Source organism: Schistocerca nitens, chromosome 1 (genome assembly GCF_023898315.1).
Source record: "Schistocerca nitens isolate TAMUIC-IGC-003100 chromosome 1, iqSchNite1.1, whole genome shotgun sequence".
Classification (NCBI taxonomy): domain Eukaryota; kingdom Metazoa; phylum Arthropoda; class Insecta; order Orthoptera; family Acrididae; genus Schistocerca; species Schistocerca nitens.
Window position 1 is genome coordinate 1311701375 of NC_064614.1, and position 60948 is coordinate 1311762322.

General features: G+C 46.2%; 2 protein-coding genes across 2 annotated transcripts; both read left to right on the top strand.

The window, feature by feature from the left end:
• Positions 1 to 25505: 25505 nt before the first annotated feature.
• On the top strand, positions 25506 to 37523 carry LOC126234345 (serine/arginine repetitive matrix protein 1-like). The gene is made up of 6 exons (XM_049943034.1): positions 25506 to 25590; positions 26114 to 26185; positions 26643 to 26656; positions 26739 to 27875; positions 36109 to 36756; positions 36882 to 37523. The coding sequence occupies exons 1-6, from the start codon at positions 25506 to 25508 to the stop codon at positions 37521 to 37523; spliced, it is 2598 nt and encodes an 865-aa protein (XP_049798991.1).
• Positions 37524 to 40716: 3193 nt separating this feature from the next.
• Positions 40717 to 55585, top strand: LOC126234355 (serine/arginine repetitive matrix protein 1-like). Its single transcript, XM_049943045.1, has 4 exons — positions 40717 to 40857; positions 41366 to 42264; positions 42328 to 43781; positions 55383 to 55585. Exons 1-4 carry the CDS (start codon positions 40717 to 40719, stop codon positions 55583 to 55585), a joined length of 2697 nt encoding a protein of 898 aa, XP_049799002.1.
• The last annotated feature ends 5363 nt before the right edge of the window (positions 55586 to 60948 follow it).

Consider the following 60948-nt stretch of genomic DNA (forward strand, 5'->3'; position numbering starts at 1 on the left):
AATGTTGTGACTATTCCTTATGTTGTGTTCCATGTTGCAGTGCGGTGTATGTCATGTAATTTAAGTATGTGTGGTTTGCATGGGAGAGTAGCAAGGTAGTTTCAGAGGTAGTGGGTTGTGCATGTTCCTTTTGTACCACTCGGTCTGGAGGAAAGTTTCGTGATGATGGTTGTGAGAGTCGAAGTGTGAGATATATATAAAAAAAAAAGATCCACCATCCTATCCAGAAAGTGCACTGTAGCATTAAATAATTACGAGACCATAAGATAGAGAATCACCAATGTAAAGCCATGCCCACTGGGCGGAATTTCTCATGTGTTATTGTTGTAGGTTATAGAATTTGTGTGTTTAGGTTATAGAATTTATCGGAATAAATAAGATAGTGAAAAGAAAAAGATTGGTGGCCTTTTCCTTCGAATTGTATGTTGTCATGATATCCAGAATTTATAATGTGTGCGCCATTCATATTCAGTGCGATGGCCACGTGTTGATAAAAGCCGTTAAATAAAAAAAAAAAAAGAAAATGTGGTATTGCCAGTGCATAGTGAACAGTCAGAGTAGTGTAAATTACTAATAGTCAGATGTGCGTTTCCGTTGCGTAATATTCATACAGGAGAATAATTTGTAACTTAATAGTGAGTACTAGAGTTCATGTTACTCGACAAATAAGAGTGAATCCACTCACTTGGCAGACCACCCATCTTGCAGGCCCGACTGCTTGATGCCACAGTATGAGCAAGGCATGTGGGTGCCTCTCATAATTTCGACCCTGCCTGGATTTTGCTGTTAGGGTTTGCTGTTAAGATTTTTTTTATGGTATTTATTGTGATAGCGCTAAGAAGTAAAAATTTTTTTGTTTGCAATTTCTTTCTGGATTGGTGAGGATCTTTTATTTTTTTAATGTAATTAATTGCTATATCGTCCAAGGCTGGAAGATCGTTGCATAATTTTTTTTTTGCGTAATGTCCGTAGTAACTAGATCACAGTCGAAAAGTGTAGTCACCAGGGAGAATAGTGATTCTGGGGTGAACGTAGCACTGCAGCAGGAAGTAGGTGTCGACCTTGGGTTAATGAGCGAGAACGGCAAACACTCGGAAGAGGCTGAATTGGTCAGCGGACCGCGGCTAGGTGATCCTTTAAGCGGCGGGCTTTGTCCACAAACGGGGGCTTTTCCCAACAACGCGGGCGAGACGGGACTAGGTCAGGTATGCAGTGAAAGTGTAGCTACCCTTAGCGAAGCTACGGTTTCTCAGGCGAACGAGGTGAGCGCACTGAAAGTAGCAAATGACAATGTGCTACTGCAGTTCATACAGAGGATGGATAGAGATAGTAAGGAAAGATTGGAAGCGATGGATAGAGATAATAAGGAATGATTGGAAGCGTTGGATAAAGATAATAAGGAGAGAGATAGGGAGACTAAGGAAAGATTGGAAGCGAATAAGGAAAGATTGGAGGCAATGGATAAGGGAAATAAAGAGGCAATGAGGAAGCTACACTCAGTTATCGATGAGCGTCTGTCCGCAGTTAATAATCGGTTAGATGAGGGGGAGAAGGATCTGGGTGCATTGAAGCAAGTATGTGACGCCGTGAAAGAAAAAGCCAATAATTTGGAGGTACGAATAATTGCCATAGAGAGTGATGTCACAGAGCATAGGGACGTGTTGCCGGATGAGCGAATCAAAGAGATAGTAGAGGACTTACTTGCAGATAAACAAGGGGCATTAGACAGCGTGGAAGCTCAAGTCACCCGGCAGGAAGTGGCGCTAAATAAACACAGGGATGAAGTTGCGGAGTTAGTGGTCAGAATGAATACGATTAGCGCAGATGTAGAAAAGATCAGTATAAGAGGTGAAACAGGCTCAGACAGTGCGCAGCGAGAGGTTTATGCCGACCAGGAGGAGATACAATCACTATTACAGCTTAAAGAGGCGCAATTAGAAACAAGTAGGAAACATAGGGAAGAACTAGCACAGTTGCAATTAGCGTGCAGTAGCGAAGGTGACACACCACCAGGTAGATTGCAGAGGGAGAGTGAGATAAATTCAAAAAAACGAAAATAGGCAGAAAGAGGAAGACGAACTCAGAGAGTTAGAAGAACGGTTGTGTCGGATAAAACAGGTGGCAAACCCAACTGGGTATAGTCCAAGGCTGTCTCAATTTCAAGATTCATTACCTTCATCGTGGGGACGGCTCCTCAAAATGAAGATTGAGTGTAACCATTTGAGGGACGAGGCTAAAGCGAAAATACAGGAAGTTTAAATGGCTGTAGTAGCTACAAGATATTTTGTGTCAAGTTTTAAATGAATTCTGGTCGAAAAATAAGCAGGACCAGGTTAAGCAAAGGATATTGGTGATGCCAAATTGTAACGAAGGTGGTATAAGAGATCCAGTGGCGTGCTATCAGGAAATGCTGAGACGAAATAGGTATTTGGAGGTGCCATACGAACCTGGGGAGCTCATTAAGATCTGTATAACGAAGTTGCCAGTGAGACTGCGCAGAGATATAGCGATAGCAGGCAGAGGCGTAGACGATTCTGCGTCATTTCAGCACTTGTTACAGGAACTGGGTAATGAGAGCAACATCGTGAACAGAGACAGGACTCATAGGTCAGACAGTGTCGGGGATAGGAACGGCAGAAACTATCAGAATGACAGGAGAGCATGGAATCCTGGCATTTCATTCTTGTTATAATGGATTGAAGGATAGGAAAAACTAATCCAACATATCAGCCCTTAGCATCTTGCCTTAAAACACATGCCGCTAGCACTGAGAATTGTCTAGGTAGGAGACATACTCTACTGATATGTAGGAATGCAAATACCTTACTTCTGATCAGAGAATAAAACACCAGTAATGGCATCTGTTAGGCTGGTCTCTCAGAGCAAAATTTGCCAATTTTTATTTCGAACAGTAAAGGAAAAGGAATGTTTCCTCAAAGAAACCAGTTGCTTAAATGTTATGTAATAATGCCAATGAGTCCAGTTTAATTAGTGCGATTTGACTATTGCAGGTACTTAACACGTAATGTAAAAAGTCAACATTGTGATCAGTATGGAATAGGCTACGTTTATACTGCTGCTACAGGTAACATCAGTAATGTGATCGAAGTTTTTAAATTAGATGCCATCTGATCTATAGTATGTCATTGTTGTGGTGACAGTTATAATGAAGTGCTGTGTATGGTTGTTCGGAATCTGGTGTTAGGGAAAGAGGCCACTAGCACATAAGTTTCTAACACTTGGGCTGCATATTTCTCCCAGCTTGTATATTCTCTGCTCACATTTAATTTTCATGTAAGCTCAGATTCCTAACTAGCAAATTCTTTACTGTGTATAGTGGACCATTCAGAGTGAGGCGGATTGTCCATGAAAATGCTGTACTGATTGAGACGGTCAAGGGAAAACAATCTCGTGGGCTTCATCACATTTCTAACATCAAATTATGGAAAAGTTTAGGATTGATCGAAAGTAGTCAATTTATGGTAGATAGTGTATTTATTTGTGGTGTGTAACGTTGTGCAGGGGCAAATCGAACATAACAATTTTCAGGCGGGATGTCAGGAAGTATGACGGAATAGACTGGTCGAATGAGTCATTAACAGGAGTCGACAGAGTGGTGTATGTACGTATTTTTTGTCATATGAATAAGGATCAAGCAGAAACGACGTGATGATTAATGAGTGGATAAAGATGGTAGATAGAGAAGCGACGTGATAAATAGTAGTGGATAAAGGTGATATTTAAGGAGAGAAGCGACGTGAAGCAGTGTGATTAATAAAGAGAGATTCGACGTGATGAAACAGTGGTAAATAAAGGTGAGTAGAATTAATAATGTGGAGAGGTCTTAGATGTATGTTACAGTGAGGCCTGTGTATGCTGCAATCGAGATTGATGCCAATGGCGAAGGAAGACCAGGAAATGATGGAGTAATGGATGGACGGAGAGCCGAAATACGAATGAAGAGAGGAGGGCAACTGCACAACGTGAAAGGACATAAAGGGAGTATGAGATCCAGATGGTCAACGTTGTGGAATACTGACGTAAGATGTAATATAAGTGTAAATCTAATTCTTACCATAAAATTTGCAACATGAAAAAAAAGTAATTTTTGTTGTTGTTGTTGAAGCCTGGTGCCAGTATAACTATTCAAAACGGTACCAAGAATGTATACAGCTATTTTGCAGGATGAATAATTTGTGTATTTTTTGTTCTTAGATGAAATGTCGCAATTCTAAGTTGATATTTAGCAGGATGAATAATCGGTAAAGTGAATGCAGAGGTAAGCCGATGGAAAGAGGTGCTAGAGTGAAAGGACGAATTCGGAGACTGGAATGCTATCTCCGAAACAGCTTCATGTGTTATGTGGTTGAGTATAAGGGAGCAAAGGTATGGTATGTTGTCGTGAGTGTGGTGGTGTTAAGGTTAGCTGACTTCTAGACCTATTCTGTTAGTGTATTAATGGATTGAATGAGAAGGAAAATGTGATGTCTGGTGAGTGAGAGTCGTAGAGTAGTGTGATCAATGCGCACACTCCTGTAAAGGGGATGCTACCAATCCGTAACTAAAACATTATTGTGTATTGTTTGATTTGGATGAACTTCGATGGCAGGTCAGGATCTGACATCATGTGGATGGTTCATACATGTCCTAGAAATGTTTTTATATATAATAAAAAGGTAAAATATATAAAGAGATACTAATTTCAGTCTGTCACAAGCACAAAGGTGAATTGTATGTTGTAGATTTAGAGTCATCACTTTCTAAAATGTTTATTGTGTCAGGATGTTAAAGTAGTTTACTATTTAATAACATGTGGTAGGTAATTGTGAGCTGTGTAGATTATTTCTTATTTTTTGTTAGAACACTTTCAAGGGGTATTAATTTCAGTCTGTCACAAGCACAAAGGTTCATCGTATATTGTAGTTTTAGAATAAACAGTTTCTAACATTTTCACTGTGATAGGATGTTAGAGTAGTCTACTATTTGATATTGTAATTATGAGCTGTACAGATTGTTTCTTATTCCTTGTTTTTTTTTTTGACACGTTCATGTTTTGTATGAGGGACGACAGGTACAATCAATAGCACAAGTGTGCGCTGTATATAGAAAAGAGATAAATGTTGATGTTGTAGGTGTAGAAAACCAGGATGTACGATTTTATGTTTTTTAGAACAAAGATTCTTTTATTACCAATGTATCTAATAGATCATACATGTAATCAATGAGTATTTAAATACTGTAAGAATATCCTTTTGTCTGTAATGTTGTGAGATGCACGGAAGGGTCTGACTGATTGGGTGTCGTAGCGCTGAGGTGCTCATGCAGAACGAGCCCGTACCTGTATAAGAAGGCGGGAGGCCAAGCTGATGTTGCCATGGGAGAGACGACAGAGCTGCGGCACTCCCCACTCCACTGCCGGTCGGGATAAACTCCACGCGCCCGCTACAGCAGGTCAACGGCCTGGGGCGACACGCACGTACCACTGGCCATTCATAAGTTCCGCCACCCTTTACGACTGGGGAAAGTATCCCGCGGAGGCAACAGCGGGTGGTTTCTACTGCTCAACAGCTCGCGCAGTGGCGCCACAGCAGAATGAACGACGCGTGGCAGAGTCCGGCGGACATTTTTTACCATCAACTATTAACTAGTACTGGACTGTGGAGCTGTGAAACAAGATGACTGCTCGTACGTCTCCATAAGGTGGAAAGTGAAGGACTGGTGTTCCCACGTTGTGAGTGGTGGAAAAGATTTTGTCTTTAGCAGACAGGACGATTGTTTTGTTTTGTCTTGACCACTGAACGGTGGGATCCATAAACTTTTGGCAGTGACTTGTTAAGTGTGCTTTGTGAATTGCATGTGGGACGCTTGGTATACTTAAAGAGGACAGTTGTCATTTGGCGACTAATTATTGAATGAACGCAAGAAACTAAAGTGGGACATTGACATTTGCATTTGTAGTAGGAGACATTTCTTTAATTGGTGCGGGAATAGGTGCAGTTTGTTGGAACTTACGACTTTTAATTACACCATGAACTGAAAGGACAGAACCGTGGGTAATCGTAGTTGTAGGGCCATTTCTGGACGACCAGATTCGTGTGGATGGTACTCTGAGAGTGACTATGACATTTGTGTTTAATGTGTTCAAAATGCCGATTTGAGTGACTTAAAGACTTTCGTCCGGGTAACCATGGGAGAGCTTTGACACTGAGACAGTGTTTCTAGGGAACCTGTCATCAACTTTTTTTGACCCCAAGAAAATCACAGAATGAAATGATTCCGTGTGACTCACAAGATAGGAAATAATGTATTTGTACTAGTAATTGTGTAATTTTTTTTATATGTTTCATTCCTGAAGGGAAACAAAGTGTAATTGTATTTCATTAACATTTGTGTTTAGAATAGTTAGTGGTTTTTTTTTGTTTGTTCTGGGTTATCAAGTTCACGTAGCATGTTTATTAGAATATTTGGTACAATGATGCTTTAATTATTAGCCAGTGGCGTAATACTAAAGTAGCGGCTCTTGTTGCATTGGTCAGTAAGGTTGTCACAGGGGACAAAAGTTTGCATTGCACAACAAATATCGGAATTAACTGATGCATTTTGATGTCATGGACAGTAATGATCTTGTTGGTGTGTTGACTGAAGCCACTTATTTGCATTATCACAGTGGTGATATTTCACATTAAAGTGTAATGAAGGCTAGTCGAAATGCAAGTTCTTGTCGTCTAAATTTGTAACAACAGAGAAATGAGCAGTAGAGTAAGATACGAGAGCTACTGGTGGATTCAAGCACTTATTGCTAACTAATTACTGCGTGTATTGATCAAAGTTGATGGACTGACAAGCTCAGCAGCAGGTATTTGTACTGGTGGACAAGGATAGGGTTAAACTCACAGTCGAGTAGTGGTGGCAATTGCTTAAGTGATGATAGTTAATGAGGTATGACATGATGTCTTAGGTTGACTATATTACGTAACCAGTATGTAACTTGTGGTGTATTTCATTGTTTTTCTTCTCAGTTTTATTTCTCTGTAGGTTTTATGTATATTTTAGAGTACTGATATGTAGCCTGACATTATACATGGAACTAGTGTACGCAATTTTTTCTTTTGTTGACTTTGTTTTGTATTTAGACATTGCCGTGTAAAAGATTATTACAACGCAATTTATGAATGTCAGATTACTTGTTCTGTGTTTGGACGGTGAGCTATTTAAAATTTCATGAGTACAATTAGTATTTTTTTTATTTGTCATAAAATTAGTGAAGTTTGGATTACTCATAAAAGTAACGAAGATCCCAGTAACTAAGCAAATTTATATCTCAACATTATTTTTTATTTGTATGATGTAATGTTTTATTTGTCATGTGGACTGTTGTAAATTTGTATGTGTACGTTACTCCAGATTGTGGAGAGTACAATAATACAACAACTGTGTCAACAATTTGGTAAAGTAAAAGCATTTGGTGGTCTATTTGAGGTCACCAGGGGCTAAGGTCTCCTCCTGGTTATTTTGATGACTTGCTACGTTTGTTTCTAATACAGCTTTCTTAAAAAAATGTTCGGAACTACCCTCGCATTGCAAGGATAGTACCGTGCCACTTTTTTCTGCATGGGTAGCTGGTGGTGAAAGGGTACAGTACCGCCCGACATTGAACATGAAAGAATAATACATATTTGGAACAAAGTTTTCGAAACCAGATTTTAAATTATAAGACATTTCCCGGTGCAGGCGCAAACCTACAATAATTTATTCGTTACGAACTGCAGTTTACAACTAAAGAGACAGTAAACGGTAACAAATTAAGGAAATGGAACTTGAATAAGTCAAGACCTACAGTTTTTCGATAATCTTAAAGTTACCATAATGCAACGACTGACTAAAACAGGGAAAGGAATCCGCTAGAATACGAATGGATATCTTTGAGAGAAGAAGTGGTGTATACAGCAGAGTATGTGAACAGGAAGAAGGTACAGTAGAAATCGTTAAATAAAACGTGCTATATTAAAAGGGAAAAATATAAAAATGCAGCAAATAAAGTAGGCCATGGGAAATGTCTAAACATGCAATGCAATGCAATGCATGCATGCATGCATGCATGCATGCAATGCAATTTTGCACTTGGAAAACATAGGGGAATGAAAATGAGAAAGAACAAAGAAAACTTTGCTCAAAGGAGAAGCAACTGTCAAGAACTCATTTGGCAAGCCAGAACTTAGCAAATAAGAGAAGGCTAGAAAGTGGAAGGAATATGTAGAGAGGAGAGGGGCAGGGGTTGTACAAACTAACATAAGCACAATGTTAGATACCTGTGAGATATCTGAACACGCAAGGCAACACTGATCCCACCACTTAGCCAAGTAGACACACTGAAGAACTGCGAAACTGTATTTGCTTGTTTAGAGAAAGGTTTTGACAATCCTAATTAAAACATTCTTTGAAGCTCTGGAGATGTCATAGATAAAACACAGGGCCACAAGATTATCTACAACTTGTACAGAAACCAAACTGCATTTCTAAGACTTCAATGACTTGAAAGGGAAGCAGTAATTGAGAAGGCAGAAGTAGAGAGGATATAAAATGAAGACTGAATAGCAAGAAAAGCGTTCTGAAAAAGAAAATTTGTTCACATCGAATATAAATTCTAATGATTGGGTACTATTTTACAAAGGTATTTGTGTGGAGTGCTGTATTTGTGAGGAGTGCAGCCTTGTATGTAAGTGAAACGTGGGCGATGAACAGTTCTGTCAAGAAGACAATGGACGCTTTCAAAACGTGGTGATCAATAAAAATGCTGAAGATTAGATATGAGGATCGTATAACTAAAGAAGAGGTACGGAATTAAATAGAGGAGGAAGAGGAAATTACGCCACAACTTTGGCTACAAGAGGGATAAATTGACAGGACATATTATGAGGCGTCAAAGAGTGAGGACAAAGGGGCTGGGTGATGTATTCTTATAATAATCATCTGTTGAAATGCTATTCTACTATTTTATCTATTAATGTAAGCAGTGAATTTACTCTTCCATGCACTCCTCCACAAAACATTTAAACCAAAACTGAAATCAGCTGAACACCAAATCTTTCAACCACTGTCTGACAACTACTGCATTCAGTTTCAACTTTCTATAACTATCACTGGCTAGCCACACACACATACAGATACAAGGAGAACAGATATAAACAAACATTAGTTTTCAGCATGTAATTCTTTAGGTTGGCAACATGTACATAAACAAACCAAACAGGAAGGGACATGAGGTGAACACACTGTAGTTACGACTTCAAATCAGTGTTTTCGATAAAATGTCTACAGCTAGTGACGGAAGAAAAAAGAGCGAACGTGAAAATGTGCTTACGTTCCATAAAATAAGTTTCAGTTCAACCTCCAGCATGTGACCAGGTGAGGGGAAACGTATATGTCCGCCTAAAACTCGATTCACTGTAAGTAATCAGTTATTCACGTAAAAAAAGATGTGAACTGTTTCATAATCTGCAAGTATCACATATCAAACAAAACTTAATCATTCTAGATTCCACCGAAGATGCCTTTAAGTAAAAGGCGAAACGCGTCTTGAACCAATAAAGTACACTGGATACATAAAAAAACATTTGTTACTTACGAAAGGAAATAACCAATAGCTGTAGATACTTAGCAAATGACATCTTATGATGTACCAGCAAATTAGTCTCGGTTTAACTTCTCATTCCACATGCTATAAAATGCCGTTTAAAACAATTAATCTATCCCTTCTGAAAAACTGTAGTTACTTTCATATCTCGGTAGATAAACAGATTTTGGATATTTATCATGCGACAAAATACATGACTGTTTACAGGTTATCGTTTGCAAAAAAACGCGTTTCGATTTCTTGAACCGTTTCCGAAATTTGCGGTTGATACAACCACATGGTTTACGACGAGCAGGACAAAGTATCGGTCACGTCACGAGCGAGCCGCGCGCGATCACACACAGTCCGTCCGCCGACATATCATTCAATATCTCGAGAACGGTGATAGCTATCGATCTGCTCTCAGCTTTAAAAACAATTTCGATATGTTGACTAAATTTCATACGCAATAATGTATTACCTAAAATGAACTGTACGCAAAGTCCACGCAATGCGTTTTTACCTCTGCACATTCAATAAAATTTCGTGTAAAGGTTTACGTAAATGGGATACAGCAAGTAACCACGACGAATAACGAAACGAAATTCGGTCCTTTATCGAGAGAAGACATCAGGCTGTAACATGCCCAAGAATCAAATTTTTCTACCGAATAGTTTCCTTGGAATCGAATGATAAGTATTTCATAGCTGCCGCCGCGTCCGCGCCAGTGAAACGTGGACGATCAACAGTTCTGTCAAGAAGACAATGGACGCTTTCAAAACGTGGTGATCAATAAGAATGCTGAAGATTAGATAGGAGGATCGTGTGACTAAAGAAGAGGTACGGAATTAAATACAGGAGGAAGAGGAAATTACGCCACAACTTTGACAACAATAGGGGTTACTTGACAGGACGTATTATGGGGCGTCAAAGAGTGAGGACAAAGGGGTTGTGTGATAGTATTCTGATAATAATCTGTTGAAATACTATTCTACTATTTTATCCATTAATGTAAGCAGTGAATTTACTCTTCCATGCACTCCTCCACAAAACATTTAAACCAAAACTGAAATCAGCTGAACACCAAATCTTTCAAACACTGTCTGACAACTACTGGATTCACTTTCAACTTTCTATAACTATCACTGGCTAGCCACACACACATACAGATATAAGGAGAACAAAAATAAACAAACATTAGTTTTCAGCAATAATTCTGCAGGTTGTCAACATGTACATAAATAAACCAGACAGGAAGGGACATGAGGTGAACACACTGTAGTTACGACTTCAAATCAGAGTTTTCGGTAAAACGTCTACTGCAGGTGACAGAAGAAAAAAAGAGCGAACATGAAAACCGCCAGACAAGACACCGCAGTATTTACGCCATTTTTCGTGGTGCATTGGCGTGAGGCGACGACGACGATGGACACTGTGTTTCCGTTACATCCTGATGACGTGGACGACGACTGCATCGGCCAGGTGTTAACCAGAGCTGAGGAAGCTCAGCACTTAGCTCGACTCCGCACGCTGCAGGCTCAAGAAAACGATCGCCGAAGGTACGGCGCGAGCCACCGCCCTGTTGTCTACCAGCCTGGTGACCTCGTCTGGATCTTCACTCCTGTTAGGAAGGTCGGTCTCTCTAAGACGCTCCTCAGGCGCTACTTTGGACCTTATAAGTTTGTAAGACAGTTGTCTGATGTTGCTTATGAAGTTGAAGATTTCGACCCCCGACACAGACGACGAAAGATCAGAGATACGGTCCACGCCCTTCGAATGAAGCCATATAAGGATCCTGCAACACAGGGCAAATTCGGAGCTCCAGTGACAGGAAACAAGCGGAAAGGTGACGTAGAACGTAGCGGCAATGGAAGATCTGAGAAGATCACCGCCAGGGCGAACATCAGTCATCGGGAGTCAGAGTATGCAGGACCGATGACTCGTCCCGGACTAGGAGGACGTAACACCGTGACGTTGTTCTCTCAAGGAGGCAGCAATGTCGCAGAACAAAGTGACAAGGGAACCTCCCCATCGCACCCCCCTCAGATTTAGTTATAAGTTGGCACAGTGGATAGGCCTTGAAAAACTGAACACAGATCAATCGAGGAAACAGGAAGAAGTTGTGTGGAACTATGAAAAAAATAAGCAAAATATACAAACTGAGTAGTCCATGCGCAACATAAGCAACATGAAGGACTATGTGAGGTTAGGAGCGCTGTGGTCCCGTGGTCAGCGTGAGCAGCTGCAGAACCCGAGGTACTTGGTTCAACTCTTCTCTCAACTGAAAAGTTTACTTTTTTTATTTTCGCAAAGTTATGATCTGTCCGTTCGTTCATTGACGTCTCTGTTCACTGTAATAAGCTTAGTGTCTATGTTTTGCGACCGCACCGCAAAACCGTGCTATTAGTAGACGAAATGACGTGCCTCTCCAATGGGAACCGAAAGCATTTGATCGAAAGGTCATAGGTCAACCGATTCCTCCACAGGACACCACGTCTGATGTATTCAATACGACACTGGTGACGGCATGTGAGTCACATGACAGGAATATATTGTTGACCCAGCTAACTTGTGCACTTGGCGAATGGGTAAAATGATTCTTCTACCTTGCCCGATTTCGGTTTTCTTGTGGATGTGATAATCACTCCCAAAAAAGTGAACAAACATATAAGTTTGTGACATAAACTGCAGCAAATGAATGCGACAATTTCACAGTCGCACAGTTTTCTCTGTGCTCTGTCAAAACATGTTTTTAACGTTTTCAAATTTTTCCCTGTGTAGACCGTCAAATACTGCGTATGTCTAAGTAAATCTGAACATGTCCTGGAATTTTGGAGAGCGAAGTTGATTACGTGTGAGTGCCTGAACTTTGATGATTGTCTGAAAAAAAATTAAAATTTTCACTTGAGGGAAGACTTAAACCAAGGACTTCTCATTCCGGAGCTGCTCACGCTAAGCACGGGATCACAGCGCTCCTAAGCTCATGTTGTCCTTGATGTTTCCTATGTTGCGCGTGGACTACTCAGTTTGTGTATTTTGCTTATTTTTATCATAGTTCCACATAACTTCTTCCTGTTTTCTCGATTGATCTGTGTTCAGTTTTTCAAGGCCTATCCACTGTGCCAACTTATAACTAAATCTGAGGGGGGTGTGATGGGGAGGTTCCCTTGTGAGTAGCACAGTCGCCGTAGTATATGCCGGCACGGTAGCTCAGCGTGTTCGGTCAGAGGGTTAGCTACGCTCTGCAATAAAAAAACTGAGTTAATCGATCAAGAACGAACTTAAACGGATGTCTTACGGCGTCCACCCCGAGCAGATGCAACGAACAAAAGCGAACAAAACGAAAAAAAAAGAAAGTAGTAGTTTAGCGGTTATAATCCTAGAATGTTGTGTGGAGGGTCTGTGTTCAAAACTCACGAGAACTGTAAAATTTTAATTTCTATATTTGGATCGAGTACATTCTAGAAGTATCCACTATGGCAAGAACCATTGTACTGGAATGATCTGTAACAGTATATATACCGTATGTGTTCTGGCCGGAGGCAGTTCGCTCCACTCTCTTGTATGTGCAAGTGCTGAATAAACCTTCGTTAAGTGAAGTTAGTGTTCCTCATTCATCTACTTACACCTTCCTCTACGTGATAATATATTCGGGGATGTGATAGGAACGATCATTTGATGCCAAAAACTAAATATGGACATATGCCTTATTCCAAATCGTTTCTGAGATAGAACACATTTAAAGTAACTTTTGTATGTTTTTCCTGAGTAACTCGAAATCCGCGGCCTCTAGCGAAAGCCTGTCGTAGTACAAAATCAAACAGTGTTAAATTTCCTATTCAAAGACCACCGAGCGAGGTGGCGCAGTGGTTAGCACACTGGACTCGCATTCGGGAGGACGACGGTTCAATCCCGTCTCCGGCCATCCTGATTTAGGTTTTCCGTGATTTCTCTAAATCGTTTCAGGTAAATGCCGGGATGGTTCCTTTGAAAGGGCACGGCCGATTTCCTTCCCAATCCTTCCCTAACCCGAGCTTGCGCTCCGTCTCCAATGACCTCGTTGTCGACGGGACGTTAAACACTAACCACCACCACCACCTATTCAAAGACCCTATTCATTTTTTCTCTAGGGCTTATAGCTTCCATGAAGTGAGCGAGAGAATAATGCGCTGTAATGAAGATAAGTTTTTTAAGCCAATTTTAGGTAGTTTCCGACTTGACAGAGTATATGTCCTATATCAAACTATTCCTCTCGACTTCGTCCACACTCTTAACAATGACAATGTACTGAATAATAAAGAAAATAAATAATAATATACTTTAAATATGTTCTATCTAAGAAACGATCCAGAATAGTGCATATGTCCACATGAAGCTTTTTTCTTCAAATAATCGCTCCTATCATTCCTGACTATTCACCATACATCCTGGGACAACCTGCATGTTATGGTTAATTTTTTAATTATTCATTTAACCTGGACAGATTGATGCCTTAAGCATCCGTCTTACATGAGACAAGAGTTTTATATGTAACCACAAAACTTACTAAAATCACAGATACTTAAAAAAAATCATAATATTTTAATATGATATCTCATCTTCTTCTCTATGTATGTATTAGGCATGTGACTGTTACGGCCTCTAGGTTGAAACTGCTGATTTTCCTCGGTCTTGCTAATTATCTCCTGCCCGCTGGATAATAATGTCATCAAGAATGTACCCAGCTACTCTTCTTAGCAATCGAATCGCTAGTGCTTGTATCCTGATGGGAACGAGTGTTTCTGCTGTATTGTTCAGACAAGAGCCTCAAGGTTTATGAAGGAGTAGTTATTGTGAGCAGTAGTGGGTCATATGATCATTTGGACTGTGAAGCCGTCCTTTACAGTAAATAGTGACCTGAAGGATTCTTCGACGGCATTTTCAGCTCAAGAAATAATTTTCGCAATTGCCATCTTTTATCTCCGCGAAATAATCAGTAAATCTATATTTTGTTTACGGATCAATGAAGGTTATCGTTAAAGTCAAGCACGTATTTAGTTCCTTGGTTGGGAAAATGGGATCAGCTTTTAAGGAACCATTTGCACTCGAGCACAAACGATATTACTTTACTGAACTTAGATTATATGTATCGGTTTTTTAAGACAAGAGAAAGCAAAACAAACGAATTAACACCGCTCTCTTGTCGCAGCTAGTAGGCATCAGCACTCTTATGTTATTCGTTGTCCTAGAGGGACGTAAGATTTTTTGTGGCTCCACAGTTAGCCATATTGATACTTATTTGCGGAAAAGAGGCGCAGAATTAATAAGTCGCTCTCATTTGTGAATTATCTGCAATTATTTAGCTAGATTTTACATGTGTCATTCATATCGTAATGTATATGTTGAAATAAATACATGTTTCATTTAATCGTATGCTTTTCTCTGTTTTAGTAGTTTTAGTCACCCCATTGTCATGATTGAAGTTGAGGTCATATATCAGACTTTGTCTACAAAAAATATATAATGAGCCCTGGCTACGTCCCGTACATCTTCGGACGTGCGAAGCTCGATAAATTCACGGCGTAAATTGCATTTACTTTATTGTGTGACCTCAATCAACAATCTACGTAAGATTTTAAGAAAGATTAAGAAATTGAATTCTAATCTTAAAGGCGAAACAAACTTTAATCTCTCAATTACTTATCCAAACAAACAATAATTATTATTATTATTACAAATTATTATTATTTTATTTTATTTTTATTTGTTAAACAGGCGACTGTGCCAGACTCATTATTGTATCTGTACTACAACTAATTGTTCTTTTTCATATACATCCTGACCAGCAACAACCTATGTGACGAGAATATTGAAGAAAACGAATAAAATCTGGAGACAATTTAGACTGGAAATGCAATCTTCGCATAAAGACGACATGTACGGCAAGACGCAGCACTCGCGCATCCACAATTGATTCCAAGCACATTTTTCATTCAAAATTGTTTTTCTCAGCATTAAATTCAATATTCAGTTTCCATTCAGTAATTTTTTCCAAATTCCGCGAAATCTCATTGTTCCGACGATTACATTCCGATCCAACAATACGCAAGTTACATTGCACAATATGGCCGACGTTGTACAGGATTCAAGCAACATGGCTAGTCACCATTAACACGTATGCTACTTTCGATCTTTAACGTCATCTCTCAGTCATTTAAACACACACACTACGCGTTTAAACATTTTTTTTCTTGCACACAATTTATTCACGATATGGTAAAAACTCGACACCAATACACAGGCCGGCCGGTGTGGCCTAGCGGTTCTAGGCGCTTCAGTCTGGAACCGCGCGACCGCTACGGTCGCAGGTTCGAATCCTGCCTCGGGCGTGGATGTGTGTGATGTCCTTAGTTTAGTTCGGTTTAAGTAGTTCTAAGTTCTAGGGGACTGATGACCTCAGATGTTAAGTCCCATAGTGCACAGAGCCATTTGAACCATTTTGAACCAGTACACACTGGAGCAACAATCAAGTAACGCAAACATGGATACACAGTAGACTTGGCCACTGTTTCTATGTTTCGATACAGTGTATCGATACGTGGAACTGTTTCAGTGTTTCGGAACGGCTGTGGTTCACTGTTTCGAAACAGTGGTGTTTCATTCCGCCCCTGTCTCGGATAACCGGACCAGATTCGATCTCGAGCCAGACACAGAAACTGTATCGTTGTTTCAAAATAAGGCTGTTTCAGTCCACCTGTGCTTGGAACGGACTAATTGTATCGAAACAGTGATGTTTCATTCCGCTCTGTGTCGGACGAGATTCGGGCTCGGCACAGGTACTGAAACAAAACATAACACTTTATGAAACACTTTCAAGAGTGTCGAAATCTTTTTGACAAGCAATAGCATGAAGCTTAAGATATCCGAAAATAAAGCTTCGTTTCTAGCTGACTGTCCTGTTACAACATCTGCTTTATAAACACTAACCAAACAATAAAACAACGCATACTATTCACATTCAAAATAATAAATATGTTAAAATCATTCAGTTAAATTACACTTTTTTATAACATATGCTTCTCTGTTCATGTACAGTAATCACATTAAGAAACGGAAGTAAGCCTACAACATTTTGAATAAAAAAAGGCGTAGAGTGACAGTTATTAGACATATACATAAATTTGATGTAGGTATAATTGCTAGCAATCTGTTTGACGTATCACTTATACTGTAATGGTGAACGGGAAGGGCTGGGAAGCATGGTGAATTTATAGTAACGGTTCGAAACACCTTGAAAGACGAAATTTCTGTTATATTTTGTTATTTATTCGAATTATTTGGCGTTATTTGTGAGTCTATAGTCACTGTGCCTATTATCCACAATGATTCCCTTTGTGTGAATGGAAATTAGCAGGATGGGTATATTACCCATACTAACAGAATATGGGAATCCCAGTAGCATATCCGTTGTTTCTGCAGTTTGCTCCCACCTCCAGTTCCGTTCGTGGTGGTTCTTCTGTCTTCAGCTATGGCTGTCCTCAGCCAATTGAAAAGTATGAAAGTCACACGACACGAAAGTAGCGCATTTGCTGCAGGAAATACGAAACTGCCAAGACGCTTAAGTGATAGCTTCATGCTTTCTGCGATATGAATAGCGCTCTAGCACCTCATTTGTGTTTATATGGACATACTTATAGAGTAGACATTCAAGATGATAAAATGTGTGGGTTTATTAGATTACTAAACACAAACTGTTTCACTGTTTCGAAACAGCGTATCGAAACATTACATTGTACTGTTTCATTTGATTCGAAACAGTTGGGTGTTTCAGTTTGCCCATCTCTAATACACAGACACATTCAGACACAGAAATTAATACAGACACGCAAACACATCAAAATAACGCACTACAGACACACACAAACGCCGAAAGGAGCAATTCAGAACCAAACCTGAAAGACCACGTCACGTCTAATGACGCGGCGGGGGCAAGCTCATTTTGCAATCAAAATTTTGCCGCTATACTGAATTCAATTTTGGAAGGTATATCCAATATTAAGCAAGATGTAGCAACCAATCAAAGACAAAATGACGAAAAATTCACACAATTAATGACAGACAATGCAGCTTTTAGAAATTAGATAAAATCAGACTTCGCCACACTGAAAGCATCAAAGGAACAACTGACTCAAAAGGTAGATGAAATAAATACACGTCTTTCCAAACAGGTCGACCATATTACGTAAAAATTTGAAAATTTAGAGTTACGACAAAGCGCCAATGCCAGTCACATCCATGAATTGACAAAAACCTGTGAAACTAATAATTGCAAATTAGAATCAAACACGCACGCATGTGATGAAATTAATTTAAAGGTGAATACAGTAGATACAAACGTAGCTGACATTCACAAACAGATTCACACAACAATACAGAGAGAGGCTGAATCCCATTTCTCTCGCATTAATTCACAATTTAAAGAATGGACAGCACACAAAGACCAAATTTATGAAGAATGCATACAAAACAAATTGCCACATATTGTGCACGATTCTGTAGTGGAATACATGAACAACAATAGACAAGTATTCGATGACGATATGCAAACAAAGACAACTCAATGCCAAGTAGAGATGGGCAAACTGAAACACGTAACTGTTTCGAAACAAATGAAACAGTACGATGTAATGTTTCGATACGCTGTTTCGAAACAGTGAAACAGTTTGTGTTTTGTAATCTAATAAATCTACACATTTTATCATCTTGAATGTCTACTGTATAAGTATGTCCACATAAACATAAATGAGGTGCGAGAGCGCTAATCGTATCGTAGAAAGTATGAAACTACCACTTAGGCGTCTTGGCAGTTTCGTATTTCCTCCAGCAAATGCGCTGCTTTCGGGGTCTAGTGCAGCAGGGGATACAACCCGTCGGCTTTGAACAATGACGTCATTCCTTAGTCATAGATCGTAATGTCTTCACTTCGAGGCATAGATAATAAAGCAGTTCTGTGTTCTAATAAGCACTATCATTAAAATAATTGAATGTTAAGCTAAAAGCGATCGCTTGATATTCGGTACATCATTAAACGTGTGATTTAATTAACTTAATTGTTTGTTTTTTATTCGGCCGGTACTTAATATTTTTCGTAATGATATTGAGGTAATGTGGATTATTAATTTTTTATTATAGAACAATTGTAGTGTCTTATTTTCGTTTATAGGAATGGATTTGTCTACCGCTATGAATCTGGACGATTTAAGGGAAGTTATGGGCCAAGATATGTTGACCACAATTTGCTTCCTGCAAATGTGTGGTCTCATAGCGGAATACGTTCAATGTCGTGAGTGCGGCGAACATATGCGCCTTACGAGTGTATCGAGTCGCCGTACTCACGACTTATTCGTATGGCGCTGCAGCAAAGATCGGTTGTGGCGGTCCATTAGACGAGGGACGTGGTTCGAGAAATCTAAGCTCGCCCTCAGAGACATAATGAAAATAACATATTGTTGGTGTTTAAGATATCCTGTATGGCTGTGTGTGCATGAGTGTCGTGTCAGTAAACATACCGTAGTAGACTGGTACTCGTTTTGTAGGGAGGTTTGTGGGGAATATATGAAATATAGGGGGGCAAGATAAAAATGTTGCGTATAGCCATATAGCTCAAGTAACGAATGGGATACTATTAGCGTCCAAGGCACAGTAGGTGATAAGTGTTTTTTGGCTTTAAAAAAAAAAATCTCACGAGATAGAATAAAGTGATCCTACTTTATTAAGCAATCAATAAAAAAACTAAACTGAAACATAACAGCAAAAGCGAAAATGGTAAACTGCAAATAGAATAGATTAGCCATGCATAACACCCACCCACCTCCCCAGGAGTCGGAACTCCCGCACCCATTAGAATATACACATGCTTCAGTAGGTGATAAGTGTTTTTTGGCTTTTTTTAAAAAAATCTCACTAGATAGAATAAACTGATCCTAAGATACAGATGCTTCAGTAGCTGATAAGTGTTTTTTGGCTTTAAACAAAAATCTCACGAGATAGAATAAACTGATCCTACTTTATTAAGCAATCAATAAAAAAACTAAACTAAAACATAACAGCTTTTGCTGTTATGTTTCAGTTTAGTTTTTTTTATTGATTGCTTAATAAAGTAGGATCAGTTTATTCTATCTCGTGAGATTTTTTTTTTAAAAGCCAAAAAACACTTATCAGCTACTGAAGGGAACTACAACACTAAGAAGAATCGCTTCTCGGCTTTTGACAAGATATTGCTTAATAAAGTAGGATCAGTTTATTCTATCTCGTGAGATTTTCCTTTTAAAAAGCCAAAAAACACTTATTAGCTACTGAAGGGAGCTACAACACTAAGAAGAATCGCTTCTCGGCTTTTGACAAGATCAATGTTTATCTCTCTCGCATTCCTTTGTTTCTCAACATTCTCCTCAGCTCTTTCATCTTTGTAATACATGGTCTCTGGCGACTTGTGACGTCATTGTTCAAAGCCGACGGCACAGTCTAACATAACAGTCGTGACACTTCGCCTCGATTTTGTTGCCTACAGCGCCAGCAGCGCCCCAAGCGGCCGGTAGGTTGAACTGTGACTTCGGCGCGATCGTGAAAGGGAATAGTGATTGTTTATTTTGATTTATACAATGGTTTTTACCATCTGGAGCGTCTGTAGCGCAACAGATTGCAGCAACAACAGGAAGAAGACACAACAGCTATCTTTTTTAGGTGTCCTAAGGATCCTGAGGGGTATATACCATCATGTTACTAAACCGTATCGTCAGGATTCACTTGCTAACTATATGTGTATAAATGATGAATGTCTCGTTTTAGGAGCAGAAAATGGCTAGTTAATAGCAGACGAGAAGACCTTATGAAGAAAGACACAGTTTACCTGTACAATAATATTAGGTTTTGTCCGCTACATTTCGAACAAAACCAGTTCATGGACGCAGACATTAACAAACTCGTGTGGAATGAAGTACCCACACTGTTTGACATTCCAAATAAGCCACCTCAACTGACGATGAAGAGGAAACTGCCACAAAGATTCGACAGTCAATCTAAAGCTGTAAAACAGTCCTATGATACAGAAGCAGCCAGTTCAACTCTCCATGTATCAGTGCCAGATTCGTGTGAACATCAACACAGACCTGCTATGGCGATGAAGTGGTTAGATTAAGTGCAGCTGTTCGTGTCTTACAAAAGCGTGTGAAGTGTCAGAATGTGCAGATCGAGCGAAACTAATACGGGACAAGGAAAGTGCCTACAGACAGATTGTTTGAAAATTATTCAAATATGTGGTTTTTCGTGAAATGTGATGTAATCAGCTCATTATAATGTTTCAGCATATTTCTCCCGCTATTTGGCAGTTGCTTTTCCCACTTAGAATAATATAGAGATGAAGGACGTACTTGTGGCAACAGGCGACAATGACACACACAGTAGGCCTACAGAACGATAAACGAGCTGTCGATCGCTTTTGCTTGGAGAGGTACATGTCTGTGCTTCTTACATGTGAATCTGTGTGTTTATATTCTTTTGATATCAACGTGGTAAGCTGCAATTCTGTCAAATGTCACAAGTGTTTCTTCACGGATGTGTTGTAGCTTGCCACTCTATTCATGGTTTTTTTCCATACTTGCGCTTATTTTAGAATCGTTTTTAGAAACACATATGCCTTCTGATGCTACACAAACTCTTGGAGGCAAGAAACTAACTCGAATAATTCGGAAATTACGTAGGAAATGGATGCAAACAAACATTATGCTTACGAAGCGTCTGACGTTCACCTTACCCGCCGCTTTGAGCGCTAGTGTCGCCCCATCTGTCAAAAGGCAACAACTTTCACAGCAGTGAGTGTCGCGACTGTTATGTTAGACTGTGGCCGACGGGTTGTATCCCCTGCTGCACTAGGTGCGAGAGCGCTAATCATATCGTAGAAAGTATGAAACTACCACTTAGGCGTCTTGGCAGTTTCGTATTTCCTTCAGCAAATGCGCTGCTTTCGTGTCGTGTGACTTTCATACTTTTCAATTGGCCGAGGACAGCCATAGCTGAACACAGAAGAACCACCACGAACGGAACTGGAGGTGGGAGCAAACTGCAGAAACAACGGATATGCTACTATGATTCCCACATTCCGTTAGTATGGGTAATATACCCATCTTGCTAATTTCCATGCACACAAAGGGAATCATTGTGGATAATAGGCAGTGACTATAGACTCACAAATAATGCCAAATAATTCGATTAAGTAACAAAATATAACAATAAAATTGTCTTTCAAGGTGTTTCGAACCATGCTTCCCAGCCCTTCCCGTTCACCATTACACTATCAGTGATATGTAAAACAGATTGCATGCAATTATACCTACATCAAAATTTATGTATATGTCTAATAACTGTCACTCTACGCCCTTTTTTATTCAAAATGTTGTAGGCTTACTTGCGTTTCTTAATATGATTACTGTGGATGACCAGAGAAACGTATGTTATGAAAAAAGTGTAATTTAACTGAATGATTTTCACATATTTATTATTTTGAATGTGAATAGTATACGTTGTTTTATTGTTTGGTTAGTGTTTATAAAGCAGATGTTACGCCATTTCGGAATAGGACAGTCAAATAGAAACGAAGCTTTATTTTCGGATATCTTAAGCTTTGTGCTATTGCATGTCAAAAAGATTTCGACACTCTTGAAAGTGTTTCACGAAGTGGTATGTTGTGTTTCAGTACCTGTGCCAAGCCCGAATCTCGTCCGACACAGAGCGGAATGAAACATCACTGTTTCGATACAATTAGTCCGTTCCAAGCACAGGTGGACTGAAACAGCCTTATTTTGAAACAACGATACAGTTTCTGTGTCTGGCTCGAGACCGAATCTGGTCCGAGACGGGGGCGGAATGAAACACCACTGTTTCGAAACAGTGAACCACAGCCGTTCCGAAACACTGAAACAGTTCCACGTATGGATACACTGTATCGAAACATAGAAACAGTGGCCAAGTCTAATGCCAAGCACAACACAATAGTACACCCACTACACATTTTAACACACATAGAAGAAAATCTCTATTCGGAAATGAACACATGTACACACATGAATTTCAACACTCAAGTACACAATACACTGACACGCATAGCAACAGATACCCATCACCTGAAATACAATACAATTATCATTTTGATGAAGAACCATGTACACATGAGGAAGAATTCAATGATTACACGGAAAGAAACAGATGAACACGTAACAAAGAAGAAGAAAGTGTATTCAAGCACCGTAAATTCCAACCTTTTACACCAGGCAAAAACACTGTACACCCTGTCATCTTCTTAAAAGCTTTTAGGAACGCATTCCCACGTTCGTGGAGCGACCACAAACGCATTGCACACGTTGTGGATTACATTCAAGGAGCCGCTGCTGTCTGGGCTTACCATGAAAGCGACAGATGTGTAACATACGAGGAGTTTCAACGCGCCTTCTTGAATAATTTTTGGTCACAAACTGTGCAGGAACGTATCCGCAAACAAGTCACTGAACCCGAACACTTCAATCCTAAAAACGGCAATCTGCGCCGATATTTCGAGAAGTACCTAAACATGATACACTTCCTTAATGAACCTGTGAAAGCAAAAGGTGTGATCCGATCACTGAAAGCAAGACTTCCTTTTAATATTAAAGAGAAATTACTGTACTTACCGGACGACGATCTTGAATATTTTTTGGAAAAGTTAGATGCTGTTGATTTACTGTACGAAGAACAAGAATCAACACACAACTCACGCAGTAGGAATCGACATGTCTACATTGCCACATTACCAAACACGCAAATAATCAGTAAATCTATATTTTGTTTACGGATCAATGAAGGTTATCGTTAAAGTCAAGCACTTATTTAGTTCCTTGGTTGGGAAAATGGGATCAGTTGCAGCTTCTACTTTGCCTACTCTTCCCTAGACCACACAAGCTTTTTCATAGAACATCTAGCGTTTTAGATTAATGTATTACATGCCTTAGTTATCGTTTCCCCTCAAACTGATTGACTCTGTTTGCTTTCTGCATGTCATGAGTTTTATTTTCAATGGTAAAAGGTAGAAGTCCGATGTGCAGTGTGTTCGAGGTTCGTGAACTGTTTTAACCCGTGATCTCTGGTTTTAACTCTTCCGTTACTCAAGGTGCAGACTTTCGCTTAAGGGTTCCGGTCTTTGGGGGAACATATTTGTTGTGTAATCAAGTTAGTTTGGTAGTAAATACATCGAGTTTGTCTTTTAAATCCAGGAATGGAATGGAAGTCGTCTCCCAAATTATCTCTTGCGCCCTCCCTGGACGTTCTGGTACACGAATACAATATTTTAGAGAGTAAGTAATGAATATGATGCTCTAAGCTGATTCCAAGTACGAATTTCTTTGCTTGTGGATTTCGTGGCAAATTTATGTATGAGAGTATGACTATAGGCTGCATTATGGATAGGTGGAAGCTGAAGTACTGTTACATTTGAAGACGAAGCTGCACACTTGCATTTCAAAATGAAGGGCCAAAATATTTATGTGTTACTAGCATTATTTGTATACTCGTAAGTCGAATCGATTTTTGAAAGATCAGATTCAGAATGATGTAGGTTGGAGTAGGTACTGGGAGATGAAGAAGCTTGCACAGGATAGAGTAGCATGGAGAGCTGCATCAAACCAGTCTCAGGACTGAAGACCACAACAACAACAACAACAACTATCCTGCCTACTTTCGGAGCTCTGTAGAGGACGCAGATTACGCAAATTTTGTTAAAGAATTCTATATTTACGAACGTATATTCCACTTCTTTGTCTTCATTAATATTGGATGTGGGTAGCACAGTCGGTAATAAGTCAAAGCGTTTGCATGCCGCTACTCCACTTCCTCGTCTGTTACTCCTATGCTGTCTTAGGATAATGGAATCTATGTTTACGGAACTGGACAGCACACATGGCTTGAGCCACGTGAGCACGTTAGTTAGAAGAAAGACATAGATGTTGACATTCTGAAACACATGGCAGAGTTCGTCGAAATGAATTGAACGTAATGACCAGAGTATTCGGACAACCTGTGTATCATTCCAAAGTACCGTTATCCAAGATGGCGGCAATGGCGTCATCCAATATGGCGGCGTGATGTCAATCAAAATGGTGGATTTTGGCTCCAAGTTTGAAGTTTGTCGGGAAGAAGGTAAATTGGGCTACCTCCACTGACCTAACCCTCCAGAAAAGGTGTGAAGTTCAAATTCCAGCAGGATAATGCACCACACCCCGGTTATCTCTATTAGGTTCTGGCTTAGTTCATATCGGTGCCACCAGTGGGCGCTCGCCTGAGATCAGATCGTGACGCAAGTACCGTTATTCAAGATGGCGGCACCCACTGTGTTCCCCGCGAGCTCCAGAGCCCAACTGACTTAGTTCATATCGTAGCCCCCAGAGGGCACATCCGTGATGTCGGTTGATGATGCAAGATCATCTCCTTTCTCTCTCGCGCCGCAAGCGCGCGACCACTTACGTCACAGCCTACAGCCTCTATCTTCGTACCCCCATCCAAGATAGTCTTCTGTAAATATTCTAACTAAAGTAACACCCACATTGTGAATATAAAGTATGAATTACCCAAAAATTTAATTCCATTTCAATTTTAATGTACCACTTTGATAAAAAATGAACAAATGACAACTTTCTCATTTTCCCACTAGGGGCGCAGTGTTCCTTCACGATGTACCAACCACCCCACCCCGCCCCCCAAGAATGTTCCTCTCGTATTGGCTACTGCATTAGTGACGTGAATATGTCATACAATCTATATAAACCAAACCCCAACCTAACTCACCCTCACTCTGCTCCTATACTTGCTCGTCAGTATACATTCGCTCAATATGAAGCGTACAGTTAGCATCTGCGACAGTACCGGTGGCAGGAGCAGCAGCAAACGATCCCGTGTAGACGAAGTTCCATTACCTGGTAAGTACATTTTCATTGCTCTGGTATCTGAATCCTTTAACTCAGTGTATGTGTGTTACATATGTTTCGGATCGCGCTCTATACAGAATGCTTTATCCTATAACAGATTGTGTGTGTGTGTGTGTGTGTGTGTGTGTGTGTGTGTGTGTGTTATATCTGTTTTGGACCGCTCTCCATACACATTTTCAGGTATTTTAACAGATTGTACGTCTTGGTGTGTCTATGTGTTCTGTGTCTCTATGTTATATATATTTTGACTGCTCTCTATACAGATTGCCAGGTCTTTTAACGGATTGTATGTGTTTGTCGTTCTGTGTGTTTTGTATCTCTATGTTATGTCTGTTTTGGAGCGCTCTCTATACAGAATGACAGATCATTTAACGGATTGGTGTGTTTGTGTGTCTATATGTTCTGTGTGTGTCTAGGTTTTATCTGTTTTGGCCCACTGATTGCTGTACCATGTAAGTCATTGCACTTGTTCTACAGAGATTTCTCCCATACTCAGTATTTTCCATCTTTCTAGATTACATCCCTCAAAGGCCGGAAGAGCCTGATCAGCAGCTAGAGATGGAGAGGACGCAGGCACAGCTCGAATGTAAGTATATCTGCAATTAAATCGTAGTTATTAGATTAAATAATTTCGTCTGATATATACTCGTTTTCCAAATGTCTAGATTGAGCTTTCTTATACATATTCTTTTCTTTTCTTTCTAGATGATCACGATTCCACGCATAGGGAAAGGAGCACAGAGGGTGGTTTGCAAGGCGGGGTCAAATGGCGGCCGCCACAGAGCAATGGCACCGAGAGGTAGAGGGCCGCCCAATTATCAGTCTTTCACAGGAGGAGGAGGATATCGATCTGTCTGAGTGGGAGGGAGACCTCGTTGAATGAGGCAATGAGTTGCTCAAACGATGGAGGCAGAGTGGAGAAGCTGAATAATTTTGAACATTATCATTACATCAAATAATTACCATTATTTAGTCTTATTATTATTTATTGCCCTTTTAAATCTAAATCATTAAACTTATATTTTTTCTTATTTATGTTACAGGTATATCACAAGGCGTGGGCTGTATATCTAGAGCAGTGGTTGTGGGGGCGGGAATCGTGGGCACACAACCGCAGAGACATGCGGCGCCCTCTGTAGACCCCATCAGAGCCGCGAGAGGCGGCAGCAGCAGAAGCCACACCAGCACCGCCCCAGGCCCTCTGGCGCCCATGGGCAACGCAACCGGCACGGGACGAAGAGCAACAGCAGGTGCAACAGCCTCCCACCCCACCGGGCCATCGCCACAGCAGCCCAGAACAACAGCAGGTGCAGCAGTCTCCCACCCCACCGGGCCATCGCCACAGCAGCCCAGAACAACAGCAGGTGCAGCAGCCTCCCACCCCACCGGGCCATCGCCACAGCAGCCCAGAACAACAGCAGGCGCAACAGCCTCCCACCCCACCGGGCCATCGCCACAGCAGCCCAGAACAACAGCAGGCGCAACAGCCTCCCACCCCACCGGGCCATCGCCACAGCAGCCCAGAACAACAGCAGGTGCAACAGTCTCCCACCCCACCGGGCCATCGCCACAGCAGCCCAGAACAACAGCAGGTGCAACAGTCTCCCACCCCACCGGGCCATCGCCACAGCAGCCCAGAACAACAGCAGGTGCAACAGTCTCCCACCCCACCGGGCCATCGCCACAGCAGCCCAGAACAACAGCAGGTGCAACAGCCTCCCACCCCACCGGGCCATCGCCACAGCAGCCCAGAACAACAGCAGGTGCAACAGTCTCCCACCCCACCGGGCCATCGCCACAGCAGCCCAGAACAACAGCAGGTGCAACAGTCTCCCACCCCACCGGGCCATCGCCACAGCAGCCCAGAACAACAGCAGGTGCAACAGCCTCCCACCCCACCGGGCCATCGCCACAGCAGCCCAGAACAACAGCAGGCGCAACAGCCTCCCACCCCACCGGGCCATCGCCACAGCAGCCCAGAACAACAGCAGGTGCAACAGTCTCCCACCCCACCGGGCCATCGCCACAGCAGCCCAGAACAACAGCAGGTGCAACAGTCTCCCACCCCACCGGGCCATCGCCACAGCAGCCCAGAACAACAGCAGGTGCAACAGCCTCCCACCCCACCGGGCCATCGCCACAGCAGCCCAGAACAACAGCAGGTGCAACAGTCTCCCACCCCACCGGGCCATCGCCACAGCAGCCCAGAACAACAGCAGGTGCAACAGTCTCCCACCCCACCGGGCCATCGCCACAGCAGCCCAGAACAACAGCAGGTGCAACAGCCTCCCACCCCACCAGGCCATCGCCACAGCAGCCCGGTTGCTCCGGTAGGCAGGCACCGCCTCCTCCTCAACCGGCTCACCCCCGCCGCCAGTGCAAGGTTCGTCTGCTTTCCCGCATACCCCTCCCTGTAGATGAAGCACCATCACTGGCCACATCTTCGACCGGCTGGACCCCTAGTTCTAGTATTACCGATAGTAATAGTAATTATCCTGTGGCTAGCGGTAGTGCTCTCCCCCATCCTATCCATAGTGATTTGGATCACTATGACCCCCTACAATACTCAGTGGTTGCTAGGGCTTCTGAGGGGCGCATCTCGTTCACTAGGATTAAGAATCTGGGAGGGAGGTACTGTGACCCTGTCAGGTGTTAGAGGTGTGCCTCCCTGTCTTGGAGATCGAGCTCCTAGAAGATCCGAGATTTAACGCCAATAAATGCAGTGCAGTATTATGCTGCAAACTAGGTCATCCCCCTAAACATCAAGGTGATGCACACACAACGACTCTGCACTATATATAGGGTGATAATGGCGTTATATCTCGGAGCACATCCATTGCTGAGTGGTATCGAGAATCCACCTCGAGCAATATTATGGCCCGATTTCCCGAGATGGAACTACGTGGGTCCACTAAAGCGTTCAGCTGTATACCACACCTCGACATCCATACACATGTCAATGATCCAATAAATGGAGGGTCCATTTACATTAAACTCAGTACAGATGTAGCTAATAAGCAGGCATGCATTAATGTCCAAAATACAAACGATCAAACTTTATTTGCACGGTCAGCCCTGGCTTGTCAGAGAAATTGTAACTACAAAGATCATCCCGAGCGTCCCAGCAGATACAGAGTCAAAGATATTAAGAGACTGTATAACTTCCATGGTATTGAGTGACCTGTTAAGACCCAGGACACAAACGTTTGAGCCTCAAAATTCCAGAATATCGGTTCACGTTTATGGCCCGGAGAAGAAGAAGAAGAAGGAGGAGGACAAGTCAGATCAGCAAGACAAGCACACAGTACTCGGCCCCCTCCATTTCTCAAAATCTGCAGGTGAGTGAGAGCTGCATGTAAGCATGCTGCTCTTCTCTGAAGGTGATAATTATCACTACCTCTGGATCAAAGACATGTCCCTACTCCTTTCCTCCCAAATATCAAAAGATTGCATAAAAAGCATATTTGTTTAAGGTGTTTGAATTATTTTTCATTTTCTTGTTGCTGTTGTTGTTGATGTGGTCTTCAGCCCTCAGATTCGTTTGATGCAGCTCTCCATGCTACTCTATACTGTGCAAGCTTCTTCATCTCCCAGTGCTTACTGCAAACTACATCCTTCTGAATCCACTTAGTGTATTCATCTCTTGGTCTCCCTCTACGATTTTTACGCTCCACACTGCCCTCCAGTGCTAAATTTGTGATCCCTTGATGCCTCAGAACATGTCCTACCAACCGGTCCCTTCTTCTTGTCAAGTTGTGCCACAAACTCCTCTTCTTCCCAATTCTATTCAATATCTCCTCAGTTATGTGATCTACCTTTCTAATTTTCAGCATTCTTCTGTAGCACCACATTTCGAAAGCTTCTATTGTCTTCTTGTCCAAACTATTTATGGTACATGTTTCACTTCCATACATGGCTACACTCCATACAAATACTTTCAGAAACGACTTCCTGACTCTTAAATCTATACTTGATGTTAACAAATTTCCCTTCTCCAGAAACGCTTTCTTTGCCATTGCCAGTCTACTTTATATATCCTCTCTACTTTGACCATCATCAGTTATTTTGCTCCCCAAATATCAAAACTCCTTTACTACTTTGAGTGCCTCATTTCCTAATCTAATTCCCTCAGCATCACCCAACTTAATTCGACTACATTCCATTATCCTCGTTTTGCTTTTCTTGATGTTCATCTTATATCCTCCTTTCAAGACACTGTCTATTCCTTTAAAATGCTCTTCGAAGTCCTTTGCTGTCTCTGACAGAATTACAATGTCATCGACGAACCTCAAAGTTTTTATTTCTTCTCCATGGATTTTAATACCTACTCCCAATTTTTCTTTTGTTTCCTTTACTGCTTGCTCAATATGCAGATTGAATAACATCGGGGAGAGGCTACAACCCTGTCTCACTCCTTTCCCAACCACTGCTTCCCTTTCATGCCCCTCGACTCTTATAACTGCCATCTGGTTTCTGTACAAATTGTAAATAGCCTTTCACTCCCTGTATTTTACCCCTGCCACCTTCAGAATTTGAAAGAGAGTATTCCAGTCAACATTGTCAAAAGCTTTCTCTAAGTCTACAAATGCTAGAAACGAAGGTTTGCCTTTCCTTAATCTTTCTTCTAAGATAATTCATAAGGTCAATATTACCTCACGTGTTCCAACATTTCTATGGAATCCACACTGATCTTCCCTGATGTCGGCTTCTACCAGTTTTTCCATTTGTCTGTAAGGAATTAGCGTTAGTATTTTGCAGCTGTGACTTATTAAACTGATAGTGCGGTAATTTTCACATCTGTCAACACCTGCTTTCTTTGGGATTGGAATTATTATATTCTTCTTGAAGTCTGAAGGTATTTCGCCTGTCTCATACATCTTGCTCACCAGATGGTAGAGTTTTGTCAGGACTGGCTCTCCCAAGGCTATAAGTAGTTCTAATGGTGTGTTGTCTACTTCTGGGGTCTTGTTTCGACTTAGGTCTTTCACGCAGTATCATATCTCCCATTTCATCTTCATCTACATCCTCTTCCATTTCCATAATATTGTGCTCAAGTACATCACCCTTGTTTAGACCCTCTATATACTCCTTCCACCTTTCTGCTTTCCCCTCTTTGCTCAGAACTGGGTTTCCATCTGAGCTCTTGATATTCATACAAGTGGTTCTCTTTTCTCCAAATATCTCTTTAATTTTCCTGTAGGCAGTATCTATCTTACCCATAGTGAGATAAGCCTCTACATTCTTACATCTGTCCTCCAGCCATCCCTGCTTAGCCATTTTGCACTTCCTGTCGATCTAATTTTTGAGACGTTTGTATTCCTTTTTGCCTGGTCCATTTACTACATTTTTATATTTTGTCCTTTCATCAATTAAATTCAATATTTCTTCTGTTACCCAAGGATTTCTACTAGCCCTCGTCTTTTTACCTACTTGAACGTCTGCTGCCTTTACTACTTCATCCCTCAGAGCTACCCATTCTTCTTCTAGTGTATTTCTTTCCCCCATTCCTGTCAATTGTTCCCTTATGCTCTACCTGAAACTCTGTACAACCTCTGGTTCTTTCAGTTTATCCAGGTCCCATCTCCTTAAATTCCCACCTTTTTGCAGTTTCTTCAGTTTCAATCTGCAGTTCATAACCAATAGATTGTGGTCAGAGTCCACATCTGCCTCTGGAAATGTCTTACAGTTTGAAACCTGGTTCCTAAATCTCTGTCTTACCATTATATAATCTATCTGATACCTTCAAGTATCTCCAGGATTCTTCCATGTATACAACCTTCTTTTATTATTCTACCAGACGGCTTCCTCTTCCATTTCTTACTTCTCTCCCTTTTCCTACTACCGAATTCCAGTCTCCCATGACTATTAAATTTTCGTCTCCCTTCACTACCTGAATAATTTCTTTTATCTCGTCATACACTTCATCAATTTCTTCGTCATCTGCAGAGCTAGTTAGCATATAAACTTGTGCTACTGTAGTAGATATGGGCTTCGTGTCTATCTTGGCCATAATAATGCGTTCACTATGCTGTTTGTAGTAGCTTACCCGCACTCCTGTTGTTTTATTCATTATTAAACCTACTCCTGCATTACCCCTATTTGATTTTGTATTTATAACCCTGTATTCACCTGACCAAAAGTCTTGTTCCTCCTGCCACCGAACTTCACTAATTCCCACTATATCTAACTTTAACCTATCCATTTCTCTTTTTAAATTTTCTAACCTACCTGCCCGATTAAGGGATGTGAGATTCCAGGCTCCGATCCTTAGAACGCCAGTTTTCTTTCTCCTGATAACGACATCCTCTTGAGTAGTCCCCGCCCGGAGATCCGAATGGGGGACTATTTTACCTCCGGAATATTTTACCCAAGAGGACGCCATCATCATTTAATCAAACAGTAAAGCTGCATGTCCTCGGGAAAAATTACGGCTGTAGTTTCCCCTTGCTTTCAGCCATTCACAGTACCAGCACAGCAAGGCCGTTTTGGTTAGTGTTGCAAGGCCAGATCAGTCAATCATCCAGACTGTTGCCCCTGCAGCTACTGAAAAGGCTGCTTCCCCTCTTCAGGAATCACACGTTTGTCTGGCCTCTCAACAGGTACCCCTCCGTTGTGGTTGCACCTACGGAATGGCCATCTGTATCGCTGAGGCAAGCAAGCCTCCCCACCAACGGCAAGGTCCATGATTCATGGGGGGGGGGGGTATTTTTCATCTGAACAGTTATTATCGATACATCTATTAGATTGTTCTTCTAACGATGCAGTACGTATGATTGTGACCACTGAGAAAAATAACTTCATTAAATTTCAAAATTGTCTCATCTAAAATTATAAAACAGAGAACTAATGGTTGCTGGTGATTTTAATATAGATGTCCTGAAAAACTCTGTCAGTGAACAGTTACTGAAATCAGTTACATTGTCATTCAATTTAATTTCTGCTGTAAATTTACCAACTAAGGTATACAAATGTTCTAAGACTGCCATTGATAATATATTTATAGACAATTCTAGCCAACTAAGCCACATTACAAAACCAGTGGTAAATGGGCTATCTGACCATGACAAGCAATACCTAACATTAAAGTTTGAAAATTGTCAGGGTAAGACATCTGTCACAACGGAGTGCAGAAGGCCAATAAAACAGTCAAAAACTGCAAAAACTGCTCAAAGAAATTAATTGGATTTATGTTTACAGAATTCAAGACACAAATAAAAAATACAAAACATTCATTAATAACGTTAGCACATTATTTGAAATTTTTTTTCGCCTGAAGGTAACGCAAATTAAGCAGAAATCTAATAAGAAACCATGGATCACACAAGGGATGAAGATACCATGTGAGACAAAAAGGAAACTCTATCTGATACCTAGGGACACCTTTGATACTAGTATTATAGCTCATTATAAAAATTACTGCAAAATATTCAAAGAGGTTATCCAGAAATCTAAATACCTGCATTGTGAGAAGAAGATAAATACACCCAGCAATACAATATAAACAATATGGGATATAGTTAAGTCAGAGACAGGTAGGACCAGAAATAAGGAGGAACAAATAGCTCTAAAAATACATGTAACCCTGGTAACAAACGCATGTTGTGTTGCAAACCATTTAAACAAGTATATTGTCTCTGTTACTGATAACATGAGGTTGTCAGGTTCAGTAAATAATGTAATGGAATATCTTAGACCAATGCGCACAAGCAATCTCAGTAAAACGGAATTGACACTTACGTCACCCAAAGAAATAGAATCCATCATAAAGTACTTGAAATCAAAGCATTCTAGTGGTTATGATAGCATAGCAACAAAGTTAATAAAAGAGTGCTCATGTTAGCTTAGTTATATCTTCAAGTTACACTCCTGGAAACTGAAATAAGAACACCGTGAATTCATTGTCCCTGGAAGGGGAAACTTTATTGACACATTCCTGGGGTCAGATACATCACATGATCACACTGACAGAACCACAGGCACATAGACACAGGCAACAGAGCATGCACAATGTCGGCACTAGTACAGTGTATATTTACCTTTCGCAGCAATGCAGGCTGCTATTCTCCCATGGAGACGATCGTAGAGATGCTGGATGTAGTCCTGTGGAACGGCTTGCCATGCCATTTCCACCTGGCGCCTCAGTTGGACCAGCGTTCGTGCTGGACGTGCAGACCGCGTGAGACGACGCTTCATCCAGTCCCAAACATGCTCAATGGGGGACAGATCCGGAGATCTTGCTGGCCAGGGTAGTTGACTTACACCTTCTAGAGCACGTTGGGTGGCACGGGATACATGCGGACGTGCATTGTCCTGTTATGACAGCAAGTTCCCTTGCCGGTCTAGGAATGGTAGAACGATGGGTTCGATGACGGTTTGGATGTACCGTGCACTATTCAGTGTCCCCTCGACGATCACCAGTGGTGTACGGCCAGTGTAGGAGATCACTCCCCACACCATGATGCCGGGTGTTCGCCCTGTGTGCCTCGGTCGTACGCAGTCCTGATTGTGGCGCTCACCTGCACGGCGCCAAACACGCATACGACCATCATTGGCACCAAGGCAGAAGCGACTCTCATCGCTGAAGACGACACGTCACCATTCGTCCCTCCATTCACGCCTGTCGCGACACCACTGGAGGCGGGCTGCACGATGTTGGGGCGTGAGCGGAAGACGGCCTAAGGTGTGCGGGACCGTAGCCCAGCTTCATGGAGACGGTTGCGAATGGTCCTCGCCGATACCCCAGGAGCAACAGTGTCCCTAATTTGCTGGGAAGTGGCGGTGCGGTCCCCTACGGCACTGCGTAGGATCCTACGGTCTTGGCGTGCATCCGTGCGTCGCTGCGGTCCGGTCTCAGGTCGACGGGCACGTGCACCTTCCGCCGACCACTGGCGACAACATCGATGTACTGTGGAGACCTCACGCCCCACGTGTTGAGCAATTCGGCGGTACGTCCACCCGGCCTCCCGCATGCCCACTATATGCCCTCGCTCAAAGTCCGTCAACTGCACATACGGTTCACGTCCACGCTGTCGAGGCATGCTACCAGTGTTAAAGACTGCGATGGAGCTCCGTATGCCACGGCAAACTGGCTGACACTGACGGCGGCGGTGCACAAATGCTGCGCAGCTAGCGCCATTCGACGGCCAACACCGCGGTTCCTGGTGTGTCCGCTGTGCCGTGCGTGTGATCATTGCTCGTACAGCCCTCTCGCAGTGTCCGGAGCAAGTATGGTGGGTCTGACACACCGGTGTCAATGTGTTCTTTTTTCCATTTCCAGGAGTGTATTTGCGTAATCAGTCACTTGTCACAGGAACATTCCTGGACTGGCTTAAATATGCTGAAGTTGTACCTCCACATGTGTTGTTGTTGTTGTGGTCTTCAGTCCTGAGACTGGTTTGATGCAGCTCTCCATGCTACTCTATCCTGTGCAGGACGTTTCATCTCCCAGTACGTACTGCAGCCTACATCCTTCTCAACCTGCTTAGTGTATTCAACTCTTGGTCTCCCTCTACGATTTTTACCCTCCACGTTGCCCTCCAGTACTAAATTGGTGATCTCTTGATGCCTCAGAAGATGTCCTACCAACCGATCCCTTCTTCTAGTCAAGTTGTGCCACAAACTCCTCTTCTCCCCAATTCTATTCAATACCTCATCATTATTTATGTGATCTACCCATCTAATCTTCAGCATTCTTCTGTAGCACCATATTTCGAAAGTTTCTATTCTCTTCTTGTCTATACTGTTTATCGTCCATGTTTCACTTCCATACATAGCTACACTCAATACAAATACTTTCAGAAACGACTTCCTGACACTTAAATCAATACTCGATGTTAAGAAATCTCTCTTCTTCATAAACGCTTTTCTTGCCATTGACAGTCTACATTTTATATCCTCTCTACTTTGACCATCATCAGTTATTTCAGTTGCACTGAAGCAACGTCGCACAAAGGGGCGTCGCAAGGCGCCAACGCCGCTCCGAGGGGCGTCGCACCATGCCAACGATTCACCAAGGTGCGTCGCACCGCACCTAACCCTCACCTAGGGGCTTCGCACCGTGCCAACGCCTCGCCGAGGGACGTCGCACGACGACAACGCACCACCGAGTGGCGTTGCACCTCGCCAACGCACCACCGAGGGGCGTCGCACCGAAGCAACGCCGCAAGAAGGGCCGTCGCAACGCGCCAACGCCGCACCGAGGGGCGTCGCACCGAAGCAACGCCTCACCGAGGGGAGTCACACCGAAGCAACGGCACAAAGAGCGGAGTCACACCGAAGCAACGGCACAAAGAGGGGAGTCGCACAGAAGCAACGACTCAACATGGGGAGTCGCACCAAAGGCGTCACACCACGCAAACGCCTCACCGAGGGACGTCGCACCGCGCAAAAGCCTCACTGAGGGGCTCCGCACCGCGCCAACGCCTCACCGAGGTTAGTCGCACCGAAGCAACGCCTCACCGAGGTGAGTCGCACTGAAGCAACGCCTCACCGAGGGGCGTCGCACCGAAGCAACGCCGCAAGAGGGGCCGTCGCAACGCGCCAACGCCGCACCGAGGGGCGTCGCACCGAAGCAACGCCTCACCGAGGGGAGTCACACCAAAGCAACGGCACAAAGAGGGGAGTCACACCGAAGCAACGGCACAAAGTGGGGAGTCGCACAGAAGCAACGACTCAACGTGGGGAGTCGCACCGAGGCAACGACTCAACGTGGGGAGTCGCACCAAAGGCGTCGCACCGCACAAACGCCTCACCGAGGGACGTCGCACCGCGCAAAAGCCTCACCGAGGGGCTCCGCACCGCGCCAACGCCTCACCGAGGAGCTTCACACCGCGCCAACGCCTCACCGAGGAGTGTCGCACCGCGCCTAACCCTCACAGAGGTGCGTCGCACCGCGACAAAGCCGCACCAATCAGCATTGCACCGAAGCAACTACTCACGAAGGGGCATCGCACGGCAGCAACGCCTCACCGGGGGCACTCGCACCGAAGCAACGCCTCAACGAGGGGAGTCGCACCGAAGCAACGCCTCAACGAGGGGAGTCGCACCGAAGCAACGCCTCAACGAGGGGAGTCGCACCGAAGCAACGCCTCAACGAGGGTAGTCGCACCGAAGCAACGCCTCACCAAGGGGCGTCGCACCGAACAATGCCTCACCGAGGTGAGTCGCACCGAAGCAACGCCGCAAGAAGGGCCGTCGCAACGCGCCAACGCCGCACCGAGGGGCGTCGCACCGAAGCAACGCCTCACTGAGGGGAGTCACACCGAAGTAAAGGCACAAATTAGGGGAGTCACACCGAAGCAACGGCACAAAGAGGGGAGTCGCACAGAAGCAACGACTCAACATGGGGAGTCACACCGAGGCAACGACTCAACGTGGGGAGTCGCAACAAAGGTGTCGCAACGCGCAAACGCCTCACCGAGGGACGTCGCGCCGCGCAAAAGCCTAACCGAGGGGCTCCGCACCGCGCCAACACCTCACCGAGGAGCTTCACACCGCACCAACGCCTCACCGAGGTGTGTCGCACCGCGACTAACCCTCACAGAGGTGCGTCGCACCGCGACAACGCCGCACCAATCAGCATCGCACTGAAGCAACTGCGCACGAAGGGGAAACGCACGGCAGCAACGCCTCACCGGGGGCACTCGCACCGAAGCAACGCCTCAACGAGGGGAGTCGCACTGAAGCAACGCCTCCACGAGGAGAGTCGCACCGAAGCAACGCCTCATCGAGGCGAGTCGCACCGAAGCAACGCCTCACCGAGGGGAGTTGCACCGAAGCAACGCCTCACTGAGGGGAGTCGCACCGAAGCAACGCCTCACCGAGGGGAGTCGCACCGAAGCAACGCCGCAAGAAGGGCCGTCGCACCGAAGCAACGCCGCAAGAAGGGCCGTCGCAACGCGCCAACGCCGCACCGAGGGGCATAGCACCTAAGCAACGCCTCACCGAGGGGAGTCACACCGAAGCAACGGCACAAAGAGGGGAGTCACACCGAAGCAACGGCACAAAGAGGGGAGTCGCACAGAAGCAACGACTCAACGTGGGGAGTCGCACCGAGGCAACGACTCAACGTGGGGAGTCGCACCAAAGGCGTCGCACCGCGCAAACGCCTCACCGAGGGACGTCGCACCGCGCAAAAGCCTCACCGAGGGGCTCCGCACCGCGCCAACGCCTCACCGAGGAGCTTCACACTGCGCCAACACATCACCGAGGTGTGTCGCACCGCACCTAACCCTCACAGAGGTGCGTCGCACCGCGCCTAACCCTCACAGAGGTGCGTCGCACCACGACAACGCCGCACCAATCAGCATCGCACCGAAGCAACTACGCACGAAGGGGCATCGCACGGCAGCAACATCTCACCGGGGGCACCCGCACCGAAGCAACGCCTCAACTAGGGGAGTCGCACCGAAGCAACGCCTCAACTACGGGAGTCGCACCGAAGCAACGCCTCAATGAGGGGAGTCGCACCGAAGCAACGCCTCATCGAGGCGAGTGGCACCGAAGCAATGCCTCACCGAGGGGCGTCGCACCGAATCAACGCCTCACCGAAGGGCGTCGCACCGAAGCAACGCCTCACCGAGGGGAGTCGCACCGAAGCAACGCCTCACCGAGGGGAGTCGCACCGAAGCAACGCATCACCGAGGGGAGTCGCACCGAAGCAACGCCTCAACGAGGGGAGTCGCACCGAAGCAACGCCTCAACGAGGGGAGTCGCACCGAAGCAACGCCTCATCGAGAGGAGTCGCACCGAAGCAACGCCTAATCGAGGCGAGTCGCACCGAAGCAACGCCTCACCGAGGGGCGTCGCACCGAAGCAACGCCTCACCGAGGGGCGTCGCACCAATGCAACGCCTCACCGAGGGGCGTCGCACCGAAGCAACGCCTCAACGAGGGGAGTCGCACCGAAGCAACGGCTCAACGAGGGGAGTCGCACCGAAGCAACGCCTCACCGAGGCGAGTCGCACCGAAGCAACGGCACAAAGAGGGGAGTCGCACCGAAGCAACGCCTCACCGAGGGGAGTCACACCGAAGCAACGGCACAAAGAGGGGAGTCGCACAGAAGCAACGACTCAACATGGGGAGTCGCACCGAGGCAACGACTCAACGTGGGGAGTCGCACCAAAGGCGTCGCACCGCGCAAACGCCTCACCGAGGGACGTCGCAGCGCGCAAAAGCCTCACCGAGGGGCTCCGCACCACGCCAACACCTCACTGAGGAGGTTCACACCGCGCCAACGCCTCACCGAGGTGTGTCGCACCGCGCCTAACCCTCACAGAGGTGCGTCGCACCGCGCCTAACCCTCACAGAGGTGCGTCGCACCGCGACAACGCCGCACCAATCAGCTTCGCACCGAAGCAACTACGCACGAAGGGGCATCGCACGGCAGCAACGCCTCACCGGGGGCACTCGCACCGAAACAACGCCTCAACAAGGGGAGTCGCACCGAAGCAACGCCTCAACGAGGGGAGTCGCACCGAAGCAACGCCTCATCGAGGGGAGTCGCACCGAAGCAACGCCTCATCGAGGCGAGTCGCACCGAAGCAATAGCTCACCGAGGGGCGTCGCGCCGAAGCAACGCCTCACCAAGGGGCGTCGCACCGAAGCAACGCCGCAAGAAGGGCCGTCGCAACGCGCCAACGCCGCACCGAGGGGCGTCGCACCAAAGCAACGCCTCACCGAGGGGAGTCACATCGAAGCAACGGCACAAAGAGGGGAGTCACACCCAAGCAACAGCACAAAGAGGGGAGTCGCACAGAAGCAACGACTCAACGTGGCGAGTCGCACCGAGGCAATGATTCAACGTGGGGAGTCGCACCAAAGGCGTCGCACCGCGCAAACGCCTCACCTAGGGACGTCGCACCGCGCAAAAGCCTCACCGAGGGGCTCCGCCACGCGCCAATGCCTCACCGAGGGGTGTCGCACCGCGCCTAACCCTCACAGAGATGCGTCGCACCACGACAACGCCGCACCAATCAGCATCGCACCGAAGCAACTACGCACGAAAGGGCATTGCTCGGCAGCAACGCCTCACCGGGGGCACTCGCATCGAAGCAACGCCTCAACGAGGGGAGTCGCACCGAAGCAACGCCTCAACGAGGGGAGTCGCACCGAAGCAACGCCTCATCGAGGCGAGTTGCACCGAAGCAACGCCTCACCGAGGGGCGTCGCACCGAATCAACGCCTCAACGAGGGGAGTCGCACCGAAGCAAGTCCTCAACGAGGGGAGTCGCACCGAAGCAACGCCTCAACGAGGGGAGTCGCACCGAAGCAACGCCTCAACGAGGGGAGTCGCACCGAAGCAACGCCTCAACGAGGGGAGTCGCACCGAAGCAACGCCTCATCGAGGGGAGTCGCACCGAAGCAACGCCTCATCGAGGCGAGTTGCACCGAAGCAACGCCTCACCAATTGGCGTCGCACCGAAGCAACGCCTCACCGAGGGGCGTCGCACCGAAGCAACGCCGCAAGAAGGGCCGTCGCAACGCGCCAACGCCGCACCGAGGAGCTTCACACCGCGCCAACGCCTCACCGAGGTGTGTCGCAACGCGCCTAACCCTCACAGAGGTGCGTCGCACCGCGACAACGCCGCACCAATCAGCATCGCACCGAAGCAACTACGCACGAAGGGGCATCGCACGGCAGCAATGCCTCACAGGGGGCACTCGCACTGAAGCAACACCTCAACGAGGGGAGTCGCACCGAAGCACCGCCTCATTGAGGCGAGTCGCACCGAAGCAACGCCTCATCGAGGCGAGTCGCACCGAAGCAACGCCTCATCGAGGCGAGTCGCCCCGAAGCAACACCTCACCGAGGGGCGTCGCACCGAAGCAACGCCTCACCGATGGGCGTCGCACCGAAGCAACGCCTCACCGAGGGGCGTCGCACTGAAGCAACGCCGCAAGAAGGTCCGTCGCAACGCGCCAACGCCGCACCGAGGGGCGTCGCACCGAAGCAACGCCTCAACGAGGGGAGTCGCACCGAAGCAACGCCTCACCGAGGCGAGTCGTACCGAAGCAACGGCACAAAGAGGGGAGTCGCACCGAAGCAACGCCTCACCACGGGGAGTCACACCGAAGCAACGGCACAAAGAGGGGAGTCGCACAGAAGCAACGACTCAACATGGGGAGTCGCACCGAGGCAACGACTCAACGTGGGGAGTCGCACCAAAGGCGTCACACCACGCAAACGCCTCACCGAGGGACGTCGCACCGCGCAAAAGCCTCACCGAGGGGCTCCGCACCGCGCCAACGCCTCACCGAGGTGAGTCGCACCGAAGCAACGCCTCACCGAGGTGAGTTGCACCGAAGCAACGCCTCACCGAGGGGCGTCGCACCAAAGCAACGCCGCAAGAGGGGCCGTCGCAACGCGCCAACGCCGCACCGAGGGGCGTCGCACCGAAGCAACGCCTCACCGAGGGGAGTCACACCGAAGCAACGGCACAAAGTGGAGAGTCACACCGAAGCAACGGCACAAAGAGGGTAGTCGCACAGAAGCAACGACTCAACGTGGGGAGTCGCACCGAGGCAACGACTCAACGTGGGGAGTCGCACCAAAGGCGTCGCACCGCGCAAACGCCTCACCAAGGGACGTCGCAGCGCGCAAAAGCCTCACCGAGGGGCTCCGCACCGCGCCAACGCCTCACCGAGGAGCTTCACACTGCGCCAACGCCTCACCGAGGTGTGTCGCACGGCGCCTAACCCTCACAGAGGTGCGTCGCACCGCGCCTAACCCTCACAGAGGTGCGTCGCACCGCGCCTAACCCTCACAGAGGTGCGTCGCACCGCGACAACGCCGCACCAATCAACATCGCACCGAAGCAACTACGCACGAAGGGGCATCGCACGGCAGCAACGCCTCACCGGGGGCACTTGCACCGAAGCAACGCCTCAACGAGGGGAGTCGCACCGAAGCAACGCCTCAACGAGGGGAGTCGCACCGAAGCAACGCCTCATCGAGGCGAGTCGCACCGAAGCAACGCCTCATCGAGGCGAGTCGCACCGAGGCAACGCCTCACCGAGGGGCGTCGCACCGAATCAACGCCTCACCGAAGGGCGTCGCACCGAAGCAACGCCTCAACGAGGGGAGTCGCACCGAAGCAACGCCTCAACGATGGGAGTCGCACCGAAGCAACGCCTCAACGAGGGTAGTCGCACCGAAGCAACGCCTCATCGAGGGGAGTCGCACCGAATCAACGCCTCACCGAGGGGCGTCGCACCGAAGCAACGCCTCACCGATGGGCGTCGCACCGAAGCAACGCCGCAAGAAGGGCCGTCGCAACGCGCCAACGCCGCACCGAGAGGCGTCGCACCAAAGCAACGCCTCACCAAGGGGAGTCACATCGAAGCAACGGCACAAAGAGGGGAGTCACACTGAAGAAACGGCACAAAGAGGGGAGTCGCACAGAAGCAACGACTCAACGTGGGGAGTCGCACCGAGGCAACGACTCAACGTGGGGAGTCGCACCAAAGGCGTCGCACCGCGCAAACGCCTCACCGAGGGACGTCGCACCGCGCAAAAGCCTCACCGAGGGGCTCCGCACCGCGCCAACGCCTCACCTAGGAGCTTCACACCGCGCCAACGCCTCACCGAGGTGTGTCGCACCGCGCCTAACCCTCACAGAGGTGCGTCGCACCGCGACAACGCCGCACCAATCAGCATCGCACCGAAGCAACTACGCACGAAGGGGCATCGCACGGCAGCAATGCCTTACCGGGGGCACTCGCACTGAAGCAACGCCTCAACATGGGGAGTCGCACCGAAGCAACGCCTCATCGAGGCGAGTCGCACCGAAGCAACGCCTCATCGAGGCGAGTCGCACCGAAGCAACGCCTCACCGAGGGGCGTCGCACCGAAGCAACGCCTCACCGATTGGCGTCGCACCGAAGCAACGCCTCACCGAGGGGAGTCACACCGAAGCAACGCCTCAACGAGGGGAGTCGCACCGAAGCAACGCCTCAACGAGGGGAGTCGCACCGAAGCAACGCCTCATCGAGGCGAGTCGCACCGAAGCAACGCCTCATCGAGGCGAGTCGCACCGAAGCAACGCCTCATCGAGGCGAGTCGCACCGAAGCAACGCCTCATCGAGGCGAGTCGCACCGAAGCAACGCCTCACCGATTGGCGTCGCACCGAAGCAACGCCTCACCGAGGGGCATCGCACCAAAGCAACGCCGCAAGAAGGGCCGTCGCAATGCGCCAACGCCGCACCGAGGAGCTTCACACCGCGCCAACGCCTCACCGAGGTGTGTCGCACCGCGCCTAACCCTCACAGAGGTGCGTCGCACCGCGACAACGCCGCACCAATCAGCATCGCACAGAAGCAACTACGCATGAAGGGGCATCGCACGGCAGCAACGCCTCACCGGGAGCACTCGCAACGAAGCAACGCCTCAACGAGGGGAGTCGCACCGAAGCAACGCCTCAACGAGGGGAGTCGCACCGAAGCAACGCCTCAACGAGGGGAGTCGCACCGAAGCAACGCCTCACCGAGGCGAGTCGCACCGAAGCAACGGCACAAAGAGGGGAGTCGCACCGAAGCAACGCCTCACCGAGGGGAGTCACACCGAAGCAACGGCACAAAGAGGGGAGTCGCACAGAAGCAACGACTCAACATGGGGAGTCGCACCGAGGCAACGACTCAACGTGGGGAGTCGCACCAAAGGCGTCACACCACGCAAACGCCTCACCGAGGGACGTCGCACCGCGCAAAAGCCTCACCGAGGGGCTCCGTACCGCGCCAACGCCTCACCGAGGTGAGTCGCACCGAAGCAACGCCTCACCGAGGTGAGTCGCACCGAAGCAACGCCTCACCGAGGGGCGTCGCACCGAAGCAACGCCGCAAGAAGGGCCGTCGCAACGCGCCAACGCCGCACCGAGGGGCGTCGCACCGAAGCAACGCCTCACCGAGGGGAGTCGCACCGAAGCAACGTCTCAAGGAGGGGAGTCGCACCGAAGCAACGCCTCAACGAGGGGAGTCGCACCAAAGCAACGCCTCAACGAGGGGAGTCGCACCAAAGCAACGCCTCAACGAGGGGAGTCGCACCAAAGCAAAGCCTCAACGAGGGGAGTCGCACCAAAGCAACGCCTCAACGAGGGGAGTCGCACCAAAGCAACGCCTCAACAAGGGGAGTCGCACCAAAGCAACGCCTCAAGGAGGGGAGTCGCACCGAAGCAATGACTCAACGTGTAAGGTGTCAGGCAAATCCAACACCTTCCATGAAAACCCTGATATGATAAGCAAATCCAGTAGTTTGTCACATAGCTCCGAATAAATCGTGACATTAAATTAACCAAAGTAATACGAGTAACGAGTGAGCAAATGGAATACCACAGACTAACACAAGAATTCCTAAATGCATGTCATACCTTCCCACCGTTAGACAGACGCAGTTCCGAAGGGGAAACGAGAACAGAAGCCGAGATCAGAACCGTGTTAAGCTGGAAGGCCCTATGATAATGGACGGACACCCACGTCGCCAGCTAACCGCTAGGACCATCACCCAGCCCATGTTAAAAGCTAGAGCCCTCCATAAGAACAGTATAGATCTTACGATAACACAAATAGGGCCACACACCCACGTTTTAGCGTGAGTCTTTTTCGCGTCTCTGTTACATCAGGACCACCCCCAGCCCATGTTAAAAGATAGAGCCCTTCAGAAGAACAGTATAGATCTTACGATAACACTAAAAGGACCACACCAGCTGCAAGTTCTACCGTGAGACTTTTTTGCGTCTCTGTTACGTTGCAGACTTTAAAAACATTGCCCCACCACGAAAAGTATAACATTTCTCATTGGATAGACTGAATTTTTGAAGGCAGAGCTTAAGGTTAACATTGAGACCCTGATTGGTCAGATGAAAACACAGGCAGATAGTTTTTTTAAACCAACTTCGGTAAATTGTAGTAAGGAGAAGTTAGGGGAGAGTTGCTTCAGAGACGGCGAGGTGAGCAGAGCTGTGCTGCCCGCCACCCCCTGATGAACACCGACAAGGTAATGACCGCATGCGATGCCGCATAACAGCGCATAAAGCTTCACTCAGAACTGCAGACGTCTCATCTGTTACACCCCCTTTTTGCGTAATACTAGTGTCGATCGTCAATTAAAGCTCATGGTGTTCACATTTGCCACTTGAAGTAAAAATCTGAAACGCGATGATTTTTCTGTTATATAGTTATTGAGAAGCCACATCAGCCACTGTAGTTTACGACAAGTTAGATAAGTAATTAAAGATAATTGAGGGTCACTGTAGACCATTTTTATAGTTTTCTCTTTTGTGAAACTTAATTTAAACCTACATTATAGATGTGATATGGCATAGGTCATCCTTCGATCCATTGTAGAACTTGGAAACCCATTCAGGGAATATTCGTTCACATTTTTGTTGAACGCAGTTGGTTTTTACCATCCTGTATTAAAACATTTCCTTTCATCAATAGTGCAATGTATAAGCAATGTTTTGTGGGTAGAATAAAATTTCCAATGGTAAACTTAACTGCTTTTTCGACGTTATTTTACCAGCTAACTAAAAATAGGAAAGCCTTGAACCCCTTCCACTAAATTTAGTTAGTATTAAGATTCTTTTACAGGGTGTGCAGTGGAGCTGACACTGAAATCATTAAGTATTTGGTTATATCATCGCTAGTCTCACTGAACTCTTCTGAACTCTACATGTCATGTGTGGTCTGACGTCTCCTTACAAGCAACAGGTCCCAGGTTCAAACTAGTCAATTCCCAAAAAAACACACTCAGAGCGTCGTTGCGCGAAAGTGGTAGGGAGACACGATATAGAACAACAGACACCACGCAGAATGTTAGAGAATGGTGACCCTGCCAGGATGGTAAAATACCATGATTTAAGGTCGATCACATGCCTAACTAGGTCAGAAAAATATCCTGTTAAAAAATTTTCGTAATAAAAAAAATTTTTTTTGAAAGGCATAAATAGGTGAAAACAGTAGCTGCAGCGATAGATAGTGAGACATTCTAGCAGAGACAATAGCATAATTACGTTATGAATTATAAAAATTGTTAGAATTACGTTTTCTCCTCAATGCAAGCGCACAGGTGGCGGATACATCGTTGACAAGTTGGTTCTGACCCAACAATTAAGTGAATTGATTGTCAAGTCGTGTGTGCAAAAAGTTTATGAAACGCGTGAGATCGTATGAGCGCATGTTGACTCGAAGTAGGGCGCGTGAATTTCTTTTAAAACAGAAAATAAGGGATTCGGAAAGATTAGCAATGGCAAATCGTGACCTTGGCCGAATTGAGGTAGAGACCCAGCATGAAAATGGACATAGAATAGAGGACAGTACAATAGACGATGCAGTAATGCGAGAAATAGGACATATAACACACCATAACGAGGATAATGTACGTCAAGGCATAGAAAACGTAAGTCAGCATACGACAGAGGAAAAGGAATGTAGAGAGACAGTCGATGAGGATTATAACTTGCGTCTTGAATACGTAGAACCCATAGTACAAGTAATCAGAGCTCCCTCACCACAGAGTACAAGGAATGCGAGCAGAAACGTGTCACAGCACTGTTCAATGCAATTGGTTGCAAACCAACACTTGGGCGAAAACACAGAGCGTAGGACGTCGGAAGAAAACGCAATAGGACCCACAAATCTGGGAGAATTATTACAACAAATTACGGAAATCATGACAAGGCAAAATAAAGACATAGCGAACCAAATTCAAATTCAGAATGCAGAAACCACGAGACAAATGCGTGAGATTAAAGAACAAAACAAAAATATTCAGTTACACCTAAGTCATATTGAAGACGAGGCAAAAGAATCTCGAGAAGTGATAGGAAACTTAATAACAGGTCACGATCAATTGAGAACAGACAATGACAAGCGGACGTACAAACATTGCGTAATGACATTCAGGACGAGATCAAAACATTACGTAACACCACACGGGGAGAAGTCAAGAAACTAGAGAAACAGATAAACGAAATTGCTAGACAAGCAGCAGGTACAGCGCGTGAAGTTGTTGAAAACAGTGTGTTACACAAACGTATCATAAAAGCAGCGCTGAAAATATATGATAACAGCATAGTCAAAATAGAAGCGCAAACGAAGCGACAATTTCAGAAATTGCGAACAGAGTTGTTGCCAACCATTGAAGAGCGTAGTGAACAGGATCGAACAAGCACAGAGTCTGCAACCACATCCGTATCTGTAACAGCACCGGAAAAACAAGCAATTAGCGAAGATATTCCGCATTTGCGATTCCAATCACAGGCGGAAAGTAACATACATGAAATCAGACAGCCTGCACAGCAACAAACACGTTTCGAAATTCTTGATGAACAAACGTCATCACAGACACATGCGGAACCACAAATGTATGTTTCAAGACAGTTTGGATCGTGCAATGAATCAGCAAGGTTAGCCAGACAAGATACCGAACCAATACCTGACAATGGAAAGCCAGGTCGCGAAGAGTACAGTGCAATGCATTCAGCTACACGTTCACAACCGATGGAAGAAAATTACTGCGTACCACTCCAACGATACTACGCAAGGGTACGCGAAAGTTACAGTGGACAATATCCAATGGATCTACCACAACCGGAAAGAACGACGGGAGAAATGATCAGAAACAAAAGTGGCGAAGAATCGCGAATTTCATATGGAACTATGACGAAGTACGACAACGATCATTTCCTCACAGTCAGAAAATTTCAACACTTTCGAGAAGGAAACTCACTACATCCACGAACTTTTATTGATCAATTCCGAGTAGGATTACCAGAACACTGGACGCTAGCACACAAATTAGACTTTATATGTGCACACATGTCAGGAACATTCGCAGAAACCATGCAGGATGTTGCAGCGACATGCCGATCGTACGAAGATTTCAGAGAGAAGTTTCTCTCACGATATTGGTCCACCGAAGCACAGAACAGAGTGAAGTACGAATTATTACAGAACCCATATTTTGAAAATTCAGGAGAGAAGAGTCCCGTGAAATTATTCGAATTAATGGCAAAGAAAAATCAATGCTTACATGTACCATATAGTGACGGAGAGTTGATTAAATTATGCGCGATGAAATACCAGCAATCATTAGTAGGTCGCGGAGGCAATGACGTCGAAGCATTTAAAGGTATTCTAAGGGAACTAGAGTTCATATTTTCGGAAGATGACGCAAGAAAAAGACGAAGCGCACGTGAAAACGAAAGCAAAAAGCAGTGGAATCCACAAGACACAGTACGAAGAAACAATAATTACGAACCATGTGATAACTTCGCACCAAGAAACGACAATAGATTTCAACAAAGAACCGGTTATGGATTTAGAAGAGAATATGGCAATAACTATAATTCACCCAGGAACGGCAACAACTATTACAGAGGGAATAACGACAACCGGAATGGGTACTGGAGAACCAATAGACCGACAAATTATCAACAAAGAAACCACTATCAACAAGCTGAACAAGAAAAGAGAATACAGATAGAAGAGGTGGAGGTAAGACCACCAAACCCCGATAAACGTTCGAATTGACAGCTAAGCGCCCACGCCAAAGAGAATGACGCACCGACCCAGGACAATTGCAGCACCTTGAACAGAGGAGTAAAAATCTTGTCACGAGAAGAGAAGAAGGAAGAAACAAATCCGCAGGGACCAGATGAAAACGAAGACAAGAAAATAACAATATCGTGTTGGGACGAAATTAATTGGGAGAATACTGACGAGGAAGATGAATTACCAGAGGCATGCACAACGAATGTAGGAGGAAAGGACGAAGTAATGAGTATTGCAGAGCTATTTGAGATGTAAACCAGGGAAAACGAATTCAATGAGGATAATGCGCAGTCGACAGAAGTTGAAAATAACTTACGAGTGGGCACACAACATATATAATGAAGGAAGTTATGAAGCGATAATTAGAGCATTTAGATGCGATTATGTGGAAGTAGCGACGTAGAAGGAGAAGATAGACGAGGATGAGGAAAAAGTAGAGGATGTTTAAGAAAGCGTAAATGAAGGAAGAAACAGAGAAGAGGAAATAAAAGAGAGAGAAGTAGCAGTCGAAGCTTATCCTACAGAAAGTTCGAATTCACAAGGGAAATTCCTAAAAAGACTCATGTATGATTCAGTGGAGGATTCGTTGACGCAAGAAGAAGAACAGAACCAACCCTTTCAAATTCAACCAATTGTGAGGGCCATGGTAAAGCATATCCCAGTTAGTATTGTAATTGATAGTGGAAGTGAACTGACTGCGATCTCAGAAAATTTATTCATGCAGTGTAATGCCAATCACGAATTTCCGGTTCTGAAAACACGTAAGATTAAAGTAAGGGGTCCTATTAGAAACAATGCTGCGGAAGTTACGAGACAAACAAGGTTAACTCCTTCGTGTCAAGGTCAAAAGATCGAAGCCAACTTCGTGATTATACCTAAACTAACTGTAGATTTGATTATAGGTGCAGATTTTTAAATGAAGGAAGAAATAGAGAAGAGGAAATAAAAGAGAGAGAAGTAGCAGTCGAAGCTTATCCTTCAGAAAGTTCGAAAGGGAAAGGTAGCGTAACATTCGGGAATGTCACACTTCTCTTTGAGCAAAAGCTAAAATTAGAAGAAATACCAGTTATAAACAAACAATTAAGAATGATGTGAGATAAAGAGGATGAAGAATTAGAATGGTATGCACAAAAGGGGGAATCGCCTCAACTCATGTTAGAAGTCCATAAAGAAATCGACGAAAAATTGCAAGAAGTTCAAGGTATTTCGGAACACAGTAAAAGAGAATTACAGGGTATTTTACTAGATAAATAAGAGGTTTTTTTACCTAAGACTGGCAGTATTAAACACTTTCAGTACAAGTTTGAAGATTAATTTTATTACTGGTAAATAATCAGCACAATATTTCAAGATTATGTTGCAGATAAGATTGTCAGGAGAAAGAAGAATGAAGAGAGAGGAAGGTGGGAAAAAGAAAGTAATTTCAATAAAAACAAAAATAACACCAACAGTACCATAGATTAAGGTGAAGGGATAAAGCGTAGATAGTCTGACAGCATAAAATACGAAAATGCTATACACCACGACACTACACAAAAAATGAAAAAACAAATTTGAGGATTTTTGTAGAAGTTAAGACTCAAAATATCTTAGATTTCTAACATGGAAACGGCGCCGAAATTTGTAAAGCTTTTAAGAAGGCGTAAAACAATGTAGGTACTAGACATATGTTAGATGATTATAAGTAAAACTTTTTGTAAGAACCATTGTAAAAACTCCAGAAAGGACGACATGCAACGACCCACAAGTTGCAATGCGAGAAGTATCAAGAAAGGAAAGGACGTAATTAGCAAGACACGATTCCTACAAGGCAGAAGCGTCGAGAGAAAGGAAAGGACAGCGAGACCAACAGAAGGCCCTTGTATCGGAAGTGGGACGTAAATCTGCCCGCTAAGCGGAACCCTGTTGGGACAGAACACGGAACCACACAGTGGCAGAACCCTGCAGAGACACGACAGGACACCTAATGCCAGGAGGGACCGGTGCAGGGACTGACAAGCAAACACTGGACTTTCATCGCTCGTAAACCCCGGAACACCCCAACTCAGCGGAGCGAGCAAAAAACGGCCCGACGAGAAGACGGCTTGGGCAAGCAACCACTGACAAAAAAAAAAAAAATGTGTAAAAGTCACACTACTGCTATTAAAACAGCACGCTGATGCACGAAACTGATGAAAACTTCCACAATGTAAAAACGACATGCCCAAACAATTTATCAAACTGTTACTAAGAGGAGAACTTCAAAGCGACTAGTTATCAATAAATATTTCCATATCCTGCCCAGAGAAGAACCAAGAAGCAAGTAGGAAGCAGAGAAAAAGCAGGAAGAACAGAAGTTGAAGATTCGCAAGATTGAGACCAAGAAAGAAGATGGGTGAAGAATAGACGACATACCTTCCCAAATCCCTATCCTATTGTAAACTAGTCGTCTGCGAAGTATTATAACGAAAAACGACCGCTTTCAGCGACGCATAACGAATACTTTCACACATACAAAGCCAGTAAACCACGAGATTATGCACTCACAGCTCCATTCCATTATGGGACCTCCACAACAGCAACACACACTTGCAAAGCCAACAAGGAACGACGAACGAAGCTGTACATCAAATACTGCCCACATCCATCTCGCTGAAGTCCATCACCTTTGTGCAAAAACATTCGCCAACCTCATGCTTAAACATTCATAGGATTGTGTGAATGTGTGAAATCAAATTATGTGATGTTGGAATTGTGCAAAAGACACGTGTGAAAAACTAAGTAAGTTAAGCACACCAGACAGCTAATAAACTACAAAATAACAGTAATTGACTATGGACTTAAGTAAAAAATAGACTATCGATAAAAATAAGTAAAGCATAATAAACACTAAAACTATATGCCACTTATTTTCTCCTCATAAAAATAAAAGAATAACTATATTTAACTTATTTTCTCCTTATAAAAACAAAGAATAAAAAATTATCTTGTTGGATGATTTCCCTTTTTTTTAACATTTGTACCATTTGTTACGATAATATCTAAATACGTGTGTATGTATATTTCTTTGTCAAAGCAATTCTTGGAAATAATTCTTATTTGTTAGAGTAACAATGTTGAAATTAGTGTCTAGAAACAAAAACATTTTACTAGTACATGATACTTAGAAAATGTGCCAGGACTAGATTTTACTTAATTACTACATTTATAAAAACAATATTTCTAGCAAAATCGATGTGAAAGACTCCTGACTTTCGATAACAAACTTCTTAAAAAACAAACTGCACAATTAAATAAAGAAAGAAAATAATTCAAAAATAATAATTATAATACAATAAAAATATTCTTCCCTTGTCAATATAAACATATTTTTGATAATAATGTGGAAGAATACAAAAATATAAATTAATAATACAAACTAGCATAGAACAGAATAACGTGGCTGAACACTAGGCAACAAAATTTCGATAATGGAATAATTTTTGACTGGCTTGGACAACGATTCAATCATTGCCTAACTTCAGTACAAAAATTAAGTTCGAAGGGTGGTGATATGTAAGGTGTCAGGCAAATCCAACACCTTCCATGAAAACCCTGACATGATAAGCAAATCTAGTAGTATGTCACATAGCTCCGAATAAATCGTGACATTAAATTAACCAATGGTATACCACAGACTAACACAAGAATGCCTAAATGCATGTCATACCTTCCCACCGTAAGACAGACGCAGTTACGAGGGGAGAAACGAGAACAGAAGCCGAGAGCAGAACCGTGTTAAGCTGGAAGGTCCTACGATAAGGGACGGACACCCACGTCGCCAGCTAACCGCTAGGACCACCCCCAGCCCATGTTAAAAGATAGAGCCCTCCAGAAGAACAGTATAGATCTTAGGATAACAGTAAAAGGGCCGCACCAGCTGCACGTTTTAGCGTGAGACTTTTTCGCGTCTCTGTTACGTTGCAAACATTAAAAACATTGCTGCACCATGAAAAGTATAATGTTTCTCATTGGATAGACAGAATTTTTGTAGGCGGAGCTTAAGGTTAACATGGAGACCCTGATTGGTCAGATGAAAACACAGGCAGATAGTTTTTTTAAACCAACTTCGGTAAATTGTAGTAAGGAGAAGTTAGGGGAGAGTTGCTTCCGAGACGGCGAGGTGAGCAGATCTGTGCTCGCGCCGCCCCCTGACGAACACCGACAAGGTAATGACCGCACGCGATGCCGCGTAACAGCCCATAAAGCTTCACTCAGAACTGCAGAAGTCTCATCTGTTACACCCCCTTTTTGCGTAATACTTGTGTCGATCGTCAATTAAAGCTCATGCTGTTCACACTTGCCACTTGAAGTAAAAATCTGAAACGCGATGATTATTCTGTTATATAGTCATAGAGAAGCCACATCAGCCACTGTAATTTACGACAAGCTAGATAAGTAATTAAAGATCATTGTGAATCACTGTAGCCCATTTTGATAGTTTTCTCTTTTATGAAACATAACTTAAATCTAGATTAAAGATGTGATATGGCATAGGTCATCATTCGATCCATTATAGAACTTGGAAACCCATTCAGGGAATATTCGTTCACATTTTTGTTGAACGCAGTTGGTTTTTACCATCCTGTATTAAACATTTATTTTTATCAATAGTGCAATTTATATTATAAACAATGTTTATACAATCATTAAGTATTTGGTTATATCATCGCTAGTCTCACTGAACTCTTCTGAACTCTGCATGTCATGTGTGGTCTGACGTCTCCTTACCAGCAACAGGTCCCAAGTTCAAACTAGTCAATTCCCTAAATAACACGCTAAGAGCGCCCTTGCACGAAAGGGGTAGGGAGACACGATATAGAACAACAGACACCATGCAGAATGTTAGAAACGAGGGGAGTCGCACCGAAGCAACGCCTCACCGATGGGCGCCGCACCGAAGCAACGCCTCACCGATGGGCGCCGCACCAAAGCAACGCCTCACAGAGGGGCGTCGCACCGCGCCAACGCCTAACCGAGGGGCTTCGCACTGCGCAAACGCCTAACCGAGGGGCGTCGCACCGCGCAAACGCCTAACCGAGGGGCTTCGCACCGCGCAAACGCCTAACCGAGGGGCGACGCACGGCGCCAACGCATCGCCAAGGAGCGTCCCACTGCGCAAACGCCTTACCGAGGGGCGTCGCACCACGCAAACGCCTCACCGAGGGGCTTCACACTGCGACAAACGCCTCGCAGAGGGGCGTCGGACGGCGCCAACGCAGCACCGAAGGGCGTCGCAACGCGCAAACGCCTAACCGAGGTGCGTCGCACCGCGGCAACGCCTAACCGAGGGGCGTCGCACCGCGCCAACGCCTAACCGAGGGGCGTCGCACCGCGCAAACGCCTAAACGCCTAACCGAGGGGCGTCGCACCGCGCAAACGCCTAAACGCCTAACCGAGGGGCGTCGCACAGCGCAAACGCCTAAACGCCTAACCGAGGGGCGTCGCACCGCGCAAACGCCTAAACGCCTAACCCAGGGTTGTCGCACCGCGCAAACGCCTAAACGCCTAACCGAGGGGCGTCGCACCGCGCAAACGCCTAAACGCCTAACCGAGGGGCGTCGCACCGCGCAAACGCCTAAACGCCTAACCGAGGGGCGTCGCACCGCGCAAACGCCTAACCGAGGGGCGTCGCACCGCGCAAACGCCTAACCGAGGGGCGTCACACCGCGCAAACGCCTAACCGAGGGGCGTCACACCGCGCAAACGCCTAACCGAGGGGCGTCGCACCGCGCAAACGCCTAAATGCCTAACCGAGGGGCGTCGCACCGCGCAAACGCCTAAACGCCTAACCGAGGGGCGTCGCACCGCGCAAACGCCTAAACGCCTAACCGAGGGGCGTCGCACCGCGCAAACGCCTAAACGCCTAACCGACGGGCGTCGCACCGCGCAAACGCCTAACCGAGGGGCGTCGCACCCCGCAAACGCCTAACCGAGGGGCGTCGCACCGCCAAACGCCTAACCGAGGGGCGTCGCACCGCGCAAACGCCTAAACGCCTAACCGAGGGACGTCGCACCGCGCAAACGCCTAAACGCCTAACGGAGGGGCGTCGCACCGCGCAAACGCCTAAACGCCTAACCGAGGGGCGTCGCACCGCGCAAACGCCTAAACGCCTAACCGAGGGGCGTCGCACCGCGCAGACGCCTAACCGAGGGGCGTCGCACCGCGCAGACGCCTAAACGCCTAACCGAGGGGCTTCGCACCGCGCAGACGCCTAACCGAGGGGCGACGCATGGCGATAACACATCGCTGAGGGGCTTCACACTGTGACAAATGCCTGACCGAGTGGCGTCGCACCGCGCAAACGCCTCACCGAGGGGACTCGCACCGAAGCAACGCCTCACCGAGGGGACTCGCACCGAAGCAACGCCTCACCGAGGGGACTCGCACCGAAGCAACGCCTCACCGAGGGGACTCGCACCGAAGCAACGCCTCACCGAGGGGACTCGCACCGAAGCAACGCCTCACCGAGGGGACTCGCACCGAAGCAACGCCTCACCGAGGGGACTCGCACCGAAGCAACGCCTCACCGAGGGGACTCGCACCGAAGCAACGCCTCACCGAGGGGACTCGCACCGAAGGAACGCCTCACCGAGGGGACTCGCACCGAAGGAACGCCTCACCGAGGGGACTCGCACCGAAGGAACGCCTCACCGAGGGGACTCGCACCGAAGGAACGCCTCACCGAGGGGACTCGCACCGAAGGAACGCCTCACCGAGGGGACTCGCACCGAAGGAACGCCTCACCGAGGGGACTCGCACCGAAGGAACGCCTCACCGAGGGGACTCGCACCGAAGGAACGCCTCACCGAGGGGACTCGCACCGAAGGAACGCCTCACCGAGGGGACTCGCACCGAAGGAACGCCTCACCGAGGGGACTCGCACCGAAGGAACGCCTCACCGAGGGGACTCGCACCGAAGGAACGCCTCACCGAGGGGACTCGCAACGAAGGAACGCCTCACCGAGGGGACTCGCAACGAAGGAACGCCTCACCGAGGGGACTCGCAACGAAGGAACGTCTCACTGAGGGGACTCGCAATGAAGGAACGTCTCACCGAGGGGACTCGCACTAAACCAACGCCTCACCGAGGTGCGTCGCACCAAACCAACGCCTCACCGAGGGGCGTCGCACTGCCCAAACGCCTCACCAAGGGGCGTCGCACCGCGCCAACGCCTCACCGAACTGAGACGCACCGCTACAACGCCGTACCGAGCTGCGTCGCACGGCGCCATCGCAGCACAAGGGTCGTCGCATCGAAGCAACGCCGCACGAGGAGGCGTTGCAAGAAGCCAACGCCGCTCCGAGGGCCGTCGTAGGGCGACATTGCAGTACAGAGGGGCGTCACACCGCGCCAACGTGTCGCCGAGGGGCGTCGCACCGCGCCAACGCCAGACACGGCCCTACAGCTACTCCTAGGCCATTGATGGCCACAAAAATTAGAGATACACTCAATACGGAACACTGCAGAACGCCATTCTCCTAAGTATGTGGGAACTATGCGAGGCACCAACTTGGACATAGAATGTACTAAGTGACAGGAAGTTTTGGATAAAAATCGGGGGCAGGCCACTCAAACAATGTGGCAAGGATATGATGTCTCCAGGTCGTGTCGTTTGGCTTACATAAGTCAAAAAAGACGGCAACCAGATGTTGGCGTCTGGAAAAGGTTGTTCAGATGGCAGACTCGAGGGACACGAGATCATCAGTGGTAGTGCAACCCTGGCAGAAGCCGCCCTGACATGGAGCCAGTAGGCCACGTGACTCCACGACCCAACCCAACCGTCGACACACCATACATTCCAGCAGCTTACAGAGAGCGTTGGTGAGGCTGATGGACCTATGGCTATCAACATCAAAAAGATTTTTAACGGGTTTAAGCACCAAAATGATGATGTTCTCGCGCAATTGCTAGGGTAAGACGTTGTCGCACCAGATCTGGTTGAAGATGACGAGGAGATGTCGCTTGTAGTCAGATGAGAGATGTTTAATCATCTGCTTGTGGATCCAGTCTGGCCCAGGAACTGTGTTGGAGCTATGTGCATGGGCGCTAAGGATCTCCCATTCTGTAAATGTGGCGTTATAGGATTCACTGTGGCGTCCAGTTATCGAGAGGACTTTTCTTTCCATCCGCCGTTTAAGGGTGCGTAACATTGGGGGGTAGTTCTCTGACACAGAGGCTCGAACATAGTGCTCGGCAATCGCGTTTGCGTCGATAGATAACACGCCATTTGTGGTAACGTCAGGGACATCTGTTGGGGTCTTGTACCCAACAAGATGTCTGATCTTCGTCCAGACTTGGCAAGTCGACGAATGGCACCCAATGGTCGACACGTGCCTCTCCCAACACTCCTCTTATCCGTCGTTTTATAAGCAGGAGAATGCGGGCACAGAAACACTTAGAGGCTATTAGGTGCTCTAGGGAAGGGTCGCTGTAGAGCTCGCCGACGCTCTTTAATTGCCTCAGCGACTTCGGGCGACCACCAAGGGGCCATCTTTCCCTGGGGGCACTCTAGAGAAAGAGGGATCACGTTATCCGCTGCAGAAATATTCGTTGTACTGACCTGTTCAATCATAACATTGATGGCACCACGTGGGAGGGATTCAGCGGTGACATCAGAGGTGAGGGCTTCCCACTCTGCCTTGTTTAAAGCCCATCCGGGTACGTTTCTGTGAGCAGGACACCGGGGAAGTGACACACACAGATCACCATGTACTATCCAGTGGATAGATGGGAGGAGTCCTGGGATGCAAATTGATAAATCAATGACCGAGTAACTACCATGAGCCACACTGAAATGTGTCGTCGCCCTAGCATTTAAGAGGCAGAGGTCGAGTTGGGACAGTAAATTTTCGACATCTCTGCCACGGCCAGTAGGCACGGTGCTACCCCACAAGTGGTTATGGGCGTTAAAATCTCCCAAAAGTAGGAAAGGTTTAGGGAGTTGATCAATCAGTGCAGCCAATATGGTCACGGGTACCGCATCATCTGGAGGTAGATATACATTTCAGACAGGTATTTCCTGCGTCATCTGTATCCTGACAGGCACAGCTTCAAGAGGAGTTTGAAGGGGCACAGGTTCACTACATACTGAATTCAGGGAATGGACGCCAACTCCACCTGACTCTTTTATTGTCGCTATGGTTCCTGTAATATCCCTTACAGCCATGGAGGGCAGGGATCCTCATTGCCAGGAACCAGGTTTCCTGGAGGGCAATGCAGAAAGCAGGTGTAAAGATTAACAATTCCCATAGCTCAGCCAGGTGGTGGAAGAAACCACAGCAATTCCACTGGAGTATGATGTGATTGTGACACTGGGAAGGCACGAAACACTCAATGAGAAAGTCTACGCCTTAGGGTTACCTGCTGCCACAGACGTATTTCCTGAACAGTCTGTATCCATTGTGTCTGAGTGTCTGGCGGTATCTAGGTCCACAGCAGACGCCATATTCACCTCATCCTTGCATGTAGGCAGCGGTGGTGTGGGTGCAACCACAATTTCCTTTGTCTTCTTTTTGGATTTCTCTCGCTGATCCTTGGGTTTCTCTGGCTGGGAGGGCTTCACTGATTCATTCTCCAGGAGAGAGGATGATCGTGACGCCCTATGAACAGCTGCTTTTTGGGGAACTTCAGCTACTGGTGGATCTCATCTTTCCCACTAGCAGAGATGTGGGAAGGGAGTGATCCCAGGGACCCCTTCCTAGCGAGAGGACAGTTACGCTTCTCTGCCTGAGAGGTGGGGACTGGGGTCCCCGATTGTCGGGAGGGAGGGGGACAGTGCTCCCGAGGTAGGTGGTGCAGGTGCAACAGGGAAGGAAGTGCCCCCTACCATCAAGGGGGCAGGTGTAGTCTTCAAGCTCTGATAGCCAACTGGAACTCATGCAACAGATGGGGCTACAACTGTTCTCATAACAGCAGTATAAGAGGAGGTCATAACCACAGGATGTAGGCACTCAAATTTCCTCCTCACCTCAGTGTAGGTCACTCGGTCGAGGTTCTTGTATTCCACGATTCTCGTTTTAAAATCCTGCAGGCTGGTGAGCAAGAGGAATTATGCTCTCCGCACTTGACACAGATGGGAAGCGGGGCACATGGAGTACTGGGATGGGATGGACATCCACAATCTCAACATGTGATACTGGAAGTACAGTGGTAAGATATATGGACGAAGTTCCAGCACTTAAAGCACCACACTGGGGAATGGATATATGGCTTGACATCACAGCGGTAGACCATCACCTTGACTTCTCAGGTAATGTGTCACCCTCGAAGCCAAGACGAAGGCACCGGTGGCAACCTGATTACCCCTCAGACCCCAATGGACTTCACTCGAAGTTGGCATGCAGCGCGTCGTCACACTGCAAAAGAAGGTTCCTGCGGAATATTATACCCTGGACCTTATTTGAGCTCTTATGAGGCGTGATGGTAATGGAAACATCCCCCAGCTTGTCACAAGCGAGCAATGGCTGTGACTGGACAGAAGATGCCATTTTTATCAAGACTGACCCTGACCACATTTTGGACAAGCCCTCCACCTCCCCAAACTTGTAATGCTCTACAAACAACTGAGGCTTCATTGAGATACAGGAGTCCCCATCAACTCTTGTACATACGAGGTACCAGGGCGATTAAGGTTTGCTGCCATACTTAGCCTGGCATTCCTCCCATGGTATGGCCAGGAAGGAGAACGATTTAGGATCATGCTTCCCTGCTAGTACTGAGACTTGGAATACTTTGTGACTGCTGGCGTTTGATCACAAACAAGTGATGACATGATACACTTCGTGCGTCATCTGCCCTGATGCCACCCACACTGACCAGGGGCACTCCCAATGGGCGCCACCCAGCTGCAGGAAAGGCCACATGGCAGGATCGCCACTGCCTGGGGTCCCGATGCCCTTGGGTGATGGGCATCTACTCCTTGGTATACGTTGGAGAGTTAACGGCGCAGAGCGATCCCTGTGTAGTCAGGGGGCTACGACCAACAGCGTACATAGCGGCCCCACCACAACAGACTGGATATCGTGCTGGATATCTGCAAAGAATTTTATGGTCCTCGTCAGCGCAGAAACGACACTGCATAGAGGGTGGAAGAAAACGCACCCAGGAAGTTGTCCTCGGTTGGTTTGTTGGTTGGTTGGTTGGTTTAAAGGCGGGAGAAGGGACCGAACTACGAGGTCATCAGTCCCTTGTTCCCAATAAAACAATGGCACAAATGTGAGAATAAAATGGACGAAACATATCACAAAACGGAAAGAAACGAAAAGCCCCAAGAATGAAGGGAAGGCAATGAACACTAAATGGAACAAAATAGAACAACAGAGAGACGCTGGAAACAGAAGAGAGTAAAACATGAAAGCAGATTACAGAGGTTGGCCAACAACGAGAATGGAAAGGGAACGCGAGTCACTCTGCAACACATTAAAACCTCCACCCTAGAAGCACTAGGGTGGAGGACACAGAGGGACAAAGGACATGCACTAAAACCTACATAGAAGCATAAAACCCACTTTCACGGATAAAACGTAAAACTACACCTGCTGTGGAGGCATTGTCGCAGAACACCGAAGGCAGGATGCTGGGAGAGTTAAGAGTCTGCCACAGAGTGGCTAAAAGTGGGCAGTCCAGCAAGAGGTGGACGACTGTCATTTGGGAGGCACAGCGACACTGAGGTGGGTGCCTGCAACGGAGTAGGTAACCATGTGTTAGCCACATATGGCCAATGCAGATCCAGCAGAGCACAACTGATTCCCTCTGAGAGGTCTGCATGGAAGACTTCCACACATTCATAGTCTCCTTAATGACACGCAGATGGTTGTGCATGCTGTTATGCCATTCCGTCTCCCAAAGCCAGAAAACCCTGCAGCATAAGACAGAACACAGGTCAGCCTCAGATATGCCTATCTCCAGAAGAGATTTCCGAATCGCCTGTTTGGCCAGCGTGGCGGCAAGTTCGTTGCCGGCGATTCCGACGTGTCCTGGGGTCAACACAAACACCACGAAATGGCGGGACTGTTCCAGCACATAGATGTACACCTGAATGGACGCTAAAATAGGGTGGCGAGGGTAGCACTTGTCGATAGCTTGTAGGCTGTTCAATGAGTCAGTACACAGGAGAAATGACTCGCCAGGTCATGAGCGGATGTACTCAAGAGCACGAGATATGGCCGCCAGCTCTGCTGTGAAAACACTGCAGCCAACTGGCAAGAAGTGCTCCTCAATATGTCCTCCATGAACATATGCGAAGCCTACGTGACCATCAGCCATTGAGCCGTCAATGTAAACCACTTCAGAGCCCCGGAATATGTCAAGACTCGAGAGGAAGTGACAGTGGAAAGCGGTAGGGTTAACGGTGTCCATAGGGCCATGCAACAGGTCCAGATGAAGCTGCGTCAAGGCGTACACTGAAACGTCTCCTTACAAAAATTTATGAATTACTGAGCTGATAAACCTCTTGCATTATTTGATTTTCAAACAGCTGAGCAAAACTGAACGTATTCAGACATTACTCTCTTTACTTATTCTGATCAACACTAAACTGACACACAATATTTTTAGCGCAACGCAATCTGACTTTCAATAGTCCCTACAAAATAATGGCCCTGACTAACATTAACCTACACCTTTCATGAATCACTTACCTCACAAAAAATCTTCGTTACTCGAACTACTGCAATACAGCGAGCGCCACTACTGCCAGCTAAATAAAAGATTCAAACTACTGAAGGCACTAACTACTGATAGGCATAGTTAGCAAATGAAAGATTTTGATAGAGAACAA

Excerpts from the sequence above, each read along its gene's own strand:
- LOC126234345 (XM_049943034.1), top strand. The coding sequence starts at position 25,506 with ATGAAGCGTACAGTTAGCATCTGCGACAGTACCGGTGGCAGGAGCAGC. Across the intron at positions 25,591-26,113 it reads AGACGAAGTTCCATTACCTG|ATTACATCCCTCAAAGGCCG; the intron begins GTAAGTACATTT and ends CCATCTTTCTAG. Across the intron at positions 36,757-36,881 it reads CCGAACAATGCCTCACCGAG|GGGAGTCACACCGAAGCAAC; the intron begins GTGAGTCGCACC and ends GGCACAAATTAG.
- LOC126234355 (XM_049943045.1), top strand. The coding sequence starts at position 40,717 with ATGGGGAGTCGCACCGAGGCAACGACTCAACGTGGGGAGTCGCACCAA. Across the intron at positions 40,858-41,365 it reads CGCGCCAACGCCTCACCGAG|AGGTGCGTCGCACCGCGACA; the intron begins GTGAGTCGCACC and ends TAACCCTCACAG. Across the intron at positions 43,782-55,382 it reads CCGAAGCAATGACTCAACGT|CTGCGTCGCACGGCGCCATC; the intron begins GTAAGGTGTCAG and ends CGCCGTACCGAG.